At 33.5% G+C, this 72089-nt stretch overlaps 3 protein-coding genes and 1 long non-coding RNA gene across 4 annotated transcripts; 2 read left to right on the top strand and 2 right to left on the bottom strand.

Annotated features, from left to right (window-relative positions):
• The first annotated feature begins 39869 nt into the window (after positions 1-39869).
• Positions 39870-46720, top strand: LOC120075425 (RNA-binding (RRM/RBD/RNP motifs) family protein). The gene is made up of 8 exons (XM_090313063.1): positions 39870-40944; positions 41156-41279; positions 41476-41605; positions 42325-42361; positions 42564-42801; positions 43556-43662; positions 43765-43863; positions 45862-46720. Exons 1-6 carry the CDS (start codon positions 40714-40716, stop codon positions 43648-43650), a joined length of 855 nt encoding a protein of 284 aa, XP_090169189.1. The 5' UTR covers positions 39870-40713; the 3' UTR covers positions 43651-43662; positions 43765-43863; positions 45862-46720.
• A 1307-nt stretch (positions 46721-48027) lies between these two features.
• LOC150036628 (protein CORTICAL MICROTUBULE DISORDERING 1) lies at positions 48028-50458 on the top strand. The gene is made up of 4 exons (XM_090313062.1): positions 48028-48924; positions 49166-49399; positions 49506-49597; positions 49675-50458. The coding sequence occupies exons 1-4, from the start codon at positions 48232-48234 to the stop codon at positions 50297-50299; spliced, it is 1644 nt and encodes a 547-aa protein (XP_090169188.1). The 5' UTR covers positions 48028-48231; the 3' UTR covers positions 50300-50458.
• On the bottom strand, positions 49526-51301 carry LOC150036627 (uncharacterized). The gene is made up of 2 exons (XR_016529287.1): positions 50736-51301; positions 49526-49864 (listed from the first exon to the last, which is right to left on the bottom strand). It is a non-coding gene; the product is annotated as an uncharacterized LOC150036627 (long non-coding RNA).
• A 3911-nt stretch (positions 51302-55212) lies between these two features.
• Positions 55213-58892, bottom strand: LOC120075906 (Photosystem II reaction center PsbP family protein). The gene is made up of 10 exons (XM_039029648.2): positions 58726-58892; positions 58567-58645; positions 58372-58472; positions 58192-58260; positions 58026-58106; positions 57864-57946; positions 57524-57599; positions 56811-56929; positions 55567-55611; positions 55213-55475 (listed from the first exon to the last, which is right to left on the bottom strand). Exons 1-10 carry the CDS (start codon positions 58802-58804, stop codon positions 55449-55451), a joined length of 759 nt encoding a protein of 252 aa, XP_038885576.1. The 5' UTR covers positions 58805-58892; the 3' UTR covers positions 55213-55448.
• Positions 58893-72089: the final 13197 nt, after the last annotated feature.

Genomic DNA, 72089 nt, shown 5'->3' with positions numbered 1-72089 from the left:
GAAACTAAATCCCATATACACCTAGAAATGTTCCATCGAAAATTGATATCGCAAAATAGCAATTAGTCACCAATGATTCTGGGACACGCTAGAAGCGTCGTAGACCTACGGGTTTCAAAATTAAAGTCCTCGAAAAATAAAAATAATAAATAGTCAACAATACTTGGTTGAAGATATAAATATCCATGAAGAAATCCCTGACATGACTAGTGAGAAATGTGAAAAAGCTAAAGATAATAATGAGATTTCAATAAACTACGTCATGACAGGAAAAAGATGAAACCGAACTAATGTAGTTATTGATAACATTTTTGCATATAATGTTGCTCTTAATATTATATCTGTCACACCCCTTTGCAGATGACCCTCTTAATCTGGAACAGAATGTGACGACAGTAGTTACCAACCCTTTTGTGGCACCCACTACCATACTAGCCTCCTTAATCTGCTTAAGAAATCCTAAATCCCATATATAACATTCAGTAAACTAAGAAAACTTAAAAACAACCTCAGAACACTAGGGTCCAATACAAATATAAAAGCATCATAGTAACAGTTACAGAGTTCAGTGGGTCCCAGCATTCCTCACTAGTCCCTAGGATGAACAACACATATGTACAGACATAGACAAAATAGACAACTAGAATGTCACTTTAGTCTTTAAGCAAATCTTGAGTCCTTCAGTGGCAGAGCAGCAGGACAACTAACCTCTGAGGAGATGACCACTACTTAGGGAAAAGGAAGACATTTGAAAAAGTAAGTTACTAGCCTAATGAGTGCCTAATAAAACTTAATCATCATGCTTTAAACTAAAAACAACCAAGAAAACTCATACGTAAAACTTTTTAAATATAGAGTTTCTGGAAACATTAAAACATTTATAACTCTTCTTAAACCTTATTGAGATAGAACCCTTTTGCTCAATCGCTCAACCTTTATCCTTTATTGGTGTGGAGTAATCTCAACACAACCAATGTCAACTCTACCTACGTGCACATGGTAATAATTAAATACTGTCATACATTAGGTACTATGGTCCGAATATCTTCTCAATCTCACTGTGCTTTAGTATCAGGTTCATCATAATCGTCATAGAAACATACTCATCAAAGCATGTATAAAAGCATAGTAGCATGAAACATATTCTTAAAAATCCTTATCATATAATCATGAACTTCCAACGCATGCTAGTAACATAAAGTATATAAATACGTGAACATGCTTTCATAACTTTTTTAAACTAAGTCATATGTTAATAGACACTTTAAAAACAAGTGGCCAGTGAAACAAACCATAACGGCTACTTCCCCAAATCATGTTTAAATTCTTGCAATTCACGAGGCTAGTCGATAATGTGTATAGCTAAGATCAATGACTCAGTAAATTCATGGAGCATGTCATTCGTATTCTAGTAAAAATCATGTAATGATATTATACAAAGATAACACAACATGCATATCCTGAATCAAATGAGGAATTATTTAAGTAGGATATATTTAAGGAGATAGAGTAAAACATATTTCACCAAAGCTTTTCTATACTTATGATCTTGAACAAAATGACGAGGTCACTATACAACAAATTTGTTCGAAAGATAACTGGTAGACATATTTACAAAGACATTACCTATTGCAGTCCTTGAAAAACTGGTGCATAACATTGTAATGCAGCAACTCAAAGATCTCAAGTGATGTTTCCATGATGGGGAGTAAATATACTTTTTCGGAATCTTTTCCCTTCACTAGGATTTTTTTCCTAGTAAGGCTTTAACGAGACATATTTTATATATATAATGGCCATCTAAGGGGAGTATTATAAATATTATGATAATAGATGCCCATTAAATTCTCATGCTTTGTGTCAATTGACCATGTACCATGTCCCCATTTTCCAAAGTGTCTTCCATATTTCTCAACATTACACATTACTAATGTCCAAGTAGTCCACCTCCTACACGCCAAATTGCCTATAAATAGTGGTATTTGGTGGGTTTTTGAAGACACACATTGGGCAAATTCTATAAAAATTGGAGAAAGTGGAGAATTTAGAGAAACTTCTTATTTTATATTTTGCTAATTTATTTTAATTTTTTATTTATATATTATCTTTAATTTATTTCAATATTTATTTATTTTATTATTATATTATATTATATTTATTTTAATATTATATTTTATTGGTATCTATGTTCTTATTGCGCTCCTCAAGTTCATAACATTATCATTATTATTATTGTATATCTTTCATATTTTAGGATCAAGCTCCACCATCACCTTAAGGATATTTTAATGTTATATTTTATTGGTTTTGCTTCTTCTCTTTTTTTTCTTTTTTTATTTGCTTTTCTTTATCTGGTTTTTGCTTACAGTTTTTGCTTCTTCTCTTTCTTTCTTTTTTATTTTCTTTCCTTTATCCGATTTTTGCTTCTTCCCTTTTTTTTTATTTTTTTATTTTCTTTCTTTTCCTTCTTCTTCACTTTCTTTTTTTATTAATTTTTTTCATTTCTTCGGTTTTGGCTTCCTCCCTTTTTTTTAAATTTTTAAATTTTCTTTTCTTTCTCCAGTTTTGCTTCTTCCCTTTCCTTTTTTTTTAAAAAATTTTCTTTCATTTCTCTAGTTTTTGCTTTTTTTTTTTTAATTTTCTTTCATTTCTCCTGCTTTTGCTTCTTCTCTCTCTCTTTAAATTTTCTTTCATTTATCCAATCTTTTCTTCTCCCCTTCATTTCATATGAATTTTGAGGTTGAATTTCGTACCCAAGACTTGAAAATACCCAATTCATAAGTGACGTAGCCTTAACAAGTCAATCATCAAGTTTGATTATTATAACGAAACATTAAATAAAAATAGCAAATGAAAACGGAATTGAAAGAAACTACCTTTTTTAGTCCACAAATTTGCACCAAGTTTAGAAACATTTCTTAAAACTTTGAATTAAGAAACGAGAATAGTTATTAAACAAGTTTATTTCTCAAAAAATGAGAAATGTGTACGATACCAAACAGGCCAATAGTGTTTTTCCTCTTTTTATAGGACTTTAAGAATATGATGTCTATGAGAAATAAACTTGAAAAAATGACATAGATGACCCAAAATGAATGACACAAATTGATATATTTGTGTATTTGTGTCCCATAATATTTTTGTATTGATAATATCAATTATTAGTGATATTCGTGATATAACTTAGATAGATAGCAGTCATATTCATGTATTAGTAATATCGAATTTAGGTAGATATCAACGGTAGAAGTCTAGTAGTGATAAAAGTCTATTATTGATAATCATGATAAAAGTTTCTCAATAATAGCCATTGATAGCTTTGAGTGTTAATCTTTCAAAATTGATAGTCAGTAATGAAAGTCTATCAGTGATAACCACTAATATTTTCTATCATCGATAGCTTAATCTTTGATGTTTTTTTCACAGTTAATAGCTACTTATAGAAGTCTATCATTGATAGCCAACTTAGAGAATTTAATTAATAAAGTTGAATCTCAAATTAAAGTGTAAATGGAATGCCTAGAAATTAAGACTAATAGCATGTTATCATTGATAGAAGTTATCAACGATGACATGTTATTTGATGGTAAAAAGGAATCAAAGAAGTTATCTCTGATAGCATATTATCAATGATAGAAGCTATCACCGATAACTACGATATAAGTGATATAAGTGATATCGGTAATAGAACTTAGGTGATATCTGTATATCGATGATATCAATGATATAAAAGTCAATTCCATTTAATGAAATTCTATCATTGATAGCCACTGCTAAAAGTTATCGGTGATAGCTACTGATTGAAGTTATCAATTATAGCCATAGCTATCAGTGATATCTATATATCAATGATATGACTTAGGTATATACCAATAAAATGAATGATATTAATGATATTCGTGATATGACTTAGGTAAATACCAGAGATAGTCACTTATAGGCCTGTCATTGATAGACTTCTATGTAGAATTGTATCAATCGCAGCGGAAGAACAAGAATCATCTAAGCATTCAAATTCACTAATTTTGGCATAATATAAACATGCTTCTGTAGAAAAATGGGTTTCAAGACATACCTATTGAAGAACTTCTTCAAAGCTCCATTTTCAGCTGCAATCTTTTCCATATCTTATTGTAGACCATCTCAAGATCTTCCCCCACTATTCTCTTGGTGCTCTAGATTGAGTTGTGGGACTCAAACAAGCTTGAGTCAAGGGATGAAGGAGAAAAGCTCACTGTTGCAACAAGGTTTAAGAACCTTTCTTCAAACCAATTTTTCTCTCAAAAACCTTTTGATTGCATGCCCGTTTTTCACTCCAATCTTTTCATTATATTGCAGATCAACATGCAAAGAGAAGAGCTACATGTGTTGCAGCTCATGCTTGGAGAAGACAAGGCCAAATGGTTGCTTCATGAGTGAGCTAGTTAAGTGATGGATAATGGAAAATTCCATTTTTCCATTTAAATGTGTTTTTCTTTTCTTTTTAAATTTTATCTAAAAATCAAAATTTGATTTAATAAATCTATTTTATTTTAAAAATGAAAAATTAATTAATTTCATAAATTAATTAATTAATAAAACTTAATTAATTTAATATCAAATATTAAATTAAATTTAACACATATTCATCTTTATATATTTAAATCATATTTAAATTTATAAATTCTCCTATACCGTTTATTTCTAAAATTAAACATAATTATATCTCATATAATTACTAATTCCCTGAATTCTAATTTAAACATTTCAAATTAACTTATCACGCTATTCTAGAGCTAGTCCGTTATAAGCTAGTAGGGGGACCTCGCGGACCTACAGATCATGGGCGCCAACGATCCGAGATTAATTGGCTAAACTCATTAGACAAGATTAATCTTCATTCGTTAACTAATGGGTCATTCCACTAAAGCCCATAGTTGCACTCCCCTCATTGTAGATATATTATGTCCACATGATTTAACCATAATCATCAAGTCGACATTTCACAGGTTGTTCGTAATAACGGTTGGGTCAAATATCTGTTCTACCCCTGAGATTATGTCTTATTCCTCAATTTCTACTGATCTTCTAATGAATAACTGGTTTGTGATCCAATCACCAAACCAAACTCTCTCAGCCCAGTGAGAGGGTAAGGCCTTTTGTTCAAGACTTGGATTCAGTACTTGAGAGAACAACCTTTCTCCTATCCCTAAATCGGGTAGACGTGAACTCCGTCTTGCACCCTATATCTCCAGCTATCTATCCGGTCTTACCCCTGAAATGGGAGTCTTATTGAGCCGGCGCTATTGAGCCAACTCTTAACTATGCAAATCTAAGGACAATCCCGAATAAACAAGAGTTCATAGTTAGCTCAGGATTAAGATCGAGTTTCCTAGGTCATTTAGGTGAAATAATCAGTCTTAAACAGTAAATAGCATTATAAATTAAAAGTGGCTTATTTCTTATGTTGGCTTTTTGGCCCTTAATCTCAAATTAATTAATTTTAATTAATTAATTAATCAATGTTTTGATGATAACAAATTCAATTTTTAATCACTGAAAATATTAGTGTTTTAATATGTCCATAGCATAGAGCTCGGAACAACGATTCCAACACCTCTTGAATCACTTAAATCGGAGCTAAAACGAAGACGATGTGACCAAAACAAGTCTATAGAGAAAATACCGTGGTGGATGATGTGGCATAACCAGACCATTTGCATGTAGACATGTGGCAGCATATTAGTTGAATGGTGGATCATTAAGAGATTAACATATGATGGACTTTTGGTTTTTGGATTGATTTAAAATAAAAAATTGAAATTAAAAATAAATTTAAAAGGAAAATAAATTTAATATTATTTTATGTTTATGTCTAACGGTTAGTTTTTTACACATGGTATGTTTTTTTATTTTTTGGATTAATTTTAAAAATAAAATGAATTTCAAAAGAAAATGAATTTAATATTATATTTTGTTTGTATCTAACGACTAGTTTAGTTTAAAATCTCCACCATTGATTTTTTTTTCCAAAATCCAATGGTCCAAATTAATTGTGGTTTCTAAAAATTTTTCCATCTCTATATAAACCATCTTCCTTTCCAATTTTTAAACCAACAAATTTTACATTTCATAATCCTCCAAAACTCAAAAGTTCCATTGTTGCTCTCTCTAAGTTCCCAATTTTTTTCTTTTCATCTTATTCTTGAGTGTTAATTGTATTGTGAGGATAAATTTGTTGAGTGCTTAAACTTGTAAATCCACTCTAGTGAGAGTTGTATTGTGTTCTTCAAAAATTCTAACATTTATAACGGTTTGATCCTAAATCGTGGAAAGGATCGGGTTTGCTCTTGAACCCGTAAAAGGAGTGGTGGTGTAACAGTTGGGCTCTAATCCGTGGAAAGAGTCGGAAAGATTTTATTCAAATTCTCAAAAGGCACTTGGGGAGTGGAGTAAGTCAAGTTTAACCGTACTTCTTCTCTAACTCCTTTTTATTTTTGCAATTAATTAAAGCAATTTATTGTATGTTTTAGTTTTTTCTTATTTATTTGCTAAAATTTGATAGAATTAAATTATCACATTTTTTGTCATCTTATTTGTTGCATAATTTGAATTTTTCTTATTATTTATAAAAAGTGTATTAATTAGTTTAATTGGATTAATTTAGAAAAAAAATTAATTAAACTCTATTCACCCCCTCTATGGTTGCCATATCGATTCAACAATTGGTATCAGAGCGGGTTGCTCTTCTTGAAATTGTTATTTCTTGATAAACTTAATTGTTTTTTAGCTATGGCAACTTTAGGTTTTATCCCTTTTACCGATAGTCAATCTATTACAAAGCCTCCTTTCTTTAATGGTACTAATTATAGTTATTGGAAAAATAGAATGAGATTTTTCTCGTTTTCTATTGATTATGATTTATGGGATATTGTTGAGGAAGGTATTAAAATTCCAACAAAAGATGTTGATGGTGTTAGCACTATAAAACCCAAGGAAGAATGGTCAATAAATGAAAAGAAAGCATGCTCTTTAAATGTCAAAGCTATTAATTGCCTATTTTGTACTTTGAATGAAGTTGAGTATAATAGAGTGTCTATTTGCAAAATCACTAAAGAGATATGGGATAAATTAGAAATTACTCATGAAGGAACTAGTCAAGTAAAAGAAACAAAGATTGACATGTTAGTTCATCAATATGAAATGTTTAAAATTGATGAAAATGAAGTTATTTCCGATATGTTTATTAGATTTACTAACATTATCAATGCTTTAGAAGGACTTGGGAAAAAGTACTCAAATCTTGAGAAGATAAAGAATCTATTGTGGTCTTTACCTAAACAATGGGAGCCTAAAGTCACCGCCATTCAAGAGGCAAAGGATCTCAAATCCTCTCCATTGATGAACTCATGGGCTCGTTATTGACAGATGAGATAAATATCAAGAAAAACATGGAGGATGAGAAGAAAAAGAAAGAAAAGAGTACAGCTTTAAAGACCATATCTTTAGAAGTTGACTCCCAAGATGAAGATGACCTTGATGAAGATGATGTTGGCTATCTTTCACGTAAGTATAAGAACTTCATCAAGAGAAAGAAGCAATTCAGGAAGCATCTCTCCAACCAAAAAGAGTCAAAGGGTGAAAAGAGCAAAAAGGATGAGGTAATATGCTATGAATGCAAGAAGTCGGGTCATATTAGAACCGATTGTCCTTTTCTCAAATCATCCAAGAAATCCAAGAAGAAAGCAATGAAAGCTACTTGGGATGATAGCGATGAAAGAGAAAGTGGGAGTGATAATGAAGAAGTGGTCAATTTTTTCTTCATAGCTCATAGTGACAAAGAGGATGAACAAAATGATGAGGTAACTCTAGAACCTCTTTCTTATAATGAATTATTCGAAGCTTTTGAAAATATTCAAAATGATTTAGAAAAAACTTAGTTCTAAGTATGTTGTGCTTAAAAAGAAATACAATGTTTTATCTAGTAAAAATAAGTCTTTACTTGAAGAAATTGCTTGCTTAAAAGAGAATGAGCATGATGCTATGCATATTGATGAAATGAATATCTCTTATGACAAGCATGCTTTTGATTGTGATGAGAAAATGCCTTGCTTGACAAAGTTAAATTTTTTGACCATGATAGTTGTGAAAAAGATAATTTGATTAAATTACTCAAAGAAAAGGATTTTAGTGCTTTGCAAGAACTTGATAAGGCTAAAGAATCTATTAAAAAGTTGACAATAAGTGTTCAAATATTAGACAAAATAATTGAAATAGGCAAGCCTTTTGGTGATAAAAGAGGTTTATGCTATATTGATGAATGTTCTTCTCCTTCAAGTTCTAAAACTATCTTTGTTAAAGCATCTCATAATATGCCTAAGCTTAATATGCCTAAGGTTGTGTCTAAGCATGTTAAATCTAACTTTGTGCCTATATGTCATTATTGTGATGTTGAAGGCCATATAAGACCTAAGTGTTTTAAATTGAAATATGCTCATACTACTTCTCCAAGAAGAAATTTTTCTCAAAGGGCAAAGTTTCACAATGCTCCAAGGAATAATTTCTCCAAGAAAAGTAGAGTGCATAAATTTGTTGTAAGAGATAAATCTTTGCATAATGTTGTTTGTTTCTCATGTAGCAAGTTTGGACATACAACTTATTCTTGTTACTTGTCTAAATTCAATGCCTTAAATGTCTATGCAAAAATGAAATGGATTCCCAAGTTTGTCAATGCTAACCATCTAGGACCCAAACAAGTGTGGGTACTAAAGAATCAAACTTGAACATTTGTGTTTGGTTTGTTTGAAAGCTCTAAGAAAAACAAGTGGTACTTGGATAGTAGTTGCTCGAGGCACATGATGGGAGATCCATCCAAGTTTGTCTCTCTCTCCAAAAAGGATGGAGGTCTTGTAACCTTTGGTGACAACAAGAAAGGTAAAATAATTGGTAAAGGTAGTATGGGTAATGAATCTTCTATTTTAATTGAAAATGTACTTTTGGTTGATGGTTTGAAGCATGATTTACTTAGTATTAGTCAATTGTGTGATAAAGGCTTTAGAGTTGTGTTTGATAAAAAAAATTGCATCATTGAAAATGCAAGTGATAGAAAAGTTATATTTGTTGGAAATAGAGATTAAAATGTTTATACTATTGATTTGAATGATTTTCCTATTAATGATAAATATTTATCGGCTTTGCATAATGATTCTTGGTTATGGCATAGAAGACTAGGACATGCTAGCATGCACTTAATTTCAAATATTTCCAAGAATTCTTTGGTTAGAGGTCTTCCCAAATTTAAATTTGAAAAAGACAAAGTTTGTGATGCTTGTCAAATGGGTAAGCAAACTAAGTCCTCTTTCAAATCTAAAAATGTAATCTCTACGACTAGACCCCTTCAACTATTACACATGGACTTATTTGGCCCTTCTAGAATTACTAGTTTTGGAGGGAACTATTATGCCTTTGTGATAGTTGATGATTTTTCAAGATTTAATTGGGTTTTGATGCTAAAACATAAGGATGATGCTTTGAAAAGCTTTTCTAGTTTTGCAAAAAGAGTTCAAAATGAAAAAGGTTTTTTTTATTTCTAAAATTAGAAGTGATCATGGAAGAGAATTTGATAGCAATGCTTTTGAAACTTTTTGTGAAGAAAATGGTTTTTCTCATAATTTCTCCACTCCAAGAACTCCTCAACAAAACGGTGTAGTTGAAAGGAAAAATCGTACTTTGCAAGAATTTGCTAGATCAATGTTGCATGAGTATGGTTTACCTACATACTTTTGGGCAGAAGCCGTTAACACCGCTTGTTATGTTTTAAATAGAGTTTTAATTAGACCTTCTTTGGATAAAACTCCTTATGAACTTTGGCATAACAAAATTCCAAATATTGGGTATTTCAAAGTTTTTGGTTGCAAATGTTTTATTTTGAATAACAAAGAAAAACTTGGAAAATTTGATTCTAAGACGGATGTTGGTATTTTCCTTAGCTATTCCTCTACTAGTAAAGCTTATAGAGTTTTCAATAAAAGAACTTTAGTAATTGAGGAATCTATTCATGTAGTATTTGATGAATCTTGCAATGTTATTTCTAATAAGCCTATTTATAGTGATGTTTTAGAAGGAAATTTTGGAGATTTACTTGTTAGTGACAGGGGCAAGGAAATTGTTTCAAGTAAGCAAGAGGTGAGCTTAATCGAAAAGAACGAAGTTGGTTCTTCATCCATGCCTAAAGAGTGGAGGTATGCTCCTTCCCATCTCAAAGAATTAATTCTTGGTGATCCGAACAAGGTGTGAAAACTCGTTCCTCTCTTAATATTTTAATAATTTTGCTTTTGTTTCTCAAATTGAACCAAAAAGTTTTAAAGATGCCGAAAATAATGAATTTTGGATTTTAGCTATGCAAGAAGAATTAAATCAATTTGAAAGGAATAAAGTTTGAGAGTTAGTTCCTAGGCCCTCTCACGCTTCTATAATTGGAACTAAATGGGTCTTTAGAAATAAAATGGATTAAAATGAAAATATCATTAGAAATAAAGCTAGACTTGTAGCTCAAGGTTATTGTCAAGAGGAAGGAATAGATTATGAAGAAACATTTGCACCCGTTGCTAGATTAGAAGCTATTAGAATGTTGCTTGCTTTTGCTTCTTATAAGAATTTCATTTTGTATCAAACGGATGTGAAAAGTGCATTTTTAAATGGTTATATCATGGAGGAAGTTTATGTAGAACAACCTCTAGGGTTTGAAAGTTTTCCTAATCATGTCTATAAGTTGAAAAGGGCTCTTTATGGCTTAAAACAAGCTCCAATAGCTTGGTATGATAGACTTAGTAATTTCTTGCTTGAGAATGGATTTAAAATGGGTAAAATTGATACTACTCTTTTTATTAAGACTAAAGAAAATGATATGCTTTTAGTACAAATATATGTGGATGATATTATTTTTTATTTTACTAATCCATATTTGTGTGAAGAATTTTCTAAGTGTATGCATAGTGAATTTGAGATGAGTATGATGGGAGAACTTAGCTTCTTCCTTGGACTTCAATTCAAACAACTCAAGGATGGTATTTTCATAAGTCAAGAAAAATACACAAGGGATTTTCTCAAAAGGTTCAAATTCAATGAAGGTAAAATTGCAAAAACTCCTATGAGCACATCCACTAAGCTTGACAAGGATGAAAAAGGTAAGTGTGTGGATATAAAAACTTATAGAGGTATGATTGGATCTTTACTTCATTTAACCGCTAGTAGACCCGATATTATGTTTAGTGTATGTCTTTGTGCTAGATTTCAATCTTGACCTAAGGAATCACATTTACATGCCATTAAAAGAATTTTTAAATATTTTCTTGGTACTATTGATTTAGGCTTATGGTATCCTAGAAATGTTGAATTTAATTTGGTAGGATATTCCGATGCGGATTTTGCGGGTAGTTTACTTGACCATAAGAGTACTAGTGGGACTTGTCAATTTCTTGGTAGTTCCTTAGTTTCTTGGTTTAGTAAAAAGCAAAATTCGGTTGCCTTACCCATACCGAAGCGGAATATATTGCAATTGCTAGTTGTTGTGCTCAAATTCTTTGGATGAAACAAACTCTTTATGATTTTGGATTAAAGTTTGATAATGTGCCTATATTTTGTGATAATACTACTGCTATTAATTTGACTAAAAATCCTATACATCATTCTAGGACTAAGCATATTAATATTAGGCATCACTTTATTAGAAAGCATGTACAAAATGATAATATTACTCTTGAATTTGTAGGCTCTAATAATCAATTAGTGGGTATTTTTACCAAGCCTTTGAATGAAGAAAACTTTTGCAAAAATAGGCTTGAGCTCGGTATTATTCATTGTGATACCTTTTGATTTTATAATTTTACTTGTTAAATCTTTTAGAAGGCATTTTGATAGGGGGAGATATGGAAAGCATGTGTTAATATTCTTAGGGGGAGTTGTGCTAAATTTATGTTTATGTTTTTAAGGGAAACATTTATGTAGTTCTAAATTTTTCTAAATTATTCTTTTTGATGATTCCAAAGGGGGAGAAGTTTAAGAAAAATATGCTATAAAATTTGTTATGATTTTGATTGTATTAATTAGGGGGAGAATTTATTTTTTTGAGTGAATTTCAAGAATGATCTTTATGGTGATATGTTGAATTTTATTATGTGCTACATATGGTTTACATGTATTTCAAGCTATTTTTTTTTAATGGTTTGTCATCATCAAAAAGAGGAGATTGTTGGCTTTTTGGCCCTTAATCTCAAATTAATTAATTAATCAATGTTTTGATGATAACAAATTCAATTTTTAATCACTGAAAATATTAGTGTTTTAATATGTCCATAGCGTAGAGCTCGGAACAACGATTCCAACACCTCTTGAATCACTTAAATCGGAGCTAAAACGAAGACGATATGACCAAAACAAGTCTATAGAGAAAATACCGTGGTGGATGACGTGGTATAACCAGACCATTTGCATGTAGACATGTGGCAGCATATTAGTTGAATGGTGGATCATTAAGAGATTAACATATGATGGACTTTTGGTTTTTGGATTGATTTAAAATAAAAAAATTGAAATTAAAAAAAAATTTAAAAGGAAAATAAATTTAATATTATTTTATGTTTGTGTCTAACGGTTAGTTTTTTACACATGATATGTTTTTTTATTTTTTGGATTAATTTTAAAAATAAAATGAATTTCAAAAGAAAATGAATTTAATATTATATTTTGTTTGTATCTAACGACTAGTTTAGTTTAAAATCTCCACCATTGATTTTTCTTTTCCAAAATCCAATGGTCCAAATTAATTATGGTTTCTAAAAATTTTTTCATCTCTATATAAACCATATTCCTATCCAATTTTTAAACCAACAAATTTTACATTTCATAATCCTCCAAAACTCAAAAGTTCCATTATTGCTCTCTTGAGAGAGTGTTATTCTTGAGAGAGTGTTATTGTATTGTGAAGATAAACTTCTTGAGTGCTTAAACTTGTAAATCCACTACAGTGAGAGTTGTATTGTGTTCTTAAAAAATTCCAACATTTCTAACGATTTGATCCTAAACAGTGGAAAGGATCGGGTTTGCTCTTGAACCCGTAAAAGGAGCAGTGGTGTAATGGTTGGGCTCTAATCCGTGGAAAGAGCCGGAAAGATTTTATTTAAATTCCCAGGAGACGCTTGGGGAGTGGAGTAGGTCGAGTTTGACCGAACTTCTTTTCTAACTCTTCCTTTTTATTTTTGTAATTAATTTAAGCAATTTATTGTATGTTTTAGTTTGTTCTTATTTATTTGCTAAAATTTGATAGAATTAAATTATCACATTTTTTGTCATCTTATTTGTTGCATAATTTGAATTTTTCTTATTATTTATAAAAAGTTAAATTAGTTTAATTGGGTTAATTTAGAAAAAAAGTTTAATTAAACCCTATTCACCCCCCTCTAAGGTTGCCATATCGATCCAACATCTTGGTCCGGATCTTATGCAAACTCATTACATAGGACGCCCCCACCCCTCATGTCATAACATGTACGAATTAGGATCACATCGTTGTAGCACTTTACAACTCTTTGTAACAACTACAAAGTAGGCCGCATCCAATGGTGTTACCAGAATAAGGTACCCAACCTCATTCATGTACCATATATCATTTTGACTATTTACTCGAACTCGATACACTCTTATGTCTCCACATAAAGTTCAAGTACTCATACAATAGTCATGGGTCTTAATTTATTGGATATAGACTTTCATACAATTTATAAGATCAATAACAAGTATATTGATAATAGAAGATGTTTATCATTTTACAAACTGCGAGTTTTTAGGACATAAAACCCAACAATACTTCTACTTGGACTAAAACTCCAGTGGATCAATATATATAAATATATACAATGTTGAGTTTACATGGAGAGAATATATGAACCTCGAATCCTAATTTCTCTACTTAAGGGTGTCCCTACTGAAATTTTTGTGATAAGTAGGTTGATGTGGAATCTAGTATGGAATGGTAGAGAAAAGGTTGGAAAATGTGAAAGTTGATTTTGGGGAAAATTTGGAAAATTTGGCTAAGTATGAAAAATTTGTGTGTGATGCATTGGAAGGGTGGTGTGATGCATTGGAGGTGAAGGCATGTGACTAAAGAAGAAAAAAAAGATGATGCGTTGGAAGGCACACGGGTGGGCAAGGAGGACAGGTCATGCATTGAGTAGCCTCAGCCAGTGTCAGGCCATGCGTCGAGCAGCCTCGCCAGATGCCCAAGCCATGCGTCGAGTGGACACGCCGTGCAATGAGCGCACCGTCGGGGGGATGCCCCATGCATTGAGTGCCCTAGCCGAGCGACTGTGTCATGCATCGAGGTGCCCTGCAGTGTAGCCAAGCGCATCGCCTATGCCATGCGCCCATGCAGCTATGCAAGCGATGGCCAACGAGCACCGCACGCCCATGCGTCGAGCTATCATGCCCATGCACCCGGCCAAGCATCCAGGCGCCACACGCATCCAATGCGGCCAAGCACGCTCATGCGTCGAGCGGCCAAGCACACCTATGCGTTGAACGACCAGCCCACGCAGCACGCCTATGTGTTGGTGGCAAGCACCATGCGCCCATGCCAAGCAAGTCGTGCAAGTAAGCCATACAACAAGGGATGGATGGGTCACCCTATGCGTTGGTGATGGTTAGCTTCTTGAGATGGCTAAGTTAAATTGTAATGAGTGGCCTGCTATGCGTTGAAGAGGGGCTATGCATTGCTTATGAACTAGGCAAAAGTTGGACTCATACAAGGGTGAGGTCACAAAGAAGACATCAGCAAAACCATGTGTCTTCTTGGGAGGAAGTCTTAAGGGTTAAGCAATTGAGGTGGACGCATGAGAAGAAGGCATCTTGGGTCAAGCTGATGCAAGATTGCGTTGATGAGGTGAGGAGGAGACACTTGGCCATGCAGCCAACTAGGTGGTGTCAACTCCGGAGAAGGTTTGGACGCCTATAAATAGAGCCTTGAGACTTCATTTTTAGATCAAAAACTCAGAAATACCGTAAAAAAGAGAAGGAGAGTGGAGCAAACCATGCGTTGAAGCCAAATCCATGCGTTAGTCATAGTAGGACGCATTGGACAGTAAGGGCTGAGAAGGACACATCAACTTGGGACGAAGAGTTCTCCCAATCTACTCCTGCGTTTGGAGTGATTCCAAAGCCACCTGAAAGCTCTGAGAGTCTAGCTTTCAGGGTGGGGCTTCCGGAAGAAAACCTCAAAAGGATCAGGCTGGAAATTGAAAAGAAGGCAGAAGGGTCAGGCTGTCGAATCAGTCTGGGCCAGTCTTGAAGATTCTGTGATTCCGGCCAAACCACGAGGATTTCTGAGCTTCAATTTTAGGGTAAGCCTCCTGAGACATTTTAGAATATTTTTTTAGAAGGAAGTATCTCAAAATAAGGTCTAGAACTATGAGTAATCTGAGCTATAAATTAAATCTGAATTCTAGGGGTGAAAAGAGAGCCCGAGGTAGAAAAGGAACTACTAGAGTAAAAAGTTCCTAAGCGATCAAGGTGAGTGACTAAAACGTTTGACTAAAACATTTGATTAAAATGTTTGATTTACAGTGTTTTATAGAAAGCATGTTTCAAAGAAAAGATTATTCTCATGCCAGCTAGTTTTACAAAGTGATTTCCAAGCAAGCTATGAATTGTGTTTTAAATGCATGCATGTGTGAGAAATTGTTGAAAAACGATTTATATGTAGTAATTATGTTCAGCATGCATTAGTAGTTGGTGTTGGGATTGTTTTACCCACAGTGAGGTACTTTGAACTGAGAAATGATTTTACTGTTTTATGATTAAAGCAACTTTATATGTTTTATGCTTGGAAAATGTTTATGTTGCAGTACAAATACTGTAGAAGCTTATATTTCAGTTAAACTCTTTATTGAGATATTGCATGAGAATCAATTATATTTTCTGGGTCACTCACTGGGCGTAAGCTCACCGCATTTTCAAATGTTTTGTTCCCCACCCCCCCCCCTCCCCAACGGTCAAATCCTCAGAAGATAACTCTGCATATGCTCTGCCACTAAAGGATAAAGAGATTTGTAACCCGTCTGTTTAGGTGGTTACTGTAAATATTGTACACATGTTATGTTACTGTGGTTCATGTAGGGACTAGGGTTTTTGGGCTTGGGACTTATAAATCTGGTGTTGTAATGACTCTAAATTGGTTATGTTTCTGAATTAATAATTTTTTGGCCTAAAGATATTCCGTTGTGTATAAGTTATAATTTGGTATCGGAGTTTTTCCGCAAGAGTTATTAGGTAGTAAGTGTCAGCCAAAAGGTTGATAATTGTTGCAGTCACACCCTTCTCTAGGGTAAGAAGGTAGTCTAGGGCGGGGTGTGAAAGATTGGTATCAGAGCAAAGGTTTACGTAAAACCTAGTAGAAGGTTGAGTATAAGGTTTAGGTTGATACCAGCTTGGTATTAAAGTAAGGGTTATACGTAAACTTGGGAAAGATTTGAGCTAGCTTAGTACTTAAGCCTAAGATTTTGGGTGGAAGAGAGAGTTCATGCATTAGATTAAAGTCCCATAGATAAGTCCCTAATATGTGTACTTAATAATTAGGCAAAGATGCTAAAAAGAAGTGGCAAACGGAGCAAGTAGACTGAGGAGAGGAATGTTGACCCTACCAGCGGAGGTCCTGAAGTTAGACGGGACCTAAATCCGAAGGGGAAAAGAGTTAGAGACTCAGTAGAGCAATAAGTGACTTTTGCAAATGAGTCGAGTACACCAAGGGCAGGTGTAGAACCTCAGATAGAGAATCGAGTATTCGATAGAATTAAAAAAAGATTGGCGGTGAGTGTAGGATCGATTCAGAACGATCAAGAAAAGAAATTCGAAGTTGAGAGGCGGAAAGCTTTAGGAGCCACAACGTTCGATGGAGCCACAGATCCAATAGATGTTGAGATCTGGTTGAACTTGATTGGGAAGTGTTTTAAAGTTATGAGATGCCCTGAGGACCGTAAGGTCGAGTTAGCGGCATTCTTGCTACAGAAAGGGGCTGAGAAGTGGTGGAAAGTAATAGAGGCTAGAAGAGGTAGTTCAAAAACTATGACCTGGTCTGAGTTCAGACAAGAATTTGAGAATAAATACTACCCTAGTTCTTTTAAAGAAGCGAAGAGGGAAGAATTCCTTAGGCTAACTCAGGGAGTAATGATGGTTGCTGAGTATGAACAAAGATTTACTGAGTTATCTCAGTATACCCTTCTGATCATTGCCGAAGAGAAAGAAAGGTGTAGGAGATTTGAGAATGGCCTAAGAAGAAAAATACGTACACCCGTTACCTCTACATCCAATTGGGTGAATTTCACTCAGTTAGTTAAGACCGCTATCCGTGTAGAGTAGAGTGTAGCAAGGGAAGACCTACTTCATCCAGGTGAAGGACAATTTAGAATGCCTGGAGAAACGAAAAGTAAGAGATTTAGACCCCCATTCTCTAGACAATCGGGTATAAGAAGCTTTGGAGGCATGAACCAATAAAGTTCAAGTTGGAAGAAGTCAAGACCTACAGCTAGACCGAGTGGTGGATCAGTATCAGGTCGTGCTAGCGAGTCAGTAGCTAGTACAGGGAGGAAACCACTTTGTGTAAACTGTGGTAGGCCTCATACAGGAGTATGTTATGGTAATAGGAATGTGTGTTTCCAGTGCGGACAAGCTGGGCATTTCAGGAGAGATTGTCCTCAGCTAGGTCATGGAGCACAGAATGAACAAAGAGAAGTTACCCAGACTGTAAGCCAACCTAGAACGACCGAAAATAGAGGTGAGGGATCCAGTGTAGCTAAACAGAAAGGGATAGCCGTACGACCTCAACAGCAACAGCAGGGTAGAGTATACACTATGACACACCAGGAAGTTGAAAAGGCTCCAAATGTCGTAACTAGTACGATAACTTTATCAATCCACTTATGCATTATTTGATCCTAATGCTACGCACTCATTCATATCTAGCATGTGTGCATTACATATAGATAAAATGCATGAGCGTATGAATGAGGATTTGTTTATCTCTACGCCTGTAGAAGATACTCTAGTTGTACATGAGTTTTACAAGAATTGTGAAGTAATTCTTAGAAATCAAAATTACTAGAGTTTGATATTATCTTGGGTATGGATTTCCTAAGTAAACACTATGCCACGATGGATTGTTTTAAAAGAGAAATAGTGTTTAAGAAACCAGATGAAAAAGAAATAACCCTAATGGGAAGTAAAAGAATACTTCCAGGAAGTTTAATATCAGTAGTAAGGGCTAGGAAATTTTTGAGTAAAGGATGCAAAGCCTATTTAGCCTATGTAACAGTTTCACAAGATAAGAAACTAACACCTGAGGATGTACCTGTGGTACAAGAATTCTTAGATGTATTCCCTGAAGAGGTTCCAGGTTTACCACCTGACAGGGAAATAGAGTTTACTATTGAGTTAGTTCCGGGTACAGCACCTATATCCCAAGCACCATATAGGATGGCACCAACAGAACTGAAAGAGTTGAAAGTTCAGTTACAGGAACTGGTGGATAAGGGGTGCATTAGACCCAGTGTATCACCTTGGGGAGTGTCAGTCTTGTTTGTTAAGAAGAAAGACGGTACTCTTAGATTATGCATAGACTATAGACAGTTCAATAAGGTGACCATTAAGAATAAATACCCATTGCCTCGTATAGATGATCTCTTCGATCAGTTAAAGGGGGCCACGATATTCTGTAAGATAGATTTGAGATCAGGCTATAACCAGTTGAAGGTGAAAGGCACAAATGTTCCAAAGACTGCATTCAAAATAGATATGGACATTTTGAGTTCCTAGTAATGTCGTTTGGATTGACAAATGCTCCTGCGGTATTTATGGACTTGATGAATAGGATATTCCATTCTTATCTAGATCAGTTTGTGATAGTATTCATAGACGACATACTAGTGTATTCTAGTAATGCCGAGAAACACAAAGAACATCTGAAGATGGTGTTACAGATTCTAAGGGAAAAGGAGTTATATGCCAAATTTAGTAAATGTGATTTTTGGTTAAACCAAGTCGTATTCCTTGGGCATATAGTTTCAGCTGATGGAGTTAGCATTGATTCCCAAAAGATAGAAGTAATAGTTAATTGGGAACGACCCCTGAATGTAACCGAAGTACACAGTTTTCTGGGTTTAGCAGGTTATTATAGGAGATTCGTGGAGGGTTTTTCTAAAATAGCTCTACCATTGACAAACCTGACTAGAAAAGATACGAAGTTTGAGTGGTCGCTAGAATGCGAACGTAGTTTTCAGGTGTTGAAGCAGAGATTAGTGTCAGCACCAATATTAACTCTATCTACACCAAGTAAAGAGTTTGAGGTCTATTGTGATGCATCCCAACAAGGGTTAGGATGTGTACTGATGCAGGAGCGAAAGGTAGTAGCTTATGCTTCTCAACAATTAAAGAAGCACGAATGTAACTACCCTACACATGATTTAGAGTTAATAGCAGTTGTGTTAGCTCTAAAGTTGTGGAGGCATTACCTGTTTGGTAAGCAGTGTCATATATTCACAGATCATAAGAGTCTAAAGCATATCTTTGATAAAAAAGAACTAAACTTGAGACAAAAAAGATGGCTCGAGTTGATCAAGGATTATGACTGTACCATTGATTATCACCCTGGTAAAGCAAATGTAGTAGTTGATGCTTTAAGTCGAAAAACTAGATCAGCTAGAGCTAGCATCAATTCAGTGAAGGGTACACTGATTCATGAGTTGTATAATGCTAGAGCAGTAATATCAATCGGTCAAAAAGGAGGATTATTAGCTTCATTTCAAGTGCGTCCTACGCTTGTAGAAGATATTCTACGGGAACAGTTAAAGGATTATGATCTTTAGAAGTTAGCTGAAGAAGTACATAAAGGATTAAGGACAGACTATCAATTAAGAGCTGACAAAGTGCTATTGAAAGAAGGTAGGATATGCGTACCTAAGGATTTAGCACTTAAACAAGCTATTCTAGAGGAGGCACATAATTCGGCCTATGCTATGCATCCGGACAATACAAAGATGTACAGAACATTAAAGAGATCGTACTGATGGCCTGGTATGAAAAGAGAAATAGCGGAGTATGTTGACAAGTGCCTAATATGTCAACAAGTTAAACCAGAAAGACAGAGACCAGCAGGATTACTTAATCCACTCCCAGTACCAGAGTGGAAATGGGAGCATATAACGATGGATTTCCTATTTGGATTACCTAAGACACCAGCAAGCTATGATGGTATATGGGTAATTGTGGATAGATTGACAAAAACAGCTAAGTTTTTACCTGTTAAAGTTACTTATACCCTAGACTAACTAGCTAAGTTGTATGTGGATCGAGTCGTAAGTCAGTTTGAAGCTCCAGTTTCAATTGTATCAGATCAAGACTCCAGATTTACGTCAAAGTTTTAGCCTAGTTTTACAAAGTGATTTCCAAGCAAGCTATGAATTGTGTTTTAAACGCATGCATGTGTGAGAAATTGTTGAAAAACGATTTATATGTAGTAATTATGTTCAACATGTGTTAGTGCCTTTAAAGCCATGTTTTTATATGTGTTATAATTTACATGCTTTAAAGAGAAAGTCATTTATGACTAGTTTTACTTAAAACGCGATACCAAAGGACATTTGAGAAGGTATCCACCTAACTAGATACTGAAGGAAATTTGAGAAGGTATCTATTGGTACTGAAGGACGTTTGAGAAGGTACCAAGCCAACAGGATACTGAAGGACATTTAAGAAGGTTTCTTAGTAGCTCGATACTGAAGGACATTTGAGAAGGTATCTGAGCAGAAGTACCTAATGTGTGACGGTACTTAGTGTGGCCACAGGTAAATAGAGTCAGAGATTAAGCAAAAGGGTTCTCTCTGGACTAGTAGTTGGTATTGGGATTGTTTTACCCCCAGTGGGATACTTTGAACTGAGAAATGATTTGACTGTTTTATGATTAAAACAGCTTTAAATGTTTTATGCTTGGAAAATGTTTATGTTGCAATACAAGTATTGTAGAAGCTTATAGTTCAGTTAAACTCTTTATTGAGATATTGCATGACAATCAATTATATTTTCTGGGTCACTCACTGGGCATAAGCTCACCCCGTTTTCAAATGTTTTGTCCACTCCCCTCCCCCCCCCCCCTCCCCCGGCGGTCAAATCTTCAGAAGATAACTCTGCATCTGCTCTGCCATTAAAGGATAAAAAGATTTGTAACCCGTCTGTTTAGGTGGTTACTGTAAATATTGTACACATGTTATGTTACTGTGGTTCATGTAGGGACTAAGGTTTTTAGGCTTGGGACTTATGAATCTGGTGTTGTAATGACTCTAAATTGGTTAAGTTTCTTAATTAATAAGTGTTTAGCCTAAATATATTCCGCTGTGTATAAGTTATAATTTGGTATCAGAGTTTTTCTGCAAGAGTTATTAGGCAGTAAGTGTCAGCCAAAGGGTTGATAACTGTTGCAGTCGCGCCCTTTTCTAGGCCAAGAGGGTGGTCTGGGGCGGGGTGTGAAAGAATAAAATGTACAAATACAATAAACTAGGGCATTAAAATACCCATCAATTCTTCCACTTGTCCTAGTGATACAAAAGTCGTAGACCTAGTCCTACTAGGTGACCCTCAAACACTTTAGTCGAGAGAGCCTTCGTAAATGGATCAGCTATGTTTCTTTTTCTAATTCGCTTACAGCAACATAATCAGCTTCCATTATGGAGTCCACAATACAACTCTGTTTGATGCTCCTCTACACAACTGTTCCTCCGTTCAGAGTGAATACTGACCCTGAAGTTGATTTCCTTGAATCAATATCGGTCTAAAAGTCAGAATCAGTGTATCCAGTAAGGATCAAATCCTTAGGACCATACACAAGCATATAATCTCTCGTTCTCCAAAGATACTTGAGAATGTTTTTAACAGCAGTTCAATGGTCATGACCTGGATTAGACTGAAATTTGTTGACAATTCCTACGGCATAGCATATGTCGAGAAGAGTACACAATATTGCATACATCAAACTCCCAACTGCAGATGCATATGGAATTTGATTCACTCCTCAACCTCTTGAGGTGTCTTAGGACTCTGCTCCTTAGACAAGTGAATTCCATGCCTAAAAGGTAAAGATCCTTTCTTGGAATTTTGCATTTTGTGCCTAGACAACATCTTGTCTGTATAAGATGCTTGAGATAATGCTAATGTTCTGTTCTTGCAATTCCGGACTATTTGGATTCCAAGAACATATTGTGCTTCTCCCAAATCTTTTATTTGGAATTGTGAAGCTAGCCATCTCTTAACGTCAGCTAAATATTCTACCTCATTCCCAATAAGTAGAATATCATCAACATACAACACCAGAAAAGCGACAGTTTTGTTGATGATTTTCTTGTAGACACAGGGTTCGTCAATATTTTGTTCAAAGCCATAAGATTTGATCACAGCGTCAAATCTCATATTCTAGGATCTAGAAGCTTGTTTTAATCCATAAATGGATCGATTAGGCTTGCAAATTTTTTGCTCTTGATCCTACTGTATAAACCCTTTTGGTTGAGACATATAGATACTCTCTTCAAGATAGTCATTCAGAAAAGCTGTCTTGACATCCATTTGCCATATTTCATAATCATAAAATGTGGCTATGGACAAGTATTCTAATAGACTTTATCATGGCAACTGGAGAGAAGGTTTCTTCAAAATCTAACCCCTCTCTTTGGGTAAACCTTTTTGCCACAAGTCTAGCTTTGTAGGTCTGTACCTTACCAACTTGGTCTCGTTTTCTCTTGTAGATCCACTTGCAACCAATGGGTTTTACCCCTTCCGATTGATCTACAAGATCCCAGACATAATTGAAATACATAGATTCCATTTCAAGGTCCATGGCTTTAATCCATTGGTCTTTGTCCACATCATTCATTGCTTGAATAAAAGACAATGGATCCTCTAAACCATCATCTGGTATGATAACTTGAGTTTCAGTTAAACCCATGTACCGGTCAGGCTGTTGCACAACCCTCCTACTACGACGAGGCATTCTCAACTCTTAAGAAGGATATGAAGTATCAGTTTCATCAACAACTCTTGTTGATGAACCTGCTCTATCAACAACTCTTGTTGAAGGACCTACTCGATCAACAACTCTTGTTGATACATTTGTCATTTCTCTGGATATATCTTCTATTACTAGCTTACTGCGAGGTTGATGGTTCTTTATATAATCTTCCTCCAGGAGGGTTTCATTTTTCGATACAAATACTTTATATTCCTGAGGATTATAAAAGAAACCACCTTTTGTTTCTTTTGGGTAGCCTACAAATAAACATACTTTTAAATGGTGTTCCAGCTTTTTAGGATTCTGCACAAACACATGTGCTGGACAACCCCAAATCTTGAAGTGACGTAAATTTCCTTTATGTCCCATCCAGAGCTCGTAAGGCGTTTCAGAAATGCTTTTCGAAGGAACTATGTACAAAATATACACTGCAGTCTCAACTGCGTGTCCCCAAAAAGAATTTGGTAACTGAGGTAACTCATCATGGAACGAACCATGTACAACAAGGTTCTGTTTCTCCTCTCTGCCACACTATTCTGTTGGGGTGTGCCAAAGGCTGTGAGTTAAGACTGAATTCTATATTCTATCAAATAGTTCTGGAATTCTATGTCCATATACTCACCACCTCGATCCGATCGAAATATTTTAATCTTTTTACCTAATTGGTTTTTAACCTCAGCCTTATACTCTTTGATATCAAATATTAAATTAGTTTTAACACATATCCATATTTATATATTTAAATCATATTTAAATATATAAATTCTCCTATATCGTTTAATTATAAAATTAAACATAATTATATCTCATATAATTACTAATTCCCTTAATTCTAATTTGAACGTTTCAAATTAACTTATCACGCTATTCTAGAACTAGTCTGTTACGAGCTAATAGGGGGACCTCGCAGACCTACAGATCATGGGCTCCAACGATCCGAGATTAATTGGCTAAACTCATTAAACCGGATTAATCTCCATTCGTTAACTAATGGGTCATTCCACTAAAACCCATAGTTGCTCTCCCCTTACTATAGATATATTATGTCCACATGATTTAACCATAATCAGCAAGTCGACCCTTCACAGGTTGTTCGTAATAACGGCTAGGTCAAATATCTTTTCTACCCCCAAGATTATGTCTTATTCCTCAAGTCCCTACTGATTCTATAATGAATAATTGGTTTGTGATCCAATCACCAAACCAAACTCTCTCACCCCAGTAAGAGGGTAGGGCCCCTTTTTCAAGACCTGGATTCAGTACTTGACAGAACAACCTTTCTACTATCCCTAAATCAGGTAGGTGTGAACTTCGTCTTGACTCTATGTCCCCAGCTATCTATCCGGTCTTATCTCTGAAATGGGAGTTTTATTGAGCCGGCACTGTTGAGCCAACCCTCAACTATGCAAATCTAAGGGCAATCCCGAATAAACAGAAGTTCATAGTTAGCTCAGGATTAAGATCGAGTTACCTAGGTCATCTAGGTCAAATAGTTAGTCTTAAACAGTAAACAGCGTTATAAGTAAGATTGACTTATTTCTTGGTCCAGATCTTATGCAAACTCATTACATAGGACGCCCCCACCCCTCATGTCATAACATGTACGAATTAGGATCATATCGTATGTAGCACTTTACAACTCTTTGTAACAACTACAGAGTAGGCCACATCCAATGGTGTTACCAGAATAAGGTACCCAATCTCATTAATGTACCATAGATCATTTTGACTATTTACTCGAACCCGATCCACTTTTATGTCTCCACATAAAGTTCAAGTACTCATACAATAGTCATGGGTCTTAGGTTATTGGATTTAGACTTTCATACAATTTATAAGATCAATAACAAGTATATTGATAATAGAAAATGTTCATCATTTTACAAACTGTGAGTTTTTAGGATATAAAATCCAACATTCTATACCTTATAACTTTAAATGTTAATCTTTGAAAGATGATTGTTTCCTTTCAAAAGTTGATAACTACTTATAATAGTCAATCATTAATATTCATTGATTGCCTTAGGTGTTAATATTTCAAGTTTGATTCCATTGATTAAAATGTATCAATGATAGCCATTGACAATTGATAACAAATTGAAAGGTGATATTTCAAATGTGAAGAACTCTAATGGGAAGAGAAGAAACTTTAGCAAGAAGAAGAAGAAACTTTAGCAAGAAGAAGAAGAAACTTTTCCTTTTCTACTTGCCAAACATAACCACCACTCACTTACGTGGGTAGAGAGAAAAGAAGGGGAAGGGAGTTAACTCCCTTCCTTTTTATTTAATGATAATAATATAAATATAAATATGATAACTAACTTATTATAATATATATATATATATATATATTATAATAAGTTAGTTATATATATATATATATATAATTATATGTTTCATCAAATATAACATATAACCTATAGTTTTAATATTGTATCACATACAATATAAACTATATTTTCTTTTCTATTTTATATGACATTTAATATAAATCATATTTATATTAAATTTAACAACCATTAATCCAATTTATAGAAACTATATTTGAATCTCATTCAAATATTTATTAACTCTCATTAAGCTATAATGTATCAAATACATTATAACAATTATATCACATATAATTGAAAAAACTTAATTATATCATATATAATTAAATCCCTCTATTAATTTGAACATTTCAAATTAATCCAAAAATTGATTCTCAACTAAATTCTATTGAGCTACCAATGGGACCTCATGGACCTGTAGCTTGAAGCTCCAACGGTACATGAATAACTAATTAAACTCTTTTAATTACATTATTCACCATCCGTTAACTGTCGAGAACTTCACTAAAGACTGACAGCAGTACGATATCCCTTCACAAATTGCTTGTAAGTACAGCTAGTCCAAATTATCGTTTTGCCCCTGTAGTTACATCTAACTCCTTAAGTATCACCGATCCCTCTAATGAACAATATATTATAGTCCAACTATGACTAAACCCCTCTCGGACCAGGAGAGGGTGTGGTGCCACATTGTTCAAGACTTGAAATCAGTCTTTAAGGGAGCAATTTATCTACTTACCCCTGCCTCGGGGAAGGAGTGAATTCTATCTTGTGTAGATGTGTTCCTAGCTCCCCAATCAGATGAATCCCTAAAATGGTAGGCTTATTGAGTCGGCGATCTGGCCACTCTCACCTATACAAATCAAAGGACCACCCTCATAGGTAGGAGTTCACAACTCACTTAGGATTTAGGTCATGTTACCTATGGTCATCCTGGTGAAATGTAAATCTGTATTATGAACTGCATTATATAATGAGACTAAACATTCCATGATCCGGTCTTATACAAACTCCTTTGTATAGAATATCCCTGCTCGCATGTCTATACATGAATGATCAGGATCAGATCATTTGTAGCACTTTATAACAATTATAACACCTACAAAGTGGGTCATACTCGTAGTATCACCAGGATAAGGTACCCAGTCTTATCCATCTACTACAGACCATTTAGGTTATCACTTAAAATGATCCACCCGTATGTCTCTACATATATGTTTAAGTTATTAAGATAACATTGGATGTTAGTTTATTGGTTTGTGGTTAATGCAACTAAAATATCATATATTTTATAGATAATGAATAAAATAGCATATATTTTATTAAATACAAAATGAGTTTGTTCAACAATATTTACAAACTATAAAATCCTATGAGATTTAGGGCATCAACCCTAAAAAAGATGTTACTATTTTAAGGTTGTATTAATGTTTCTCAAATTGAAAGTTATCACTGATAGCAGCTATCAGTGGCTATCATTGATAGCTGCTATTAGTTGATATTTTTGAATTTGAGAAAACAAGAAAAAGAAAACGGAATGGTTGGTTTCATATGGGCTTTTTAGTCATTTACCTATACAGCTACCATTGATAGATGCTACCAGTGATATCTGGTGCTAATTTTTTGCCATATCCCTAATAGTTTATCCCTGTTCTACATCTTTTATTATTTTTGGTCTGAATGTTATTTGTGCAACCAGCTTTTTTGTTAACCTTCCTCCAATGGCCAAATTTGAATCTAACTTCTACTTCTTTTGAAATCTCATTTTTTTCTCTCTTTTGATAACAACTTCTCTCTAGAAACTTCATCTTCTGCAATTCTTTTTTATTTTATGGAAAAGCTATCCTCGACACTATTTTCTTCTATTGTGATCAACATTGTCCATGAGTGCTTAAATCTATATATCTAACCTTTTGAGAGCATTTCTTTAGGTTTTTTATTTCATAGTTTCAATTGAGAATTTGAATAAGGTGTGAGTGCACCTTGGGTTTGAGCATAGTGGTTTAATCCCGTACCCAAAAAAAATTTGGTCTAGTGGTTTGATCCTAAACCCGATTAAAAAGGGATCATCGCGCTTTTATTTTTAACTTGTTTAAAAAGATCGGTATAGGTTGGAACTTAATCCTGCAAAATGATCGGTTGGAGGTTGACTTTTAAGCCTGTAAAACGAGTGGTAAATCAGTTTGGTTTTACCTGTTAAAAAATCGATGTAGTAAAAATACCAAAGAAAGTGTTTTAAGAAGTGGAGTTGGGATTTCTGAACCATTATAAAAATTACTAGTGTCATCTCTTTCTCGTTACTCTTTTTAACCCTAAAATTTAATTACTATGTATGTAGATTTCATACTTACAACATCTTCAATGTGCTATTTTTCATTCCTTGGCAGTCCATTCCTCTCATTACCTGAAAAATATAAAGGAAGAAAGAATGAGTATAACAATACCTAGTAAGTGACCGGTTACTAGGCGCTCTAGGTAACCTGTTAACTTGTCTATCTAGGCATCGGTGTACTACTAGACGCTCTAGGTAACCTGTTAGAGACTAGTGAGAAGTGTTGGGACCCACTGAACTATGTAAATATTATTATGATGTTTTCTGTTGGTGTTGGGCCCTAGTGTGAAGAGGTTGTTTTTTTTTTTTTTAAGTTTGTTTAGTCTTGTGAATGTTATATGGGATCCAAGGTTTCTTAAGTGGGTTAAGGAAGCTCGTCAAGTAGTGGATGCCACAAAAGGTTTCGTAACTACTGCCGTTACATTCTCTGCCAGATTAAGAGGGTTATCTGGTAAGGGATGTGACATAGTCTCTTTGAATGCTCACTTTTCAGCTTACCCAATAAGGAGAACTATCCCTATATTTTTCATCTTCTTATATACTTATAGCCAGAATAAGAGTAAAACAAATTATAAGGATGAAAAAAAGTGCAAAAGTGGTTTCCAGGGTCAGTGTTATACTTTTAATTAATGATTTTTTAAAGTGGTTAAAGTATTGTGAAAAGAGCATATATGATACCCTTAGGAATCACCTATATGACTGTATGAGTATGAAGAGAGCTACTTTGATGAAAGTTTTAAAAGATAAATTCTCTAAAGCACCCATAAAACCGAGTGGTCTTCAAAGGCCAAAATGAACACAATAATGAGAAATGAGCATACACTTTGTTGAGATGAAAAAAATGTGACTTCTATTGATTTAGTTTACTAGAACGAATGATAGATCAAATATTAGAGATCGAACCATATCCGCATCAAATCTACATCAACACAAGTTCAATTCCATGAAATATGTTTCTCCAAAAACTCTGCGAACAGTGGCCAAACATTGAGTTGAGTTAAAAAATCTTAAGGTGGTGTTGTGGTGCTGAATTGAGTTATGAAGTCTTAAGTTAATATTTTGGAGTTAGGAAATATGTGTGTAAGGTGCAAAGTTTTAAAATAGAGTTCCACGAAAAATGTGCAAAATAGAGAAATATTGGATAATGAGCTTCTTCAATAAATGTGCAAACTTCGATGGTAAACACTATTGTAGTTGAGTTATTTAACACCAACTTATAAAGCTGGTAGACCAAATACCCCTTGGTTTAAGGTTTTATAGATGCCTAAGAATAGATGCTTGCAAATAAGATGTTTGAGGATAAAAAATGATTGTGTTTGGTCGTGCATGGGAAATGTTATTAGAATTTTATGGGGAAAAAATATGTTTGTATTTAATTTATGAAATTAAGCATAACAATCTTTTACAAATTTAATAGATTAATTAATTAAATAATAAATATCATTCAATATATTGATAAAAATGAATTAATTAAGAATCAATAATAATTTTAATTATAAAGATTTGAAATTTTGAGTAATAATGAATAAAGTCATAAAAATTAATCACGTTAAATAATTAATAATGATCATATATTGATAATGAAAGATCAAATTAAAATTAATATAATAAATAATCGTTTGGTTATAAAAAAATAATTTAAATATATATTTAAGATATTATTAGTTAATTTACTAATAATTTAGGTAGGTAATGGCATTCATTTAATAAATTTTCATTGTAAAAATAAATTAAGTAAATATTTTAATATATTATTTTTAATTTATTAACACAAATATTTATATACATTTTTTAAAAAAAAACGATATTAATTAATCAATTAATTAACTAACTATATTGAAGACGAAATTATATATAAAATGAAAAAAAGAAGATTAAAGTTAGGAAATGAAGATGTCGAATATAACTATTTCTAGATAATGTGTTAAAAACTGTGAAATAAAAATGAGTTTTTGCATATCGGCGGTCAGACACCCTAAATGTATACTTTCTTTAACAAATCTAAGAAGGAAATCCCCACAGGCTTTGCCTTCGTAGAAAAAATGAGATATTGGGCAGTACAAACCGTGTTGACGCCTGAATATTCATAAAAATCCTTAATTCGTGTGAAAGTAAGAAATTCAATTGAAATTTAAAGGAAAAAGAATTAGCATACTGCATTTGAAAAGGGAGTTTAAAGGGAAAGGCCGAAAGGATGATGAAATAAGATGGGCCCCACGGCCCACACGTGGACCACGTCTTGAGCTGTCCGTTAACAACTTTCCTACACAAAAAATACCAAATTCACTCTTTTTTATTATTTTTTTTTTCTTTTTACATAAAAAATAAAAGTTGTACTTCTTTATTCCCTAGTTCCCATTCCCAAGCAGTTTTCTTTATTATTTATTTTTTAAAATGAAAGTTTTCTTTCTTATTTTCTATTTTAACTAATTTCTTTTTTTCTTTTCTTTTTTCTTTTTAGAATTGTTATTTCATTTTATTTTCTTGTCAAATAATGGTGGGGTGTAAGATTGAACTCTTGACTTATCCATTTTAATTTAGTTTAAAACACATTTTAATAAAAAAAAATTTATTGTTTTCAAATATAAAAAAATCAATCAAAATATCACAGTTTATCAATGACAGATATTGATAAATTACGATAAACATTGATAGATGTCTACTGGTGTTTATAACTAATAGACGATGACACTTTGCTATATTTGAAAATATTTTCAATAATTTTTCCATTTTAAACAATTTTCATTTTGACTTCAAAGTTGATAATATCATCATTTTGCCAATTGAACCATGTTTATTTTGGCAGATTGTTTAATGGCTATAACTTCAAATATTTGAAAGTTTTGGCCCACCAATTAAATTCAAATGTTGAAAACAAAGTTTTAAACACCAATGTCAATGTTTCTTTGCCAAAATGAGTTTAGCTCATTAATAATTGGTACGGGTTTCCTCCTTAGAGATTGAAGGTTCGATCTTCTATTTCCATCATTGTTGTACTAAAAAAATCTTTTTTTCTATATTTGAAAAAAAAACATTTCTATAATTGTAGGCTAATTTAATAACTTGAAACCCACAATTGTCTAGTTGCTACATTGTACAATAAAAATTCATTGCCAAAGTAGTGAGCCATGAAGCACAGATACTTCATGTGAGGCAAAGAATCCGTATCAAACACATATTGGATACCGATACTTCTAGATACTTCTCAGATACGTATCTGACATGCGATTTGAGGTATCTATTTTGACGTATCTATTTTTATGCTTACCTTTCTTTAAAGAAAAAGGATAAACAAGTCATCTAATCTTTCCCAATTAAAATTAGGCAGCCTATTTAAAAAGCTCACTACTTGAGTACAAAACTAAAAGAAAAAAAAATTTTAAAAATAAAAATAAAAGACCAAACCCTAAATATCATCCAATCTTCATCTTCACATTTGAGTCTCCACAAAGTCCTCTAAAATATAACCCACTTAAATATCTTCAACAACTCAACGAAGAAGTTCTTCATTTATCTTCATATTTCTCCCTCTAATCTTCTTCTTCTTCTCTGATCAATACGGGTCACATTTTTATTGCATTTTATTTCATTTATCTTAGATGCTATTTTTTGTATTGTATTTCAATGTTTGAATTGTATTTGTACTATTTTCATTAACTTATATGCTAAATTTATCTATATCACAGATTTTTCTTAAGGAAGAAAACCTTCTTCAACATATCAATATACTAGTTTTTTAGAAATTAACATATCATCGTATCCAGTCATATCCGTATATCGTATCTATATCCGTATCTATGTTTCATAGGTAGTGAGTGTGTCATACAAATATCTATAAATTGATATAGTTAACAACAATACACTTTGATGACTTGAAACCAAAAATCTATCTTTGTTGCCATATATACGTACAAATTCATCATAAAAATAGTGATGTCATATGTGAAGAGTCTCTTACAAAGAGTTCCATGAACACGTTCGGATCGCTCCAATTTCACAGTGACCGAAATACAACATTATACATTCATACGAACAGTTATGCAAACAAACACTAATTATCGGCATGCTATGAACAACAAAATAACAAAGGAAATAGTGCCATACTAGTTGAAGACGTTCTTCAAACTTCAGCACTCAAAGCAGCGGAACCCTCCAAGCGATCTACCAACAGCCAACAGCAGCGTCAACAAAAGCAGCACGAACAACCGCACACTCACGACTGCAACAGAGACGACACCATCAGTAAAGAGCCCCGGGTATTCTCGGAGTGAGAACCCAAAGCGTGGTCTTTGGTGAATTTGGTAGTGGAAGGAGGAAACACGAATCGTGTAGGCAATAAGCAAATGGGAGGGAAAAAGGCGCTATCGCATAGCAGAATGCTTATCGTTTAGGAGAAGCTACACGATCGTGTAGGTTTTACTAAACGATCGTTTAGGAAAAGGTATACGATCATTTAGCAAAATTGGCACACTATACGATCGTTTAGAGAAGCTATGCGATCGTGTAAGAACAAGTGTGCGATCGTTTAGGCGTGAGGCGACTATCGCATAGGCTCTCGATTCTTTAAGCAATCATTCTCTATTTTCCAACACGCGCTTGCGATTTCTTTTGGACGATCTTCCGAACCATTCAAAAATGAAACAATTTCATTTTTATTTCATCAGTTACAATAACCGACTCAATCCCATTAACCCATGTTCAAACGTGATTTTTGGATTAATTATCATATAATTAATCAATTAAAATATTGATAAATATAATCATATTATATTTTTATCCTATAATTTGATATTACATATCTACTATAGTATTTTCTCCTCTACTTGATATAAATCATATTTATATCTAATATCCTCCAAAATAATGTATTTCATACATTTAGCCAATTATATCATATATAATCGAACTTCCTCTTGTCAATTTGAACATTTCAAATTAACCCAAACACTGGTTCTCAACTTTATCCAAGCTACCAAGGGGACCTAATGGACCTGTGGCTCAAAGCTCCAACGGTCCGTAAATAGCTGACTAAAATCTTTAGCTACAAGATTCACCATCCGCTAACTATCAGGCATTCCACTAAAGACCAACAGCTGAACTCTTCTTACCACAAATATATTTCTATGTCCATCGGATATAACCAATCATGAGTACGATGACCCTTCATATATGCTCATAAGTGTCAAATTACCGTTTTGCCCCTATAGTTACATCCCACTCCTTAAATACCACTAATTCGAACAATACAACATAGTCTAACTATGTGTGAACACCTCTTGGCCAAGAGAAGGTGTGTGGCGCCACATCGTTCAAGCCCTGGAATCAGCCCTTAAAGGAGCTATCTATCTACTTACCTCTGCCTTAGGGAAGGAGTGAATTCCATCTTGTGTAGCTGAGTTCCCAGCTCCCAAATCAAACGAATCCCCAAAATAGTAGGTTTGAATCGGCGACCTGGCCAGTCACACCCATACAAATCAAAGGATCGCCATCAATAGCAGGAGTTCCCAACTTACTCAGGATTGAGGTCATGTTACCTTTGGTCATCCTAGTGAAGTGAAGTCTCTGTCATGAACGGTATTATATAACGAGATGTTAACACTTCATGGTCAGGTCTTATACAAACTCTTTGTATAGGACGCCCCCGCTCACATATCCCCAACATGAATGATCAGGATCAGACCATCTGTGACAAATCACAACACTCGTGACCATTCCACAAAGTGGGCCGCATCCGTAGCGTTACCAGGATAAAGTTTCCCTCCTATATCCATATACTTCAGACTATTTTGGTTATCACTCAAGACATTATTCACTTGTATATCACCACATACATGCTTGAGTCACATACAGATAACCAGGGATTTTATGTTTATTGGTTTCTGATAAAGCAAATAAAACAAGCAAATAAGCAAAACTACAAGATGTGAAGTAAATATAATATATTAACAACACAAGCGTTCGTACATACCAAACTACAGAACACGAGATTTTAAGACATCAACCTCAACTATATGAACATTTATGAACTTATGGAGTTAACAACAATAATCAATTATATATAACTAACTGAAATTATGTATTTAGTTGCTATAATAATGTATTCATAATTATAGCAACAGAAATTGCAGGATTTTCATTCTCTATACCCTAGGTATATACAAATATTTACGGTAAGCATTCAATTACGTACATATTTTTTTTCTAAAAAAATTGAAACTCAAACCAAGATTTATGGACATTTTAATCTATTCATTTTTCGAATTTATTGGATTTTATTTCCATCCAAAGAAAGATAGAAACTGTATTTAAGCTCCAAAATTCAGATAAATGCATGTACATATTTCGCGAGTCTTCTTCGAGTATCAACGACATAAAGCAAGAGATGTAAATATATGAATGAATGAGAGATTCGTGAGAGATTTTGGAATAGATGAAAGAAGAATGAGCCATTCAAATGTTAGCATAAAAATTAACCTAACATTCATAAAATGGGAGAGGAAGGTAGGTGGTTGTTGATTTGTTTTTTTATTTTTGATTTTTGGGATCAAAACCTACTGTAATTAGTGTTTTGAATTTTTTATTTGGAAATTACATATGAAATTTTGCATATTTACCCTTGTTAGGGCTTCTCTAGAGTCTTATTCTTATTAGTATTTTTGCTAAAATTTCATGCTAAATTTTCATTCCGTAAATTCACTATGTAGCTAATTATTAGTATCTTTCAAATTTGTAATATGAAAACTATCCAACGCTCACAAATTAGGAGTTACTTATGTCAATGTTCGATGAGGGTATATATACATATATATGTCATATTTTATATCTTGCCTATATGTGGTTATAAGAATAACTACAGATATAAATAGATTGAAAGTTATCGAGAGTACTATATTAATCAATGTGTTCATAGATAATTGATATCGTGTTAAATGAGACTATAAAAAGTGTACGAAGATGTGGATTTTTATGGTAATATTATTAAGTAGAAATGAGCACTAGACAATTCCTCCACCTCTCTCTCAATATCAATGCCACAACCCTCAACCAAATGTGAGAGTTGTGCATAGTTATGAGACACTCAACAATGAGCCAATGTAACTTTCGTTAAACTACTAGACTGATTTTGAGAGGAACATGCTCAAGAGAATAATATCAAATGTTATAGATGAACTACTCCCATAAGAAGTTTAGTATATTATAATTGATTGCATTATGGACGAGCTGAGACCTTTTGTAACTCAAACTAGGGGTATGCAGTGGTTGCTCGGAGTCGGTTTTTCGATCAAACTGCCACTGAATCGACTATGGTCGGTTTAGTAAACATTCAAACTAACTTCGACCGTCGAGAATGCAAACCGGCCGTCACTTGGTTGGTCGGTCGATTTGTTTTGGTAGGTTTAATTCTTCAAAAAAAATTTGAAAAAATATTGATTTGGATTTTTTCCAAACTAGCGGTGATCGAGCCCCTCCTCTTTTCCGACCGATCGATTTTGATTCGATCAACTCGATTTTTCGATTCATCATGCTTATCCATAACTCAAATTATGATGACCAACTGAAACAAGTGGGAGCTCCCTATTTGCTTGCAATGCCATTCACCTTTAAGTAGAAGTAGAAGGGGCACCCTTTGTCCTGCCCCACTGAGCGAAAATGTGCTAGACCATGATCATATTGGTAGAGTTCGCAAAGACAACAACTTTATTTGAAGAGATCACATTAGCCAATCAGCCGCCTTCATCTACTTTGGACATAAATTGATTTCTTGATTATTCGGGTTAAAGAAATGATGGAAACATGGTCATAAATTGCACTTCAATTTTTCATCTTTTTAAAACTAGCACGTTTTTTGAAAAATTATTAAACTAATTTTTCTTGATAGATTTTGGATGAGATCGACCACCTAGATTTAGTTGAAAATTTTACTTTTTCTAATTGTTTTGGCCCTTTTGGACCTTTCTCGATACATCTTGTAGGGATTAAATGCCGAGATTTTAGTATCCAAATATTAGATAATCTATTCAAATCTTATACCAAATCTTATATTTTTTTTCAAATTTTCAAATATTATATTCAATTCTGACCTAATTTTAGGTCAATTTTTGTTTCCATGATTATATGAGTTTCTAAATTTTCATTACCAATTAGATTTTTTTTCAGATGATTGCATTTTGATTTTTTTAATTTTAGGAAAGATTAAATTTTGCAAAAAGAAAAAATAGGTAATATATAGAAAATATATAAAATCCCGATATTAATATGCCCGAGAGTTCACCAATCTCAGTGTTAATCTACTCGAGATTTCTATCGAGATTTTATATATTTTCCATATTTTACCTTTTTTTTGAAAAATTTAACCTTTTCAAAAAATTAAAAATAAAAATCAATCACCTGAGATCCATTAAAAAGGATTTAAAAAATATAATAGTAAGATTTTGATATGATATTTGATAAATATAATCGAATTTGGAGAAAAATTGAAAATATATAAGATTTGGTATAAGATTAAGGAAAATCACATATATTTTGGAAAAATTACTACAAAACAATCGATAAGTTAGAAAAAGCTAATTCTTTAACTAAATCTTGGTGGTCGATCTCATGCGAGTCATAATTAGTGAACTTCTTGCTGATCTCGTATATTGCTCTTTCTTTCCTACCAGTTTCATTGTGCTGACCAAGGACAGACACAACTCATGGATCCTACCCCGGGGTTGCTTGGCCGGTCTCGAACTAGTGCTTAGTAATCGACCGAGAAAAGTTATTTGAACAAGTTTTCAAAAAAGATGCTAGTTTTATAAGGTGAAAACTTTAAAGATGTTATTTCTATCAATTTCCCGACATTGATGTATTTGCCAGCAAAATTCCGTTGCTAGTCGATCAAATGAGAAATAACATGGTCAACTAATTTATGATTTTATGATCTTAATTAAAGTAATAAATTTTCATCCACATGTCGATATTTTCACATTTTATAAGTTTGACATTGACATAAAAGATAATCAGTATTTCCATTATATCATATAAAATTTTTAAAACATAATTAAAAAACAATAAAATGTTGTTAAAGTGAATATAATATAAATAATAAGCAATAAAATGTGTTGCTAATGTCAAAATATTTATTTTTTAAAAAACTTTTTATATATTTTTTTCAAATTGTTTTTTTTTCTGTTTTTGGGATCCATATCTTACGAAAACATCAATAAGTATTAGAATATTTCTAAGAAAAATAATATAAGTAAAAATTTATTGAAAATATTTAAATAAACAAATAAGTGTTGTATTTATATTCCAATTTTTGTCAATGATGAAAAAATTGCTAACACCTTGGCCAAATATCGACAATATAGCTCAAATCCTACAATTGATAGAAAAAATGGGGAAAAACATCGTTTACATTGAGAATCACCAAAAAAATGACAGAAACATGGGAATCTCACGAAAATAACATGGAAATACAGTAGAAATATCGCAAAGAAGTATTATGAATTTTATTCAAGAAATAAAATTATTAAAAAAGCACATTGAAAACCTATATTTTAACCTCATTTAGTTTTTTCTTTCATCATTAAATTTTTATATCATTACACTTACATATGTCCATTTAATCCAGGGTCGGGGCCTCTCGGAGTCCACCCTGAACGGGGTGGGGAATTCGGAATGGGAGAGGGAGTGGAGAAGATTTTTTTCCCATTGATTAAATGGGGACGAGGACGGAGACAGGGATTACATTCCTTGACCCTGACCCGATCCCGCCCCCGCACCGACGAATATATATGTTTGACTAACTAACATATGACGTATATATAATAACACATGTCCATCAACAATTACTTATTTTTTACTTTTTATTTCAACTTTTTCATGCTTTAATACATTTTAAAGATACGTATCTCTTATGACCTTAAATATTATAATGTTTAAGTTGAAAGCTAGACTTGTAATATTTAAAATTTAGTAATTATGAGTTTAAATTTTTATGTATATCTTTGAACATAAAATATTATTGTCTTTATTAGAAAAATTTATAAATTTTCTTTAAAAACAATGCATTAGAAATGATCCATTTGACTGTTAAATGTTCATTAAGGTCGAGCATAAATAGTTTAAAGGTAGTTAAAAAATAATAAATAACAAAAAAAGAAATGGAAAAATTTTTTTCCATGGGGAACCTGATCCCCACGAGTTCTCCGTCGGGAATTCTAGCCCCAATCCCCGCGGGGGATTGAAATAGGGGGTAAGAATGGGGACGGGGATGGTTTCCCGCCCCATGAACATTTTTAATTACACCTCAAACATGAATTGATGTGAGCTTGGCAATTTTTACCATCCAAAACTTTTATTTTCGAGAAATAAAATTTGAAAGAAAAAAAAAAGCCCGAAGAAACCCTATATTTTAACCTCACTTAAATTCTTTTGTAGTGATTTTTCTCGTTATTTCATCTTGAACTTGATTTCACATGAGTTTTGCTTCTTTGACCATCCAAAACTTTTATTTTTAAGAACTAAAATTTGAAATTAAAAAACAAAATACTAAAGATGATGCATAGTTTGGTGGAAACTTACTTGCTTCAAGAATGAAAAAAATAAGTTTAGACAATTAGTATGAACTTGGACAATATGGTTATATCTGCAGTAATTATGGTTATTGAATTAGCAATTCTAGTATTACAGTTCTTATGGTTATAGTGATAGATATAACACATCAATTTATTCACGGGACTACAACTTTGTTGTGAAAGCAATGAAGAAATCAAACTTAGAACCTCTACGTTATGTACATTCTTTAGGGACACATCCTTATTTAGATAGAACATGGTTATAGAGATGTTTGGCCCCAAGGATTTACCCCGAACAAGGTGAAAAATTTTCAATTAAACAGAGAATTGGGGAGGGAGCGGACAGAATTTTCTCCCCATTGCAAATATTATATTCTCACCCGCAGCCCTAGTTTGACTCCTTGGCCTGAAGAATGTATCTATATATGTATATATTACCTTGAAAAAAAATCACAACTTCACCAATTATTGTTTTTAACTCTCATATCAATTTTCCATATTTTAATATGAATGTTTTAATATTTATAATTTTGTGTATAAGGCTAGATTGTTGTAATATTTAACTTTTTAACTTTTATAAATAATGAATTAAATATTTTAATTATATATTTATACATAAAATATTATTGTTTGTATTGGAAAGTTACAGTGTTTTCTTTTCTTGGAATAAAATTTTTTATTGCAAATGACCCCTTTAATATAGAAATTTTTTTCTTTTTTATTGGGTTGAAAATAAATTTTAATATTTGTTAAACAATGAACAAAGGAAAAAAAAAAAAGGGAAAACTTCAAGGAAATGTGGATTAAATTTGGAGGCGTGTCTCATCTCGAACCCACCCCATGAACATCTCTAGTTTGATCCAAGATCTACTCCTATTTGTATCACTGATACTCATGTGTGACATACTTCCACTTATGTTAAAAGTTTTAAACATACGATGACTTAGAAGCAAATGTCAAATAGATTATATTAATTCCTAATTAGTACTTTAGTCATCATTTTACTTTACTAAAAAAATCGTCATCTTCCATTGAATCTTGTATTTGATTTTCTATTATATGAGATAAACTTTATTAATAAAATATTCATTTCATATTTATTTTTTAGTTGCTATTATCTATTATTCCATTACTAATCAGATTTCACCTTTAACTATTGATTTGTATGCTTAAAATATTGATTTAGTGTATCAACCTGAAGTCTAATACGTGTAGAAATGATGACATTAATTTTTTGTCGACATCTCGATATTTTCACATATTCCATTAGTTCAATATCGACGAGGAATCGACATTCACATTAGATGGTAGAAAAATTCACGAACCATAATAAAATAATCAACAAAATATCACTTTGTGTGTAAATTGGTTCAATTTATTTACTAATTTTAATATATATATATATATATATATATATATTAAATTTCGGTATTATAATTTTTCAAAAAATATTCATCGAAGATTAATATTTTATAGGTATTTTTGTTTTTACATTGGTAAAATGAAGACATCAGCATTTCTGAGATTGAAATATGAATGAACGGATATGTATCTAAAAAACTATTTTATATTTGAAAAAGGTTAAAGCTTTTATAAATTTGAAAAACAGAAAAAAAGAAGAAAAAAGAAAGAGAGAGAGAGAGAGAAAACTGTAGGGTGCGAGATTGGGAGTATCTGAATGGAAATCCCGTAAAACTCGAGGGTCCGTCAATCAAACAAAAGAAAGCACAAAGTACTAACAACAGCCATGAAAAACGAAATTCTAAACCCTTTCCTTCTCCTTTCCTTTCCCTTTCCCTTGTTTTCCTCCGCCGCCCTCCGCCGCCTCCCCCTCCCCTCTCTCTCCGGCGCCGCCGTCCTCTCCCCCTCCTCCACCTTCGTATTTGTATTCTCCATTATTATGATCATAAATATACTCCTTCTTCCAGATTCTCTTTCCCTCTTCCCACTTTTCCCCCGTACAATTCCATCCTCTTCCTACGCTCCCTAGATCTCTCTCTCTCTCTCTCTTTCTCTCTTTCCCCTCATCACCGACCTCCTCTCTTCCCCTCTCCCCTGTTCCTCTTTGGCCCATCCTTTCTTTCTCAACTCATTTCTAGGGTTTCCCTTTCTAATTATGATCACTCTTATTGGGTTTGATCCTTCCTTTTCTGCCTTCCTTTCCCTTTTCCCTCTTTCTCTTCATCACTCCTCTCCTACCCTTTTCTTCCCTCTTCAATTCTTTTCAATTTCCTCCTGATTCTATCTGGGTTTTCCTAGGGGTTTGCTTTTGCTATGTGGGTTCCTCTCTAATCCTCCTCTTTCTCTTCCACTTGATCCAGTCCTACTTACTCTCCGTCTCTTTGTTAAAATATTGTATCTTTGGGGTTCAATTCTTTGTCTCTTAGTTTGTTTTCTTCTTAAGTTTCTCCATTAATAATGGCTTATCAGCATGGTCCGGGTCCTAGTTCGATATCTGGATCAAGTTCGAGTTCTGGGTTCTTGAACTCTCCCTTTGGTGATACCACTTACACCAAGGTCTTTGTTGGTGGGTTGGCTTGGGAGACTCAGAGCGAGACTATGAGGCGCTACTTTGAGCAGTTTGGGGAGATTCTTGAGGCTGTTGTTATAACGGATAAGAATACAGGGAGATCCAAAGGATATGGTTTCGTGAGTATTAATGGTTTTTACTTTAATGGGTTTTTGTTAACTTTATACTTTTATTGCTACTTTCTAAAAGTAATAGCCTAAGAACATTCGTTTTGACACTTTTTTTTTCTTCTAGCAAGCTAGTCGTATCTAATTGTTTGATCATTAATATCTATATTGCTGACATTGGAATGACCTGAACGTTTGTTCCTGTTTACATGGAGGGTTTTAGGTGACCTTCCGGGATCCAGAGTCTGCTCGAAGAGCTTGCGCAGACCCTACTCCAATTATTGATGGCAGGCGAGCAAATTGTAATCTGGCTTCACTTGGCCGGCCTCGTCCACCTATATCTTATGGTATTATTTCCTTTTTTGATCTTTTAGTGGTTAGCAAATCGTATTGTTAGTTCCTGTCATGTGTTTTTGTATGATCGAGGATTTTTCCTTGTATATGCATTTTGTCCAAAGGAATTTATGGTCACAAATTCCTGTTTCGAGTCTTTGGAAGCTCTGGATTGATCAGTCTTTGCTTCTACACTACTGTTTCTTACAGGACGTTTAAGACAGCCTGCAGTATATGTGGGAGGCATGCAACCCAACAGGGGAGCTTATATTGGAAATTTTGGATATCAACAACCGGTTTCCTATGCTTATCAACAGGGACTTGCATATCCTCCTTATGGGTATGTCCCCGAGGTTCCTCTTTGTGCATCCAAGCCTGCCAATACATTCAAAATTTATTATTTGTCTAACACTGACCTCTTACGTTTTGCATTGCTATATCACGAGCTTTACATCTTGTAGTATGACTTTGTGGGGCTTGGTTTGCTTTCATAAATTCGAAATTATGAGAATTTTTTATCCTTTTCTGATTGTCATCAAGTTTTATAATAAATGAATGATATCTTCTTCTTCTTCCTCTTCTTCTTCTAGTATTTATCTTTAAAGTCACAAGAGGTATATTACCAATCACTACATGCAACATTCTTTAGGATATGTTTCTCTGTCACCTCCTAGAAATCAGGATTATACCTGATCAGTGATGTGACACAGTGTGATTGGTAATTGCAGGAATACCATAGAAGTTATTTGAGGATATGTGCCATGACTAATGTAGTTGAATGGGAGGAAGCATGGCTAGTATTATTGGAGAAGTTTCATATCTTGTTATCACTTGCATTTTACAGTTTATGTTAGAAGTCAAGTTGGTAGGATTCGACTACCCTGGTCGCTAGTTAGTTGGCATACCAATTCTGGTATTACAATGGACTATGGGTTGAAAATGATTTCCTCCTGTTAAGTTTGCATTGTTTCAGTTTATGCTACTATCTAAATTTCTGCTTTCATAATATTATCTCCTGGAAATATTTTAAGTATTTTCAATCATTTGTTTTCTATGCAGTTATGCTACTTATGGACCTGAGTATGTCTACCCGCAGGTATCACTATTGTTATATTTACAAAGTCTGCAATTTTGTGTTTTGAGGGTGGACGTAGGGAAGGGTGATATGCTGGGTATCTTCAAAAGTTTCTCTAGGTTTTTGATAGTTCTAGCATAATATGCTCGGTTTTGATTTTCTGTGTGGTTCTAGCATAATATGCTCAGTGGTTTTGATTTTGTGTCTTGTATCCTTTTCCTAGGGTGGATATAACCCTTTTGTGGGTCAGCAATACCTGCAGATCTATGGGGTGCCTGGGTCAGCAAGCCCTACTATTTATCATTATGGACAATTAGGTCAAACAGTGCCTGGTGGTCATGGGTATGGAGCATTGCATGGATATGCAATGCCAAGTCCTCAGATCGTGCAGTTTAGTGGTCCTAATGTCAATGCATTAACTTCTTCTCCAATGCCTACTATTCAGGCACCATATCCTTCAGGTATTTTGCTTTGTATGCAGATTACTCTTGATTACAACATTGAGCAATATGAGTTTTGACTAGTCTTTTTAGGTATTTTTCTTTGAATTTTTTATTTTATTATCATCAATTGGATCTCTTTTGTGTCTTTATGTAATCTTTTTTAGTTTCTCCATTGGTTTGGTCCTTTGATCTTTTTCTCAAGGCCATTCTTTTGTTTCATTCTTTCATTTATCTTTCCCTTTTGTTAAAAATCTAGAAAATGTTGGTAAACTCACGTTCGATCATTGCATTCACTTAGTTATGTGATGACTAAGATTTGTTAGTACTCTGAAGGGTCAAAACTTCTCTGCTTTGAAATGGCACCCATCCAGTAAAGACAGTGGACTCAAAACTGGATATCTTCTGGGGACAGTAAAGATTTGTTTCTGTTTTTGTTTTTTTGTTTTTTTGCTGCGAAAACTTCTTTCATTCAAAAGGAATGAAAGTGCAACAGAAGGAAAGGTCATCATGGGGATATTGAAATTCGTAACTGAAGGACAACTGAACAAGGATCCATGGGGGCAAGTGATTAGAAAAAATTTGTTTTACTACAGAACAAAGAAGATATAATGTATTGAGATATCTCTGTTGCTTAATACAATTTAGGTCACATTTCTGTTTGTTTTACATGTACCATGTTTTTGATAATCTGATGTAGAATGGGGAAAACTAAAATAATATGGTTTGAGATGTTAAGACATGCTTGATTAGGAAAACGTGTTTGTTTCATCAGGTATTCCAGCACCTGTTGCAGCACAGCCACAGTTCGTTGTTCATTCTCCTTCTCAGTTTGTACAAGGTAGCGGTTCTGACCAAACATCTGGATGAGGAGTTGATCAGGTAAACTCCAACTTTTGTAGTTAATAATTAATATTTGAAACTGTCCTTCCTCTCTTTATCATCAGCTGTCTCTAACTGCCTGCAATTTAACTACATTAATAGGTATCGATAGATTGCAGCAGGACTTAGAGCAGCGGATCTGCTACTTGAGTGGCGGGCTTCGGATCTAGCCTTGCAAATAATTTATCATGCATTCTAGAGGTAGACTTATGTTCACTGCATAGCTTTTTCGACAATTTTCACATGTGATCATCATCAGGATAACAACTATTTGAAACTTATGGCAAAACTCTCATTCAAAATTAAAAAAAAAAAAAGGAAAGCTTATGGCAAAATATTTGTGATGATTTCTTTTCCGTCATATCTTATTTCATATAGGTTTATAGCAGAACGGTATGGTGTATTCTTGAATATAACTCCTTGGCAAAGAGAACTAATCTGTGGGGGGTCTAAAGGATTGGTAGCCACAATTCTCTGGTTTTAAGTTAAAGCGGGGTGGTGGAGAAATGAGGTTGGTACAATTAAAGATGTGTTTGGATACTCATAAGAATGAGTGTGTAGGACGCCTGAACTTGTAAACGACTATAAATTAGCATAGTGATCAATAAGGATCATGTAAATAATAAAGGTTTAGATCTATCTAAAAAATAATAGGGTTTATTTGAGGGAATAGGTTCTACACATTGGTGGCCACCTACTTAGAATTTAAATATTTTTACGAGTTACCTTGGCAACCAAATGCAGTAGAGTCAGGTGGTTGTTTCATGAGAATAGTCCAGGTACATGCAAGCTGGGTTGGGCACTCATGAATATTAGAGAGGGAGAGAGAGAGAAACATGACTGTGTTTGGTATGATGTACTATATAGTCTAGGCAATATATCTACAAGAAAGTAAAGTTATAAAAGCAATATTATTTGAAATTAATTTATGAACTAGAATGCTTTTATTTTTTTTCAAATATATTCTCTAGGTTGCTGAGTGGAAGTGGAGATGAAAGATGGCTGGAAAGATGCCTCGATCATTTCTGTGCCCTTGAGTTTTGGGGATTATTGAGGAAATCTTGAAGTGATGTCCATCATTGAAAATAGGAAGAAAAACTCGTGTCCATTATTGATCGAGTATTATGATCAATAGGAATTAAAACTTGTGCCCAGAGGTTCCAAATAATTAGGAAAGGGAGATTGAATTCAACGTTTTGTCCTGATGCTTGCAGGACAATGTTATTGCTCTCTGTAGATTTTTTGTCCAGACATGAATAGTTATTTCCTTTAGGGAAAAATATTGAGAGTTCGTGATAGATTTTTTTGTTTTTTTTTTTTGGGGGGGGGTTGGGCTTCCAACTTCAAGTGGGTGAAATGGGCTATTTTAGCTCATTCAATGTTTGGGGCTCCAATTATAATAGTTGGTGTTTCCAGCTATTATAATCTACAATTAACTATAGTATTACTATTTCAAATCCCTCTTTGTTATAGTGTTTACTATTTCCTACTCATCCCCTCTTACTCCCTTTATTACAATGTTTACTATTTTCTACCCAAACTAAAATAGTTTGCACCCTAAACACAAACTATTATTAGCTACAGACTATTATAACCCATAGACTATACAAACAAACTCAACGCCCTAAGTACCCCCTTAATAACTTTCCCCTCGTATTCTTTCCATTTTTATCTTTTTATCATGTTTTTGCCTTATGAGTTTTCTTATGGAATATGTTGCAATATGACCTGCAAATTAGAAATTATTTTGATTAATATGATATTAATATTGAGAGTTCCTGATAGTTTCTTAATTACTTCCCCCTCCTTCGTCTTCTTTCCTTCTTTCTTATTTCCTCTTAGCAATTTTGTTCGAGCTTACAGTTATAGATGGTATCTTTTTATCATGTTGACCTTGTGAGTTTTCTTCTGGAACATCTTGCAATATGACCTGCGAATTAGAAATTATTTTGATTAATATTTTCTTGTCTGTGTTGAATAGTCTTGTGTCCGGTTCACTTTCTTTAATTTAAGTTATTAGAATATCTTGTTGGCCTGAGGTTGATGTGTAAGATTTCCAACCCAACCCCCCTTCCCTCCACCGCCCACCCACCTGATGTTTATTTTTTGGATATTGAATATTGATTGACTTGTAAACTTGAACAGATATTGCTTCCCATTGTTTGCAGTTGATTTTAAAGTTCTCTTACTTAACTGCAGGTCATAGTCATGCTCACCAGAGACGTCAGATGGTCTTGAGTCGCTCCAGATGGTGGAGAAGGAATATGGGAGATGCGGCTGCTCTTTCTCTAATACCTTTCTTCTTCTTCCCCAGTGTTTATAAACTTTTATACACTACCAACGCTCTCGCGGCCGGTAGTCGTGGATTGATTGATGGGTGCTTAAATCGGTTTTAAGCATCTATTTAGGAATAAAAACGTGTAAAAAGAAGTCAAAATTAGAATCAACATATGATTCTTTTATAGTAAACTCCCAGCATTTTGGGTGTATAGGAAGTCTCTGGTGCTTTGTGTGGTCATGGGTCTATCATCATCTGGTACTAATATATGATTTCATAAGTTCATGTGCATAAATTAGTTAGGATTTATTGTAATTTCCATAAATTTGGATTTCTTTCAAGGCCTGACTGACTTCATAACAACGAAGCAGCTTCAGGTTCTATCAGGAAGATCAATTGCTGATTTTTCATTTTAATACCCCTCGCTGGCGTGGCAGATTGGGATTGGCTGCATCGGAGGATGTAAAGTTTTTAGTTCTTCCTTCAGTGTTTGGATCATGTTTAGGCTTTGGAAACATTCTGTTTATTCATTGTGTTTGTTGTGGTAACATTATTTTTCTTTCCCTTCATTATTAGCTTGTTCTGTTTTCTTCTGTTTGGGGGGAAGGTTGAAGGGAATTTGCCAATGGATTCCAAACATTGGATGGAAGTTTTAGGATTTATCTCAACCATTATTGTGATATGATGCCATGAAAGGACCATAAAATGACTTCCTTGCTGCAAAGTTTTGGGATGATGAGAGATGGAAAATAGTCATTGCTCTTGGTTTTTCCTTGGCTATTCCCTTTTTTTCCTTTTTTTAATTATTCTTTTTGGCTGTGATGCACAAGTTTGTTTCTTCTTGTGGCACTAAATGATAGTTTTTACAGGTGATTCAGCTGGTGGGATCCATTTGGCAATAAATTGAATTTTTAAGCCATTGTTTATATGTTTGTTTATTAATAAGCTTCAGATTTTCTAATGGATTCCAAACAAGCATTGGGGTCATTATGGCATTAAAATGATCATAAAGTGACTTCCTAAGTGCCAAGGAAGAAGATTTGGGATGATTGGAATTTGCCCTCGACTTCTTACTGAATTTTTGACTTTCTACAGTGTTGTTAACATGTCTTGCAGTCTAAAATAATATTTGTGGATATGGGGAAGCCTGGATTTGACCTATGCCTTTTTAGTCAATTAATTGTGATAAACATTTATCTACACTATAATATTGTATCGTTGATTATTGTAAAATAGATTCTTATTGGTTGCTTTAAAAGTACTCCATTGCCAATTATTTAGAGAAATTAATTAGTTGGATATGTTTAATCAATGTTGGATTATGTCAAATGATGATTGAATTTTGAATAAAATTAATTAACATAGTTCAATTAGACACTGCGATTAGTTTAATGTTCTTTAGTTCAAGGATTAAAATATCGATTTCGATATAATGTTGAGGTTAACAATGTTACAGATTATGAGTGAAATATTGATATCGATGTATAATTAAGTCAGGTCATTTAGAATATTTGTTTACATTAATAAGTTTTCTCTAGGATATTGATTCCTTATTTTAACTTTATCGTATTCTAATATTCAACTAAAAAATAATAATTAAAAGTCGATGTTAGTAAACACTTTTAACTTTTCTTTTTTGGGTATCATCCCAACTCAATTTAAATACGTTCATCTCAAAAAATAAAAATCTTTGTTTTAAACGAAGTAAAAAAATTAATTTTCTTGGATCATAAACCACAAGATTTATTGGAAACAAATAACTTTATGTTAGATTTTCTTTTCTATTCTGGTGGAGAAAGAATTTATGACTTGTAAATTTTTTGATGGACTAGAAAGTGACATCTCAATGGCTTCACCTTTTGACAATGGCTTCCCGACCTGTTAATTGATATGAGTAAAGTAATGAAGAAGATACCTACGTAAATTTGCCATTTTAACCCCAACTGAAACAGCCATCTCAAGCTTCAACTAACCCTCCTACAAGGGGGGCAGATATGACATTTCACCATAGAAGAAGGGCCACAACCATTTGGTAAACATTCTTACTTTGCTTTTAAGCCAAGAGAGGTTGATGTTTACTTGCCAAGCATGCAAAGTTGAAGGATTTATTCCTACTTCAACCTTCAGCAAACAGAAACATTACTCTTGTAAAATTTCCGTGACTCAAGTGTTCATGTAAGATTTAGTTTTCTTTCCTTTTGACAGAAAACTCTCCCTTTTAGCTACTTTTGTTATTCTTGGTTCTGTATTTGGACTTTGCCCATATCTATTTCTGTACTTGGATGAGGTGAATGTTATGGTTTCATAGTAAAAAACGACGGAGTCTTGGAATGGCGTCACTTATACCAGGAGTATTGCTTAAACTTCTACAGAGTATGAACTCCAATGTGAAGGTCAGAGGAGAATATAGATCAGTGCTATTACAAGTTATCAGCATTGTACCTGCTTTAAATGGATTAGAACTGTGGCCTAATCAAGGCTTCTTTATAAAAGTTTCGGATTCTTCACATTCAACTTATGTCTCATTGTCTAGGCAAGATAATGAGTTGATCTTGAACAACAAGTTACAACTTGGCCAATTCTTCTATGTTGATAAAATGGAAGCTGGAACTCCAGTTCCAGTTCTTGTCGGAATTAGACCAGTTCCTGGACGACAACCTTTCATCGGGACTCCGAAGGATCTCATGCAAATAATGGAGCCATCAGAGAGGCCAATCCAGAGTGATCAAGAAGGAAAACGTGGAGCTAAATCAAAGGAGATGTCAGAAGCAAAAAATGAGAGCATGAGACATAAAGTTGTGATCAAAGAGGAGAAGACAAATGTTTCATCGCGGTATATGCAAGGTGTTTTGTCATTGAATTCTAGAAGTGGTAGATTTGATTCAAGTGCAGTTGGGAGGAGCAATGAAAATGAGGATGGTGAAGCAGGTAAGAAGGTTGTAGTAGGACCAGTGAAAGGAAAGTCCAACGACCTTAAAGGTCAGGTACAAGTCTATCTCACACTAACCATGACACTTTTTTTCCCCCCTTTTTTTGTAAGTTCCTAAGAACTAAGGAGCTCGATCTAAGAATAATAACTTCAGTCCCGTTTTTTCGGTTTAAGAAGTAAAAATTTGACTAGAACACCGTATTATTTCATTGATGCACATAGACAAATAATATTGAATTAACATGGTTTATTCCAATCTTAGAAAAGATTTTTCTCATTTTATGCTTCACTGATAGGTGCAAGCAGCAAACCTGCAAAACCGGCTCGATGAGGTTTCTTCAAAGGCAGAAGCCTTTCAGTTCAGTGTCAAGGAGGCCTCTGCATGGTCTAAGAGCATCCCTGCAAAAGGCATTTCATCTAAGCAAGAAAATTTGAATGTGAATTGCTTATCGAACAGAAAAGATAAAACTCATTCATCCGACACAATTTCATGGGCCTCCTTGCCTACTAATCTTTTAAAGACTGGAAAAGTATGCATCCCTTTTCTCTTTCCATGTTATTAGCCTTTTCATTTCTGCATTATGCATTTAACCGATGCTCGAAAGTTGAGTATATGTGAACTTTTGATTTTTCAAGGGGATGGTTAGAAGGAAAAATATAGCCTCTGTGGTTGCAATAGAGGCTCAAAAAGAGGCAATTGCTGCCGCATCCTTGATCAAATGTCTCAGGTACATTGTTAGGATTTAAATTTTGAAAAAGTCAAGCATTTCATACAAATTAATCTTATTTCCATCATTTTTTTCAGTGTGTTTGCTGATCTGTGCTCATCAGCCTCACCTGAGAATCCCCAACTCCCTCTCACCAAGTTCTTCACACTGCAGCAGCTAATCTCCGAAACAAATTCCAAGGATGGAGTCAAGGACAAGTCACTTCTTTTGACTGCAAACTCATCTCTGCCAGAAGCAAATAAGTCTACAAAAGTTTCCTCGTTATTCCTGTCAAAGAGTGCTTCATCAAAGCCTGCAAAGGCACCTATTGAATTAAGAGAGAGCGAAAAACAAGAATGGGCCAGAGGAGATGGTGCAAAGGAGATAAAATTACTAAGAGATGTTTTGCTAAAGGAATCGACATCATGGTTTTTGAATTTTTTGGAGGAAGCATTGGATAGTGGGTTTCGAATAGGAAACCAGGACAAGAAAGGCCGGAACAATGCAGGGCAACAAACGGAGGCGGGCAACCATATTGCTGTTGCCTTATCACAACTCAAGCAAGCAAATGAATGGTTGGACAAGTTAAAAGGAAATTTGAGTTCAGGAGATAATGGCTCAAGGGAAGCCATTGACAGGCTAAAGCAGAAAGTCTATTCCTGTTTGCTTTTACATGTGGAGTCTGCTGCAACAGCTTTAGAGAGCAGATTCGACCGTTGTTAATCAAGCACAGCACATTCAAAGTTTGTAAATTGTACGACACAGTAAATTATACATTTAAAGTGACTTTAATCTCTCTGATATCAAGAGTTTGGTCATTTTTATCGACAACTGGCTGACATATAGATCAATAACACATTTAAAACTACTTCTTTCTGTAAACTTCTCTACATTCTAACCCAACACACAGATAACTAAAACATATACTGAATCAAAAAAGAAGTGTTCAAAGTTCAAACCAGGTAGACAACAGTGACAAGGCTCATTATACTAGTGAGTCATCAATTAAACCAGAAACCAAACCAATGAACACAATTCATTACCATTCCTCAATTTCCTATCGTTTCCAGCATGAGCTATACTTAAGTGAACTATGCACTGAACTGAACACCATCTCAAGCATTCTAGTTAAAACAAATAATAAATACAACACGGTTACCCTTTATTAGAGGTTGAGGCTCGCTTAAGTTATTGATGCTGTTTTCAGAAGGAAGAGAATCCAAGTTGGAGAAGAAGGGCACATGCTAAGACTTTCCATCTTGCTGGTAAATCTAGCATGTGCCCTGCCTCTCCAGCATGGCTCACTCTTCCTATCTCCATCTGTGCCTGTTGGATGGAGGAAACTCAAGTTCTGGTCTCTCGGGCATTTTATCAAACAGCTTATGAGCCTACAAAAGAATTGCAAGAACCCACATATTTAAACAGCAATGTGAGTGAGTAAACAATTGGGCACCCATGAGAAAAGAGTGCAAGATATATTCCTTGTTAATTTAAAACTTGTTCACAGCCAACAAAAAGGTTTGTTGATGAGAATTGAGAATGGGAAGCATGTTAGGGGTAGGCGAGTGGGTCTATCTTGTTTTGTTTATCAAATAATTCAAAACCCATGAGTGGATCTAGCTGCCAAATGATGGGTGGGGAAGAAAAGAAAAGGAGAGAGCTTCATTGGTTGCCAAACTGGCCATTTCATGGAGATATGAACTTTCTACCAAATGTCACCAACCTTGGACTGGTAGATCTGAAAAAGCCCACACTTAGTTGGAAAGAATGATCAACTTCAACTGTTCAAGTATTTATATAATTAAATTTATTACAATTTATAAGCTTTAAGTTTTGAATTGATGGACTGTATGGAAAATCATCAAGGATATCCTTCCCATTTTTAGTAATATCATCAAAAGAAAAAAAAAAGTTTTGAATTAATGGGTGATTTAATATAGTATGAGGCCATGTGCTTGAATCTTGTGGGTGAGGGCAGTGTGTAGGGGCTAGTTGTGCTCTTTCAATGCCTACCTCTTCCCCTTCCATCATCATTTGTCCCTATTGGTCTCCACCTAAAGAGGGTCGTTGGAAGCTGATTGCTGACGCGACTTAATCAAAGGAGAAGGGTTTGGATGGGTTCAGGTGGATTGTTTGTGATCATGTTGGTCGATCGATCCTGAATAGTTATAAAAGTTTTTGCAAAGACTGAAGCGTAAACATGTTAGAAGCCGAAGCTATTCTGAAAGGTCTTTCCGTAGTCAAGCCAGAATGTTCAGGTCAGGGACAAGTCCACTGCGAGAGGTGGAATCCAGTACTCTTGAAGTTATTAATCTGCTTATCAGGAAAGAGAACTCTATAGTTGATATTGAGGTCATTATTGAGGACATTGTTTTTGTTACGAACTCTATTACCATTTTGCATTTTTGTCATATCTCTAAAGAGGAACAAAATTGTCCATGCTATTGCAGCTTTCGTATCCTCTCAAGGCTGCTTTTTTTTAAAAAAATATCTTTCCTACTTGTATCCTCCTCTCATCCGCGTTGAGGAAATGAGGGAGTAATTGGTTATGGCTTCATGTGACTTATCCTCGTCTAAAGTGAAAAAAATATATGGATACTCATAACATTTAACTCATATTTAAAAATATGTCCAAACTTCCTATTTCTCACATAAATGAGCAAATGAGTTAGCTTTTTTTTAATAAAAGTTAGGGTTCAATTTACTTATTAGAGCTTTAAAAAATAATGGAAAAATATCAACTTATATCCCTATGTTTTAGGTGTATCAATTTAAACCCTAAGCTTTTTATATAAACATATAAATTTACACATTTTATTACGTTCCTTTTAGAAAAAAATTACGTGTGAAAGTTATAATTGTATTAATGAAGTTCCTAAACTTTTATAAATGAATCAATTTAGATTCTTAGATAGAATTTCTTTTGAAAATCATCCATGTATTTATTCTAATAGTCTATTTTGTAAAACCGATATTTGAAGTATTTTATTCATATTTGAGAATTAATGCATTGATAATTTTTAAAGGTAATAAGAGGAGAATATTATATTTTCTTCTCTAACCCTAGCATCTCTCTTCTTTTTTTCATTGCCAATCTAAGAATGTACTTTGCCTGCTTTCATCAAATCTAAGGATTTCTTTGTGGTAAGACAAGAAAGCATTTGGATATAGATTGCAACCGGGAGTAGGAGTATGTCCAAATACTTTCTTGTCTTACCACAAGAAAATGTACTAAAATATTTTGAAATATATGGACTAAATAGAAAATGTACTAAAACATTTTGAAATATATGGACTAAATAGAAATTATATTCAAAATTTAGAGACCAATATATTTTTCTCGTAAAAAAACAACCTTCCACAATCTGAGTAGAACGAAAAAATGGTTTAAAGGAAAAGGAAAAGAGGTAAACAAAACGGTTAATAAAAAGAAATTAAAAAAAAAAAAAGAAAAAGAAAAAGAAAAAAAGAAATGATAGGGGTCTAACGGAAGTTAACTGGAAAAGATGAAAAAAGGAAAAATAAAAAATAAAAATAAAAAGGTGAAATGAACTAAAGGATAAAAAAAGAACCCCATTACTCTAAATAATTTTGAAACAACCCCTTTTCCCCAATTTTTTTTTTTTTTTTTTTTTTAAAAAAAAAAAACAGCCTTTTTATCCAATTAACCCCGAAATTTTTGTACCAAGTAACTTGATTATTCCCTTCCTTGCCATCTATGGTGCAACTATCCTAACCATGACATTCGAGCAGAAAATCAATCTCAGTCACCGATGAAGACGAAAATGAAGAAACATAGATGCAGTGACTTATGAAATTTTTTAAGGGGTTTGCATACGAAAGAGTTCTTTTTTTAAAAAAAAAATGTTTAAACTCTATCTTGGTCGTTGTCCTTTTAGTTTTGGTTTATTTTGATTCTCGTACTTTCAAAATATTCGTTTTAGTCCCTATACTTTTTACTTTGATTTATTTGAATCTCTATATCTTTGGTTCTTGTACTTTCAACTTTAGCTCACTTTGCTTCTTCAACTTTCAAAAAGTAACAACTTTGATCTCTTAAAAATGAAATAAAACTTAAAATGAAGGGACTAATATAGTCAATTTATAAAAGCCCAATGACCAAAATGAACCAAAATTGAATGTATAAAGACCAAAATGAACTAAAGTTAAAATTATATAGACACAAGGACCAAAATGAACCAAAACATAAAGTACAAAGGCTAAAGCAATATTCAAACAAAAAACACTTTCCATGTGTTGACGATCAATGAGATTTTGCTAAAGGGGAATGATTAGGTACATCCCCATACCCTTCATTTCTTTTACTAACACAATTTTTTCAAAAAAAAAAAAACATTTTAGAAAAGATGTGCCACGCCAACACAATTTGATTAGATGTTAGCTGGATTACATAAGAGATTGGTGCAACCTAATTGCATCTATGTTTTCTCTTTTGTTTGATGGACCACCAACAACAAAAATACGAATAAGAATTTATTTCCAAATTTTATTTTCAACTTTCAGATGAATACAAAGTTTATATAAATAATTTGAGAACACTAAAGAATTGTATTTGATTGTTTTCATAATTATGCTCTAATCTTCTATTGTATAGCATCGTTTGAATCAATCACAAACCTGTATACAATATTTACAGGAGTAACTTTTTTGTATATGTTATTGCTATTGTATGAAAATATAGTGCACAGTTTACATACAAGGTCTTTTTTCCATATTAAATTTTAAATTTTGAAATATATATAAGCTTATTTCAAAGTTAAAAAACACTTTCAGTTCCTAAATTTTCATGAAAATAACAATTTAGTCTCTAAATTTGGCTTGTAACAATTTAATCCATGTACTTTCAATATTGTAACAATTTAATCTTGAACTTTAGTATGTAACATTGAATCATTTTACTTTTAAGTTCATAACAATTTAGTCCCTAACATTAAAAAATTTATCAAAATTAGATGTCCATTTTTATTATTTTATGATTTTGTATTTTATAAAAAATATTGAGTCTTTAATTAGTTTATCAATTTATATATGCAAGAAATCTCATTAAATCTTAACACTAATTTCTACATTAGAAGACCAAATTGTTACAAATTTGAAAATCCATGGATTAAATTGTTACATAATAAAATTTAGGGACTAAATTGTTTACAAAATTGAAAGTTCAAGAACTAAATCGTTACAAATCAAAATTCAGGAACTAAATTATTACTTCATGAAAGTTTAAAGTATAAAAGTGATTTTTAATCTACATTTTAATTATCCTAATTATTTCCTAATTTTCAGGTACTAGTATTGTTAGAATCAATCACAAATATATAAATATACGATAACATATTTATGTATGCACAAATGAGAATACAGTGATACATGATATATATATATATAAAAATTAAACATACTTACAAAAATGAGAAACATGTATATACAATATAAATTGTGAAAATAAAAACATAATAGGAAAAAAATGAATCAATATACTCAATATATAAGAGACTGGAAAAATGGATGAAGGAAATCCGAAAGTGAGAGAATGAGGAAAATCTGAAAAACCAAAGGTGAAAATAAAAACAAATGGAGAAGAAAAAAAAAAAATCCAAAAAGAGGAAATTGTTGGCTTTCTTACCTTAATTTTAAATTAATTAATTAATTAATGTTTTGGTAATAATAAACCTAAATTGATATAGAAACATTTGTAGCATTTTGAAGTGTCAGAGCGTAGGAGTCGAAATAAACGATAAAAAAAAAAATAATAATAATAATAAAAAAAAAAAAACTAAGATTAGAGGGAGAAAAGTGGAAAATCTTTAACCCCATAATGAATGGTGTTGTGAAAGCCAGTTATGTAGCATCATCAAATGAAAGTGAAGGAATTGACAACCTACAAAACCAACATTTACACTCATCTTTTAAGGAAAACCTCAAGAATAGATTATATGAAAATTAATTCATGCTTGAAATATCTCACTAACCTTCTCAATTTTTGAACTATAGTTCTCTGATTCTTCATCCGCATACTGTGTAACACATTAAAGCAACTATTAAAAAGAAAGGAAAAAATACATTTTTTTCCTGATATATTTAAATGTTATCTTGTTCCCTTTAATGTTTCTATTGGTTGAGTTTTAATTTCCTTTTTTTTAATTCAACTTTTAAACGTGTTGTTTTAGTCTCTCAAATTAAAAATCATTTTTGTTCTAGCTATTCATCATCAATCATTTGACAAAATTAAAACTTGAAATCTATTTTTAAAAAATCCTTTTCTTAAGGAATCTATTAAAAAAACATTATGACCTACATGTGACTTTAAGTATGATATCCACGTAGATGAATTTACTTAAACGAACAAAAGCATCTATTTTGTTGTTTTTTCGAAATAAATTGCCAATTTTATCCCTAATATATTATAGTCTCGAATGTGTTCTTCCATGAGAAAATATTTTTAAAATGTTATTTTGGTCTTGTTGTTTAGATTTGTTCAACATTAATCCATATATTTTCAAATGTCTAATTTTAGTATTTGTACTTTCAATAAACCTTAAATTTTAATAAACCTTAAGCAAGTCCCTTATAGTTCTTTTTTTTAACGAAATTGGTTAAATAATAATGACAACGTTTATGTAAGAAAATAATTATATGAATATGCTTTCAAAATCGACAATAAAATGGTTAATAGATTATCAAACGATTTTCAAAAAATCAATTATAAGCTACAAGTTTGATTAAACTTAAAACTTATTATAAGTATAGAGACTAAATTGAACACTTGGAAGTACATAATCGAAAATGGAATAAGTCCCGAAGACCAAAATAGTATTTTAACCTAAAATATATTAACATAAGTCGACCATTAAATTATTGTTTTAATAACACATTTAGACATATATTACTTGAGATTTCACATGAAAATAATGGATTTTGTTAATTGACCACCTTGATTTCATTGGTGCATAGATCGAGTTTGATGTTATTTGCATTATTTACGATTTTGGCCCTAAAGTTTGGACAAGTGCACAATAAACTATCTGACATTACTGCTGCCTTTGACTTTGTAATCTAATTTTTTTTTCCTAGTAAACTATTTTCACCTTTTGTCTGTAGATGCAATTAATACACTGTTAGTAAATCAAAAAATTTGTGTTGATTCTTTATTGTTTTACGTTTTCTATTCATCTTTAATTGTCGATTTCTTAATAAAAAGAATGGAGCAACCTACCTGTCCTGTTATGGTGTAAAGTCTGTTGTACCAGCCATTAGATGCCATCCCAATTGCAGAGTATAAATGTTTGCGGCTTTCACCTGGATTCTGCAGTGTGTACTCTATGTAATATATCCCTGCAAAAATTTCTTTCCAAATCAAACCTCATTGCTCTATGATGTGAAGGATCTATGTAATTTTAGACTCGTCAAATCTAAGTCCATGTATGATTGACAACAAAAGAGATCTTTTAGATGATTTTATTTGTACTCTTATCAAAGTAGAGAAGCAAACCACCGAAATAGAGCACAGACGAGACTCAATAATTCTCTTTGTTCGGAGTCTGAACGTTTCTCTCAGTCACACAGCTAGGTTTAGATCACGAATGTGATACCAATAGTTAAGGACAACATACCTTCCACATATCTCTACATTGATAAGATATTGTTCACTTTGGACATAAACACACATGAGATTGCTTTTAGTTTCACTCCACATGCTTCAGATCAATGAAGATAATTGTCATTGCTTATATACCATAAATCTTTCTATTCCTCAATTAACGTGGAACTTTGTTTGTATCTAACCGAACAAGACTACTAGTGGACAAAATCTACAATGGTTCTCAGGTAAGTTTCATGTTTTCAATGTTTATTATAAATAAGTATCCATCAAGTTTTAACTATGGTTCTGTAAATGCAGAGTTAACTGGCTGTTCTTCAGCTACATACCTTTTGATGATCTACAGTTTATAAGTTTCGCCGCCACACCTGGTGGCCTTTTCCAGCTTCTGTCCAGTCCGCTCACCTGAAAGAGATATCAAGAGAAGAGGAAATTCCATATTTAGGCTACCAATTTCCATTCAAAAACTGCAGAGGAAGAGACCCCATTTTGGCTTTCATTTTTCCATACAGAAAATGCAAAAAGAAGAGGTCTAATCTTGGCAGTCATTTTCTGTTTAAGAAACTTCAAGAGAAAAGAATCAGTTTTGGCTTAAAACTGCAAAAGGAGATCCAATTTTGGCTTTCTTATTTCATTTCAAAACCTGCAAAATGATATGGAAAATCATACCAGCGTATCAGCAAATTCTTCAACCTTGCCAAAGGATTCCATTCTCGTGAAATCAGGACCAAGCCCCGAGATTACAACACTGACTAAACCAAATTTCAGTCCATCAAAGTATTCAAAACTGAAGCCAGTGAAAGAAAATCTAAAAAAGAAGTAAGAAAATACCATTGGAACTTGAAGTTTCTTGAGGAAAAAACGCCGTAACCGACTTGAACCCATTCGGTTCACCATTACCCACTTGCCAATCTACATAAATCACACAAGTTCAACTAATTAACACAGTTTAATCTCTCTCTAATTCTCCTTTAAACAAGAATCACAGGCCACACACCTTGAGGAATCGCCAATCTGAACTTATTCGCTTCATCTGTATACGTCCGATAATCCTCAGCAACCATAACTATCACTCGTAAACTGAACGTATTCAATCTTCAAATAAAAACAATACCAAAGAGAGATAAATAATGTAATCTCTGAGAACAAGCTCGAGATGAAGAAGGAAAATCGGTACCACTCTCAGCTAAGGCATTAGAAACAACTTCTTGAAAAGAAAACGCAGTCAATCCAATCCCTAGCATAATTTCACGTCTGTTAACTCCGCTCGCCCAATAACTAAGAACCAACAGAAGGAAGGAGCATTTGAACATTGAAATTAAACAGGATAACAAGCAAATGATAACGATTGATGAAGACAGGGCGATTTTACCAGGATTGTTGATTGGAAATGTTGATGTTGTTGCCAGAGCAGAAAACGCGGAGTTTTGAGCGGATAGGAATGGGGAGTCCTGAAATGGAAGAAGGAAGAAGATAGGATTGAAAACAAGAAGAGCGAAGATGAGTAGTGAGTAGTGTAGAGGAAGATTACCATTGGAGGGTGATGATTGTGAGAAGCGCCATGAGCGAGGGCGTTGGATTACAGCGCTGGGTGAAGGAAGGGACGCCATGCTTTGCTTGTAGTCCACTCGAAGATTATAGATGGATTTTCATTGTACAATGTGCTACATTTGTGCTATTTCTTTAAACCTTGGGTTCAAAAAGGTTTATTTAAGGACATTAATATTCAATCTTTGTCCCTAAAATATAGGGAGTGATTGTATTAATTAAAAGAGCAAATTCCAAATTTAGTAATTAAGGCCTTGGTAATCGTTTTTATTATTTTTTTTATTTTTGAAAATTAAATTTATTTTCTCTCCGCTTTTACAATGAACTGCATCTTTCATGAGTACAATAATTAAATTTTTAATCAAAATCTAAAAACAAAAGTTTTTAAAAGCTATTTCTTTTAGTTTTTAAAATTTGGCTTGGTTTTTCAAACCATTGTTTAAAAATAGATAATAAATAAAGAAATTTGGAGATAGAACTAATGTCTATTAGCTTAATTTTCAATAACAAAAACAAAACACAAAATGGTTACTACACATGACCTAAATTTTTAGGTGTTGTGATAAATTTTCTCTGAATTTTCAAAGGTGTATAAATCTTGAGTTCTTATTTTTATGTAAATACATCCATAATGTTAAAAAGTTTATAATACATTTGTAAACTTTTAGTCCTATAATCATTAAGTTCTATAAATCTAAAAAGTTTATAATACATTCGTAAACTTTTAATCGTATGATCATTAAGTTCTTAAACTTTTAAAATGGTCTAATATATTCTTAAATTTTCAATATTTTATCTAATATATCTTTAAAACTTTTACTTTTGTATCTAATAAGTCTTTGACCTATGTTGAAAAAAAGTGTATATCTGCTAAACATAAACTCATTTTATTAAACGTAAATTTTAATATTATACCTATTTATCAATCAATTTTTTAAGAATGATTATATCAAGATGCTATTATTGGACAAAAAAAAATATTGAACGTTAAGAAACCTAAATGTTAGGCATAGTTTAAAGTTTCAGTATTTATTGATCACAAAAATGAAGGTAGTGGAACGTATTAGACGTTTTGAAAATTTAAGAACCAGATAGATAAAATCTTGAAAGTTGAGGCCTTGTTTAATAACCATTTTTTTTTTTTTTTTTGAAAATTAATCCTATTTTCTCCTAATTTCTTATAATGATTTTCATCTTTTTTAAGTACAATGATTGAATTCTTAGCTAAATTCCAAAAACAAAACAAGTTTTTAAATGTTACTTTTTTAGTTTTCAAATTTTGGTTTGGTTTTTTACAACATGTGTATAAAGAAAGAAATTTGGAGTTGGAAATAATGTCTATAAGCTTAATTTCAAAAACTAAAACTAAAAGTTAAATGGGCCTAATTAAGACCCAGATTTTATCTTTTATTTTTTTTGGTTTTTGTTTTGTTTTTCATTTTTTAATAACAAAAATTGCAAATATTTGATAATAGGTTTTTTTTTTGGTTACTAAAAAATAGAAAACCAAACTTGTTTAATAAACTATATTTTATTTTCGTTTTTTAAATGAGAGAAATGGAGAGATGCTATAACATCCCGAATTTTTAGGTAATTTGCATTAAATTATTTTGAAATATTTGGACGTTATTTTAATAAATTAAGACTAAAAATTTAATTTGGGAGGCAAGATAATTAATTGAAAAGATATTGTAAATAATTGGAATTTTAATTCAATTTAAGGAAAAATTGGATTAATTTATTTTGGGAAAAGTGTTTTTAAATTGATTAAATATTTGGAATGATGTAATTGATCTCAACTATTGAAGGATGAGATTAATTTGATAAGAGATTTAGAATTTTTTTTTATTATTATTTTGGATAAATATTTGAAAATAAAGAAAAAAAAAATCAGGATTTTGGAAATTAAAAGGAATTTGAAATTTAAGAAGGAAATGAGACATTATGATTCTAAATTTTATTCTCTTTAATTTTGGAGTTTGGATCAAAATTAGAGAAGATAATTAATTTAAGTTGAGTTGATAAAAGAAATTTGGATTTAATTTAAATTAATTAGATGGTGGATATTCTAATTAATTAAAATATGAATTTTCTAATTAGAGAAAATGTCTTATTCATAATTTAGGATTAGGAGTATTTTTCTCTATAAATACAATCATGCACTTCATTCCAAAGGGAGGTCAATTAGAGAGAAAAATTCTTGTTACTTTCATATTTTTTTTAACTATTCATCATTATGCATCTGTCGGTCACTACCGCTCGCTGGATTTTTTATTTGGTGAATTGTTGATGATTTTTCTTTCAATTTCTTTATTAGTTCTTTAGTACACATTGAATTTTGGATCAACTTGATTTACCTATAAGATTTGGAGCATCAAGTCAAGTTTTTTAAAGTCGTTAGTGTACTATTCAACAAGTTTTGGAGTTTTGGAGTGCATAATTGGTGAGTATTAAGACTACAGAACTTTTTGGATTAGTTATAAATGTTGGAAATTGGATTTTAAATTTTAAATTATGGTTTATATATAGATTTGAATCTTTGAGCGAAATTTGGAATATAGAGTAAACAAAGCGTTTGAGACATTAATTTAAGCTTTTGTTGGAGATTGATTTCTTGGATTAATTTTGGAATTTTAATTTGAGGTAAGTAATCTTACTATTAGAATCGCTTTTGTGCCAGACGATAAATTTAAGAATAATTTTAAGGATTTTAAGACTATTTGCATCGAGATGCATGAGAAAAAATAAGCTTATCTTAATTATATTTTAAAAAATGTTAGGAGCGCAAGCATGAATTAAATTTTTTATATGATTTGCTAGAGGAATATTGAGCATGATGATATGCATTTACATGATTGTGGGACTTTAGTTTATGATGCATGTTATTTATGATAGTGATAGTTACCCCTACCCGTAGTTAGATACCCACCCAAGGTTTGTGTTTCCTTCGAGATTCATTGTGTTTCCTTCAAGATTCACCAGAGCTTTGTGTTTTCTTCCGGATTCACCAAAGATTGTAATCTCCTTCGGGATTTCACCAGAGATTTGTGTTTCCTTCAGGACTCACTAGAGATTAGTGATCTCCTTCGGGACTTTACCAGAGGTTAGTGATCTCCTACAAGATTTCACCAGAGGTTTGTGGGTTTATCTCAACAACAGTAAGACAGGTTCAATTATCCACTAGATGACCATCCCATAGAATGTAGAGGTTTATGCATAACCCATTGGAGAGTGGCATCTAGAGGACATAGATACTTAGCCTGATCTTGGTAGTGAAGTTACTTATTAAGTATTTTATACTCATCCTTTTTTTATGTTATGTTTTTCAGGTAAGTGCAAGGACGTATCGACAAATGGTAGAAGAAATTTGTGATCGCGCCATGGGACTGGAGAGATGCTTTCACTCATGTGTTTCATGTTTTAGTGTTTTAAATTCTAGTCTTGATGTTTGAACTTAGAGTTCCATTGTTGAAATTTTGATTTAAAAAACTTCAAGAAATTTATTTTAAACTTATATTTCAGGGGATCCCAATCAAAGATTTTCATCTATTTAGACTTTACAAAAGTTATTTATTTAATAAAACTCATTTGATTTAGTTAAAATTCGTGAACGAGTTGTTTTGAAATTCATGCATGCATATAGTAACAATTTAGTATAAGTCCTAAAAAGTCAGGTAGATTTTAGAGAGAGAAAATTATGTAAAGACAGGTAAACAAAAATTTAGAGATATAGATACAAATGTTTTAGATGGAAAAGTAAAACATAGTAAATTTAGAGGCAGGGAAAAAAATATTTATTTAGAAAAAAAAAATTGAATAAATTTATGTGTTTCAGAAAAAATATTAGTTACACTATATAAAATATTAGTTAGAAAAAAGAAATAAAATTTTGAGGGAAAGAGATAAATTGTAGAGAAAATAAAGTTAAATAAAAAAGAGAAATTTTAGATTGAGAAAAAAAGGTTGTAGTGATGAGAAAAATGGAGAGAGGAAAATAAAATTTATATAAGGTTAAACAAATGATAACGAGAAATGTTGGAGAGAGAATACGGTTAGGAAAAAAAAATTATTGGAAATATATGAAATAGGAAAAATATGAGTATGAGACGAGAAATAAGTTTTTGAAAAACATAAATATGATTTTATATTTTGAGATTGTTCAGAATTCGAAAGAATTTTTGTTATAATATTACACGATCATTCTTAAGATTATGAGACTCTTATTTTTAATAATAATAATAATAATAATAAAAGATCAATTAGATGAGTGGGAGGAAAATGTGTCTTACCAAAGTTTTTGATGATCTAAATTTCCGGGAAACTCTAGTTGTCAAACAAGTTTGAAGAATCATTGAGAATCCAAACACTATTGTTTCTATGATTTTAAAGAGTCTATATTTTTCAAATGCTTCGGTTTTGAAAGCTAATTCTCTTATGGATTCATCAACAATTTGAAAAAGTCTTTGTTGGGAAGGAATTTATTGATTAAGGGTTTACGCTATAGGATTGGTAATGGTTCTTCTATCCATATATTCACTGATCCTTGGCTTCCTTGTCCCTGCACTTTTAAACCCATTTTCTTTAACCCCCTTCTAGCAAGCTGTCGAGTTTCTAACTTTATTCAACCAAACGAGTTTGGAATGTAAATCTTTTGAATGAATTTATGGGCGAATAGTGTAGCTTGTATAAAAAAAATATTCCAATAAACATTAACATTCCTGAGAAGATTATACGGCATTTTGATAAAACTGAAACCTATGAAGTAAAAAATAGCTACATACTCTTTATGAAGAATGAAAATTTAGGAAGTGGTTATTTGTACTATATATGAATGTCTCACTTAATGTCTGGCAAAGGAAGAGATAATAAGAAGTAATATAAAATAAATCAGGAATAAACACACAGAAATTGGTAAGTGATGGAGTTAAGAACATGCAAGTGGAAGCATTTGGGAACTTAAGTACTTTAATTACATTAATTTGAAGGAAAAAGGTTTGAGAGAGTTTGAAGTTATGGATTTTTAGATAATAAATTCAGTTTCAATGAACAACCATTCCAACCCATCTCAAAAAAAAAAAAAAAAAAAAAAATGTAAAGAAGAAATCATGCACTCCAAATTCATCATAAAGTAACGGCAAAATCAAGCTTAAATGTAATGGGATTTGAGGTGTTAAAAGTGTTCAAATGTGGGAAAATCCCACCAACACATCATTCATTTAAAATTGACTTTCTAAAATTCAATTTTAAAAACAAATTTCTTAATTTCAAATAAAATTAATTTAAAAAACCAATATTTTAAATAAAATTAATTCTAATAATTAATTAATAATAATTTAATGTCAAATATTAAACTATAAAATTAATTAAAATAATTAATTAAACAATTTAATTAATTTAATATCAAATATTAAATTAATTAATAACATCAATCCTGATCATGGATCCTTAATGTGTAATATTTAAATCATTTTAAATATTTCCATCTCTCCATATTGTTCAATTCATAATTAAACAATAAATCGTTAATTATATCACCTGTAATTAACGCTTACTTCCTTAAGCCAAATTTGAAAATTTCAAATTCTCTCATCACACTGTTCTAAGGTTTAGTCCAATATGAGCTAGCAAAGAGACCTAATGGACCTACAAATCATGAGCTCTACCATTCGAGATTAATCGGTTAAACTCTTTAACCTAGTTAACCAACATTCATTAATTATCGGGACACTCCACTATAGCCCAGTAGTTGTACTCTCCTCACAATAAATATATTTCTATCCACTTGATATAACAATGTCTAGTAAGTCAATCTTTCACAGGTTGTTCGTAATTACAATTGGATCAAAATTACCATTTTACCCCTATAATTACATCTTGTTCCTTAAGTCTCACTGATCCTCTAATAAACAATTGGTTTGTGTTCCAACCTCCAAACCGAGTCTCTCTCAAGCCAATAAGAGGGGTGGGACCCCTTGTTCAAGACTCGAAGTTAACACTTAAGAGAACAACCTATCTACTATTCCTAGAATCAGGTAGGAGTTAATTTCATCTTGTAAGACTATGTTCCCAGCTATCTACCTGATCTTATCCCTAAAATGGAGGGCTTATTGAGTTGGTGAACTCGAGCCACTCTCATCCATGCAGATTAAAGGATAATTTCGAATAAATATGATTTCATAGTTAGCTCAGGATTAAAATCGAGTTATCTAGTTCATCGTATTGAAATAGTCAATCTTAATAGTAAACAACGTTATAAAGTAAAAGTTGTTGGGATTGGTGTCCTAATTCTCTCGGAGTCTCGTTGTTTTGTAAAGATACACATTGTTTGATGAATAAAATAACTGTTATTTTATTATGACATTTACTCATATCCAATAAACAAAGCTCTTTGGTTATCTTATATGAACTTAAGCATGTATATGTGATATACAAATGGATCATGCCTTAAGTGATAACCTAAATAGGTCTGTAGTATAAGGATTAAGGTGGGATACCTGATCCTAGTGAAACTACGGATACGGCCCGCTTGGTAGAGGTTTGCAAGTGTTGTAAACTACTACAGATGGAATATCCTGACCATTCATGTGGAGATGTATGAGCAGGGGTGTCCTATACAAAGAGTTTGTATAAGACCTGGACCACGAGATGACTAGACTCTGTATATAACGTCGTTGATACTAGAGACTTACATCTCACCTAAACGACCATAAGTGACACGACCTCAATCCTGAGTGTTTTGGGAACTTCTGCCTTTGAGGGTGGTTTTTTTATTAGTATGGGTGAGAGTGGCCAGATTGCCAACTCAATATGCTTACCTTTTTGGGGACTTGTCTGATCTGGGAGCTGGGAACTCAATCCACAAGATGGAATTCACTCCTTTCCCAAAACAGGGATAAGTAGAGAGATTGCTCTCTTAAGGGCAGATTCTTGGGCTTGAACATAGTCGACACAGCTTTTCTTTGGAAGAGAAGACTCTGTCATAGTAGAATTATGACTTATGTTCATTAGAGGGATTAGTGGTACTTAAGGAGTTAGATATAACTATAGGGGCATAACGGTTATTGGCCAGCTATAATTACAAGCGATATGTGAAGGGTTGTCGCACTTCTAGTTGGTTAAGATGAACACATAATATATCTGTGGTAAGGAGAGTTCAGTTGTCGGTCTTTAGTGGAGTGTCTGGCAGTTAACAGATGATGGATCCCGTGACTAAAGAGTTTAGTAAGTTATTCACGTACCGTTGGAGCTTTGAGCTACAGGTCCATAAGGTCCCCATGGTAGCTCAATGGAATTAGTTGAGGATCAGTTCTTGGTGTTGATTTGAAATGTTCAAATTGACAGGAGGTATTTTGATTATATATGATATAATCGATATGATGTATGTGATACATCTACTAGAGGATTGATGTAAATGAGATTTACATTAAGTACCATGGAATAGAAAAATAACTATAGTTTATATGTTTCATGAGATGAAATATTAAAATTATAGGTTATAAATATAGTATGATAAGTTGGTTATCATTTATATTTATAAAATATTAATTATTGGATAATTAAATCTTTTTCTTTAATAACCAATTAAGTGGAAGGTTATTGGTGGTTCATGGTAACCGTGAGATAAAAGAAAAATTGTTTTCTTAATTTTAGTAAGGTTTTTACAAAAGGTAAACAAAAAATTGTGTTGAGATTTCTCTCTCGCAAAAGGAAACTCACGGGTGCTTGTCAAGTAAATACCGATTTACTAAGCGACAGCGTGTTTTAGTAAACGATCGTATAATGTTTTGTAGGCGGCAGACACTGAGCTAAACGATCATTTAGCTTTTGCTAGACGATCGCTTAGCTTTAGCTAAACGATTGGGCATCGACCTATGCGATAGATTTCTGTCTTCTCCCACTTGCAAGATCGTGTACATGATCGTTCATTCCTCCTTCTTCTGCTTCATTCCAAGTCCGACCAGAGCCCACCCTCTGGATTCTCACACCGAGAATACCAAGGTAACCTTCTTGGTAGTGTCATACTCAATTCGACACTGTCGAGGTTCTGTGGAAGCCGTTCGTGTTGCTGGGGAGTTCGTGACCAAGGCGATCGCTGAGGACGAGTGCGAAGTGTTCATGCAGTGTTACAGTCGTGTTGTTCGAGCATTCGAGGTTGTTGTGTTCGAGCGTTCATGAGCAAGGAGCGTGGAGACGAGTCTACAAATGTTTGTAGCTTTTGCCTTATTCATTTATAGTTATCATGTTGTAATTTCTATATTGATTGGATAACCGCTAAAGGAAATCGATTCTAAGATTTCCATGAGCAGCAGAACAAGACTTCCAAATTACAATCATGAATGAACATATATTTACAGTCGACTTAAAAAAAACAATTATACAATTCATACAGAGAAATTACAGCATGAATAAACTCAAATGAATAAAGAGATCAACCTCTACGCACAATGGCAGAAGCGTCTCCACGCTCCGTTGCGCACGAACGCTCGAACAACAGCAGCCATGAACGCTCGATCTACACGACCGCAACACAACAAGGAACACAGCATGTACACTTCGCGCTCGTCCTTAACGAACGCCTCGGCCACAAATGGCTTCCACAGCACGACGAACGGCCTCCAGAAAACCTCGACGGTGTCGAGTTGAGTATGACACCACCAACAAGGTGACCTTGGTATTCTCGGTGTGAGAATCCAGAGGGTGGGCTCTGTTCGGACTTGATGTGAGGCAGATGAAGGAGGAAAAAAATGTTGCGTACACGACTGGGCAAGTGGGAGATGGTGGAGACCTATCGATGCCCAATCATTTAGATAAAACTAAGCGATCGTCTAGCAAAAGCTATGCGATCGTTTAGCTCATCGTTTAGCTTGGTCTGCCGTGTACAGACTCTACACGATCGTTTACTTTAGGCCAGCGATTGTATAGCAAAACTATGTGATCGTTTAGTAAATACTGCACGATCGTTTAGCTCGCCCAACCGTTGTTTAGTAAATCCGAATTTACTTGATGACTTCGTGAGTTTCTTTTGTGCTGAGAGAAAACTAAAAAAAAATTCAATCGTTTTGTAAAAAATTCTTTTGAAAATAAGAAAACCATTTTTCTTTTAAACTCACATTACCATGATCCAATAACCACCCACTACTTTGATTATTTAAAGAAAAAGAATTAATTATCCAATAATTAATATTATTATAAACATAAATGATAACCAACTTATCATACTATATTTATAACTTATAGTTTTAATATTTCATCTCATGAAACATATTAACGATAGTTCTTTTTCTATTCCATGGTACTTAATGTAAATCTTATTTACATCAATCATCCACTAGATGTGTCTCATACATCAAACCAATTATATCATATATAATCAAAATACCACTTGTTAATTTGAATATTTCAAATCAACACCAAGAACTGATCCTCATCTGAATCCATTAAGCTACCAAGGGGACCTCACGAACCAGTAGCTCGAAGCTCCAACGGTACGTGAATAACTGACTAAAATCTTTAGTCACAGGATCCACCATCTGTTAACTGCCAAGCACTTCAGTAAAGACCGACAGCTGAACTCTCCTTACCACAGATATATTATGTGTCCATCTTAACCAATCAGTAGTGCGATAACCCTTCACAGATCATTCGTAAGTACAGCTGGGCCAACAATCGTTATGCCCCTGTAGTTACCTCTTTCTCCTTAAGTACCACTGATCTCTCTAATGAACATAAGTCATAGTCCTACTATGATTGAGTCTTTTCTTCCAAAGAGAAGTTGTGGCCACTATGTTCAAGCCCCGAAATCAGCCCTTAAGGGAGCAATCTCTCTACTTATCCCTGCTTCGGGAAATGAGTGAATTCCATCTTGTGGATTGAGTTCCCAGCTCCCAGATTGGACAAGTCTCCAAAAAGGTAGGCATGTTGAGTTGGCAATCTAGCCACTCTCACCCATACTAATCAAAGGACCGCCCTCAAAGGAAAAAGTTCCCAAAACACTCAGGATTGAGGTCGTGTCACCTATTGTCATTTAGGTGAGATGTAAGTCTCTAGTATCAACGGCGTTATATACAGAGTCTAGTCATCTCGTGGTTCAAGTCTTACACAAACTTTTTGTATAGGACACCCTCGTTCTACATCTCCACATGAATGGTCAGGATCTACCATCTGTAGTAGTTTACAACACTTGCAAACCTCTACAAAGAAGATCGTATCCATAGTGTCACCAGGATCAGGTATCCCACCTTAATCCTTATACTACAGACTTATTTACTTTATCACTTAAGGTATGATCCACTTATATATCACATATACATGTTTAAGTTCACATAAGATAATCAAGGAGCTTTGTTGATTGGATAGGAGTAAATTCCAGAATTAAATAACATTTATTTTATTCATTGAATAATGTGTATCTTTACAAAACAGCGAGATTCCGGGAGAATTAGGACACCAATTCCAACAATCTCCCACTTGTCCTAATGACTCGAGAGACTAATGTACAATACAATATAAAAATGTTCAATATACAATAAACTAGAGCATACCCCAATATCATCTCCCACTTGCCCTAGACAAGATGTCGCATGTCCCACAGACCCAGATTCTCCAGGTAACCCTCGAATGCTTTAGCCATGAGGGCCTTTGTAAAGGGATCAGCAACGTTGTATTCCGTAAGGATCAGATCCTTATCTCCATTCACAAGCATGTAAACCCTCGTTCTCCAAAGATACTTGAGAATCGTCTTGACCGCCGTCCAGTGATCAAATCCTGGATTTGACTGATACCGACTGACAATCTCTACTGCATAGGAAATGTCGGTTCTAGTATACAACATTGCATACATCAAGCTTCCTATAGCAGAAGCATAGGGAATCTGTCTCATTTTCTCAACTTTTTGAGGTGTCTTAGGACATTGATCCTTAGACAAAATGATTCCATACCTGAAGGGTAATAAACCCCTCTTGGAATCCTGCATCCTGTACTTGATCAACATTTGATCAATGTACAATGCCTGAGATAGGGCTAACCGTTTGTTCTTGTGATCCCGAATAATCTGGATCCTGAGAACATACTGTGCCTCACCTAAATCTTTCATTTGGAACTGGCTAGCTAGCCACTTCTTAATGTCAGTCAGATACCCTACATCATTCCCAATGAGTAAGATATCATCCACATACATTATCAGGAAAGCTACTGAGTTGTTTTCTTGTAAACAAAAAGCTCATCAACATTCTGATCAAAGCCAAACGAGCAGTGTCAAATCTGATGTTTCAAGATCTAGATGCTTGTTTTAGCCCATAAATAGACCTATTAAGCTTGCAAACTCTTTGCTATTGATCTGGAACTACGAACCCCTCTGGTTGAGTCATATAGATGGTCTTCTCAAGATTATCATTAAGAAAAGCAGCCTTGACGTCAATTTTCTATATTTCATAAGCACAAAATGTGGCTATGGATAGGAGAATCCTAATAGACTTCAGCATGACAACAAATGAGAAAGTTTCCTCATAGTCAACTCCCTCAACCTGGGTATAACCCTTTGCCACGAGTCTAGCCTTAAAGGTTTGCACATTTCCATCTACACCTCTCTTTCGCTTATAGATCCACTTATACTCAATAGGTCTTACCCCATCAGGTGGATCAACAAGCTCCCAGACGTTATTGAAGTATACAAATTCTATTTCCTGGTTCATGGCCTTAACCCATTCATCTTTGTCATCATCCTCCATTTCTTTCTTAAAAGACAGTGGATCCTCAACCCTATCATTTGTAATGACGTTTTGGGCATCAGTCAAACCCATGTAACGATCTGGTGGGTTCATAACCCTCTCAATACGTCTAGACAGTCTCAACTCTTGAGCTGGTTGACTAGATGTTCTAATCTCAACAACTCTTGTTGATCTGTCGGCTTGTTCAACAACTCTTGTTGAACCCTCAGCAATCTCAGTCTCACTTGAGATCTCATGTAAAACAAGCTTACTTCGTGGCTTATGATCCCTCATGTGATTTTCTTCCAAGAAGATAGCATTAGTGGAAACAAACACTTTGTTCTCACTTGAATCATAGAAGTATCCTCCTCTCGTTTCCTTGGGGTAGCCTACAAAGAGACAAACCTTCGAACGCGGTTCCAACTTCTTTGGGTTAGTCGCTAGCACATGTGCCAGATAGCCCCAAATCCTGAAGTGGCGTAAACTACCTTTACGGCCTCTCCATAACTCAAAAGGTGTTTCAGAAACACTTTTCGAGGGAAATTTGTTCAGGATATAACATGCAGTCTGCACTGCATAACCCCAAAACGAGTCTAGAAGATGAGCATAACTCATCATAGACCGAACCATGGCAACAAGGTTCTATTTCTCCTTTCTGATACACCATTCTGCTAAGGTGTACTAAGGGCCGAGAGTTGGGACGCAATCCCATGTTCTATCATATAGTTCTGGAATTAGAGGTCCATATACTCTCCACCACGATCAGATCGTAATGTTTTTATCTTCTTACCTAACAAGTTTTCAACTTTAGCCTTATACTCCTTGAACTTGTCAAGGGCTTCAGACTTATGTTGCATTAGGAAAAGATACCCAAACCTTAAATAATCATGAAAGAGATGAAATATTCATACTCACCTCGAGCTTTAACATTCATCGGACCATAGAGGTCTAAATCTACAAGCTCCAAGGCTTCCCTGGCTCTGTAACCTTTTCCAGTTAAAGGTCGTTTGGTCATCTTGCCTTCGAGGCATGATTCACATACTGATAAGGAGTTTTCTTCTAAACTCTTTAGAAGTCCACTTTTCACCAACTTCTCAATCCTATTGAGGCTGATGTGATCTAACCTAAGATGCTAAAGATGGGCGTTTTTCTTTGGAGAAACCTTTGGTCTTTTATCTGTTGTTGCTATACTGAACATTTCAGTGTTAAACAAGGGTTTTATGACTAACGGCCTTAGTACATATAAGTTATTTGCCATTGAACCATAACCAATCTCCATTCCATTCTTGAAAATAAACATTTTATTCTCCGAAAAGGAGAAGGTATAGCCTTGTTCAATGAGACAAGAAACCGAGATTAAGTTCCTTTTAATATGAAGAACTATAAAAACATTATCCAATAATAGATAACGTTTCTTGTCAGCAAATAACTTCAGCTTGCTTATAGCAACAACTGAAACATTCTCACCAGTACAGAATCGAAGAGTCATCTCTCCCTATGGCAACGTTTGCCAGGAACTGAATCCTTGGTAAGAGGAACTGACATGATTGGTAGCACCTGAATCAAGGATCCAGGCAGAATCATCATTCTCTACCAGATATGTCTCCAAGACTAATAAATCATATTTACTGTATTGTCTCCT

This window comes from Benincasa hispida, chromosome 4 (assembly GCF_027475165.1).
Source record: "Benincasa hispida cultivar pf3 chromosome 4, pf3_genome.v1.1, whole genome shotgun sequence".
NCBI classification, from domain to species: Eukaryota; Viridiplantae; Streptophyta; class Magnoliopsida; order Cucurbitales; family Cucurbitaceae; genus Benincasa; species Benincasa hispida.
The sequence above is the reverse complement of the archived record's forward strand: the minus strand, read 5'-3'. Positions and strand labels throughout refer to the sequence as shown.

What these genes read in the sequence shown, in the direction of transcription:
- LOC120075425 (XM_090313063.1), top strand. Translation starts at nt 40,714, where the DNA reads ATGGCTTATCAGCATGGTCCGGGTCCTAGTTCGATATCTGGATCAAGT. An exon ending in CTGAGTATGTCTACCCGCAG is followed by an intron (nt 42,362 to 42,563) that starts GTATCACTATTG and finishes TCCTTTTCCTAG; the next exon opens with GGTGGATATAACCCTTTTGT. An exon ending in TCAGGCACCATATCCTTCAG is followed by an intron (nt 42,802 to 43,555) that starts GTATTTTGCTTT and finishes TTGTTTCATCAG; the next exon opens with GTATTCCAGCACCTGTTGCA.
- LOC150036628 (XM_090313062.1), top strand. Translation starts at nt 48,232, where the DNA reads ATGTTATGGTTTCATAGTAAAAAACGACGGAGTCTTGGAATGGCGTCA. An exon ending in CCAACGACCTTAAAGGTCAG is followed by an intron (nt 48,925 to 49,165) that starts GTACAAGTCTAT and finishes CTTCACTGATAG; the next exon opens with GTGCAAGCAGCAAACCTGCA. An exon ending in ATCTTTTAAAGACTGGAAAA is followed by an intron (nt 49,400 to 49,505) that starts GTATGCATCCCT and finishes TGATTTTTCAAG; the next exon opens with GGGATGGTTAGAAGGAAAAA.
- LOC120075906 (XM_039029648.2), bottom strand. Translation starts at nt 58,804, where the DNA reads ATGGCGTCCCTTCCTTCACCCAGCGCTGTAATCCAACGCCCTCGCTCA. An exon ending in ATTTCCAATCAACAATCCTG is followed by an intron (nt 58,473 to 58,566) that starts GTAAAATCGCCC and finishes GTTGGTTCTTAG; the next exon opens with TTATTGGGCGAGCGGAGTTA. An exon ending in TAATGCCTTAGCTGAGAGTG is followed by an intron (nt 58,261 to 58,371) that starts GTACCGATTTTC and finishes TACGAGTGATAG; the next exon opens with TTATGGTTGCTGAGGATTAT.